The sequence below is a fragment of the Lactuca serriola genome, chromosome 7 (genome assembly GCF_051521515.1).
Source record: "Lactuca serriola cultivar US96UC23 chromosome 7, Lser_US96UC23_V15, whole genome shotgun sequence".
NCBI lineage: Eukaryota > Viridiplantae > Streptophyta > Magnoliopsida > Asterales > Asteraceae > Lactuca > Lactuca serriola.
In genome coordinates this window covers 60,209,146-60,281,234 of record NC_136414.1, presented here as the reverse complement: position 1 = coordinate 60,281,234, position 72,089 = coordinate 60,209,146, and the positions used below count along the sequence as shown (strand labels likewise).

At 34.4% G+C, this 72,089-nt stretch overlaps 5 protein-coding genes across 5 annotated transcripts; 1 reads left to right on the top strand and 4 right to left on the bottom strand.

Annotated features, from left to right (window-relative positions):
- Positions 1-5,576: 5,576 nt before the first annotated feature.
- LOC145064021 (uncharacterized) lies at positions 5,577-6,626 on the bottom strand. Its single transcript, XM_079011553.1, has one exon. The coding sequence runs from the start codon at positions 6,624-6,626 to the stop codon at positions 5,577-5,579; it is 1,050 nt and encodes a 349-aa protein (XP_078867679.1).
- Positions 6,627-19,042: 12,416 nt separating this feature from the next.
- Positions 19,043-20,188, bottom strand: LOC145064020 (uncharacterized). Its single transcript, XM_079011552.1, has one exon. It carries the CDS (start codon positions 20,186-20,188, stop codon positions 19,043-19,045), a length of 1,146 nt encoding a protein of 381 aa, XP_078867678.1.
- Positions 20,189-38,829: 18,641 nt separating this feature from the next.
- Positions 38,830-41,447, bottom strand: LOC145062928 (uncharacterized). The gene is made up of 2 exons (XM_079010520.1): positions 41,217-41,447; positions 38,830-40,137 (listed from the first exon to the last, which is right to left on the bottom strand). Exon 2 carries the CDS (start codon positions 40,133-40,135, stop codon positions 39,047-39,049), a length of 1,089 nt encoding a protein of 362 aa, XP_078866646.1. The 5' UTR covers positions 40,136-40,137; positions 41,217-41,447; the 3' UTR covers positions 38,830-39,046.
- A 430-nt stretch (positions 41,448-41,877) lies between these two features.
- Positions 41,878-43,894, top strand: LOC145063441 (Pentatricopeptide repeat (PPR) superfamily protein). The gene has a single exon (XM_079011048.1). It carries the CDS (start codon positions 41,991-41,993, stop codon positions 43,590-43,592), a length of 1,602 nt encoding a protein of 533 aa, XP_078867174.1. The 5' UTR covers positions 41,878-41,990; the 3' UTR covers positions 43,593-43,894.
- A 2,321-nt stretch (positions 43,895-46,215) lies between these two features.
- On the bottom strand, positions 46,216-47,979 carry LOC145064807 (uncharacterized). The gene is made up of 2 exons (XM_079012173.1): positions 47,894-47,979; positions 46,216-47,415 (listed from the first exon to the last, which is right to left on the bottom strand). The coding sequence occupies exon 2, from the start codon at positions 47,411-47,413 to the stop codon at positions 46,301-46,303; it is 1,113 nt and encodes a 370-aa protein (XP_078868299.1). The 5' UTR covers positions 47,414-47,415; positions 47,894-47,979; the 3' UTR covers positions 46,216-46,300.
- Between the last annotated feature and the right edge of the window lie 24,110 nt (positions 47,980-72,089).

The window sequence follows — 72,089 nt, the reverse complement described above, 5'->3', positions numbered from 1 at the left end:
GCGACTTATTAGAAGTGGTGTCATCGTTGCCATCTCAGCTTTTTGGCATCCATGTACCGCCATGTCATTTTTGCCACACTACGAGCTTAACATGCCACCATGGTGGGCGAGTCAAAAATGACATTGAATATGGTCAACCAAAATAGTAACACACATGCACACATTCTCTCCTTGCCAACCCATTTCCGTGTGGCTTCTTTTTCCTTGCCATGCCACGATTGTGGGGTGGTGTTTTCCATGTTTGCCATGGGCTTGCCGAGCATAATGTCGTTCCACTCCCCGAAGCCTTATTTAAACAATTTGATTGTTACTCACTCTTTTGCCAAAAGTGGGCACTCTTATCTTGGTTTTCATTAGGCGAGAGGGCATAGTGTCACTTTTTGCACACCCTTTTTGCTTCCACGTAGGAGGCTCCACATCACATTTGTTACAACTCTTTAACATCTTGCTAATTTAGGGTGGTTTGCTATGTAACAAGTTTTTTTTTTTTCTTTTACATTTCAAAAATTAATTTATATAAAAACTAGAATTTTAATTAACTAGTAGAGGAAATTACAATAAAACTTAACATTAGAAAATAGAACATATGGATTAAGAATACGAAACACGAAATATATAAAAATAAAACATGAATGTTATATATATATATATATATATATATATATATATATATATATATATATATATATATATATATATATATATATATATATAGTCAAGACCAAATAAGAATGAAAATTTTGGTAGGAAGGTAAGAAGGTTTTTTTTTCTACATATTTTTTTAGCGAACATACAAAATGAATCAATAAATGATTAAAATGTAAGATGATTCACAAGAAAAAATTCCCAAAAAAACATCTTCATGATTCATTTTAAAGTAAATTAAAAAAAAAATTCACTTTTATGACAATTTTAATGAATAACAACGAAATCATTATATAAATGAATCATTGGTGTGTTTTTTTGAGATTTTTTTTTGGTGAATCATGTTATTTTTGATTCATCTAGTGATTCATTTCTTTTGTTCGTCACAAAAATATGTAGAAAAAATTTCTTACCGGATCTATATCATATATATATATATATATATATATATATATATATATATATATATATATATATATATATATATATATTTGCAATCTTGTCTTTGACCTTTAACGCAAATTCTTTTTTCGTGTTCTCTACAGTGACGACTGATATCTTTCATTAAAACTTTCATGTCACAAAACATTTTTTTTTTTTCTCTTTTGCAACACTCAAGTGTTGCTCTAAAGTAGTATTTAAGTTGTCCGTCATGCTTGTCATTTTATCTACATCACTCGAACTACTTGCGACCACTTTACCCTTTTGTTTTGCTTGGTGTCGTCTCATGGGATGACTAGGTCTTGCAACCTCATTAGGCTTATCTTCGTTGAGGTCTACCCCGATATACGCATCCGACGATTGGCTATGAATGGTTTCAGATGTTTTGATTCTTTTAGAACCACTCGTGTATGATTATGAAGTTTTGATATCTTGCCATTTTTTAGACTCCTTCACAATATCCGAAAAATCAATAAATTTGAGTGTTTCCCTCTTATCATGTCGGTAAATTGCTAGAGCTTTCTTCAATATTGTTTCATCATTCGCACCACTTTGCTACTCGCGCTTCACGTTCAAGAAAATGACGTTAAACTCTATGACAACTTTGTTGGTGTTCCTCCATTCTGAGAAAATTTGATCTTTTTTCGAGTAGTCTCCAAGCTTCACTTCGGAGAGAAAACGCCTTGTAACTTTTCGGTAAAAAGTTGGCTTATCTTGGTCGTTCCTAACTTTTGTGTCTTCTAAAATATTAACCCATGCACGTGCCAACACCTTCTCTTCTGTAAGGGTCCAATTCTTACAAGATGCCTTTCCTTTTTCTTGAGTTTTGGTTGAGGTTGATCATCTTCGGGACTGGAATCCATTTCATGGGGTTTGGATTGGAATTGGGGTTGCGCTTGGGTTTGGGATTGGAATTTGAATTGGGTTTCTTGAAGGGCCTAAAATGAGTTGAAATCATTAAGGGATTGGAATAGGGATTGAGATATGGATTGGAATTGGGGATGGGATTGAGATTGGGATCGGGATTGGAGTTGGGGTTGGGTTGGCTAGGATATGGATTGTAGTATGGCCCATAATTTGGGATAACGGAAAGCAGTGGGTTAAAAAAATAGAGAAATCCATTTGACTTTGGTAGAAGATGGGTGATGAAGAGTTTGAAGTGGTTGTATTTTGGGTATTTTTCTTGGAGTTTTGGGTTGGACAGGGAATTGGAGGAAGCCATTTTCACCAAATAAGAGGAATGTTTGAGTGAAATATGAAGAATATTGAAGGTGATTGTATGATATAAAATTGGATAATTGTTGGTATTTATAGTGGTTAAAATAGAGTTAAAATTTTGAATATATGGTGAAAAAACGGATATTTTTGTAAGTTAAAAAATTTTGAAAATTTGAATTTTTGTCACGCTCTCTCATCTTATGGATGTTGCAGATTACACCTGCCGAGCTCGGTGTGCCTGTGTCTTAGGGCATGGTGTGCGCCGTCGAGTCCAACTCACCAATTGTCAAGCCTTTGTCGAACCACTCCCTATAGCCTTATGGACTATAATTTGACTATTCTATACTCTAGGGACACTCTATACATACATTAGTTGTCACTCACCTTAGCTTTCAAGGTAATTCCTGTAGAATTTTCATTAATTATTAAGGCTAAATGCAATATACAACAACATACTTTCAGTTCTCGCTTTTACAACATCATGTTTTGAGAAAGGTAACCAATTCTAGCATTTAATCCCAACATTCTTTTTGCTACAACATTATATTTCGAAAAATCAACCCAATTATAGCAGCAAACTACTTTGCATTTATTGGCAATGGCGGACGCAGAAGGTTTTAGTAGGGGTGACACTAAAAAATTCTTTCCGAAAAAAATCTAAATAAGTAGTGACACTTGTATTTTAAGCTGGTGCACCTAATAGAAAAAACATAATTTTTACACTACGTGCCGGAATCGGAGAAGTGGCCCGAGACCCCCCGGGCACCACTAAGGTCCGCCACTGTTTATTGGGTAAAATTTTGAAGAAATAATATTTGGTTACTTTGCTAGTATGTAATAGAATGAAATTACATGAAAATGACAAAAATACCCTTTTAACACATCATGTATATAGGCTTTAATATTTTACAATAAGCTATAAAATAAAGTGAGTGGCGGATTTTCCTTAGGAGTTGCACTTATATTAAATAAAAAAAAATTTGAATTTCTTTTTTACACTCTTATAGAAAATTTGAGGGTTTGCCCGTTCTATCCTAGGCTACTACATAGGTCTGCCCATGTACAGACTTTATATAGTCTAACACCATAGACTCATGGTAATTGACTAAATAACTACAACTATCACATTAACATAAAAATTGTATAAACGGCCATAAAATTTATGTAATAAACACTATAAAAAGTATTTTTCACAGATCACAAAACCTCTGTATCATACTATATCATTGCATTCCCAAAGTATATTAAAAATTAACAATCATTTATATGACAAGTTCACTTAGAAGATACACATCACCAAAAATTGTTCCACATAACTGATTCTTTAGAGACCCTAAAGTAATCCCTAATGTTAAAAAAAGCCATGCAAGTTATTGACTGAACTTTCTCACTCTGACATATGCTCCATGCTTTGGTCCAGATTCAAGCATTGCCTTCAAAACCATAAGGTCTAGTGCACCTTCAATATATGTGCAACAATGTTCATCTTCAAACTTGCTACCTTTCTGCATAGAAGTTGAAAACATATCATATATATGCTGTCATATTACTCGCAAATCCAGAATTTTGAAACTTCTAGCAACTCAATTCTTTAGTAGGACAATCGCTGGAAGTTGAGGTCTTAAACTTACCCTGTAATGCCTAAAATCTCTTTTATGAATCCGGTTTAATAGCAGCCGAAGGATTCAACATGCTAATAAAGAATGCATATTTTCCTATTGTCTTCTATGGTGACACCCATTTCATTTCACCAACTGTGGTTATGTCTTGAAAAAGTTCCACATATGGGAATTCTCTAGTCCATAACCAAAACAAAACAATGATAAGAGGGATAATTAAGAAGTCATTTCACTCTATCTCCTACAAACAGTTGTTTGCCTGTTATACTTGAACTTGATGATTAAACAGCTAGTAGAAACTGGATAAGGACATGTAATCTAATTTTCTTACTAATAATTGTCACAAAATCATAAAGCTTATGCCTCCAAGGTATACATCTGAATGTGCCTAGAAAGATTAAGGAATTCCTAGCTAGATGAGCGAGAGTGGAAATTAATTAGCAGTGAAAGATTAAGAACATGTACTCTTGTTATTTTAGTAATACTTGTCCCAAATTCATAATCTGGTTCTTCAGGACAAAACAAAGCATATGAAATTATATAAACATCTCATCAAAAGTAATAATATTAAGACGGCATGGACAAATATTCCTAGATGATAACCGGAGAACTGATACAGAGAAATATTTATAAATCACCTCGAGGATGTAAATATGTGATTTATTTAGTTTACTTAATTAGTTCCTATAAGTTCTGTTTGTAATCAGGAACTAATAGCAACAGAGTTGGAAGATTGATCCATATGCAACTCTTCGATATCAAATCATGAGCGACATTATAAGTCTAATTCTGAGAATTGATAAAAACAAGGTTATAGACTCAGACAAGAATAGTCACACAGACATGGAACTCAAAGTTGAGACAACTTCTATTGCTACAATTTCATACCCAAAGAATTAACAACAGTTTCCGTTTTCACCCAAAAATTTAATATCAAATGAAACCAAGCTCCCAAAAAATATTATTTTTCAAGAAAAGTAAGTACAAAGGGACAATATCAATATAAAAAATCTTTCAATACAACTAAATATCATCCATCAATCCCAACAAAGAATTCATTGTGGCATTTTATTGAACAGTGTATCAAATGGGAATAAAAAAAATGAAATCGATTCAGATTACAACATCAAACTTGTTTTAATAGCTTTGATGGTCAAAGTGTGTGATTTTGATGGATTGAGATACGAAACGGTACATAATGCATTTGGAGATACCAAAGGTTGCATAATGGTTTTTTAATATTGTGCAATTCAAGAGAATATATAATGCAAAAATGATGTTTTCTTGGGTTGCAATAGTTTCCTTTTTGCAAATGTAGGTCGTTAGAGGAGGGTTTCTTTGTGAATGTCCAAAGTAAAACGACTAACTTGTTCATAATACAACATTTTACAATTTGCATCGTTAATTTTTAAAATTTAAATTGATATAAACTTGAAAAAGGACCAACACACCACACCCCACTCAAACCATAGAGAATTGTCCCCGCAACTGTAGAACATTCGTGACCACCTTAAGCAAAACGGTGAGTGACAATCAATTAATAAGTTGCAAGATGCAAATAAACCAACTGCGCTTGTGTCTTGAAAAAGTTCTACATATGGGAATTCTATAGTCCATAATCAAAACAAAGATAAGAGTGATAAAAAATCATCACTAATCATCTAAGAGATTAACATTCAAACTATCGTGGGGGAAGTACCACATCCATTTACGATCACTTATGTGTAGCTGACTTTCATTAGTGTCAAGAAAGTGATCATAACTCTTGTATTGTGTCCGAGGGCCACTCCATGACTCTGGGTTAATAGCAGCAGAAGACTTATTATTGCTAAGAAAGAGTGCAAATTGTCCTATTGTCTTTTCTGGAGACACCCACTTCATCTCACCAAAATCTAGTTCCAGAACCTTGTTTGGAAAACACCGATCTACCACATAAAGGTTTTCACCTGAACTTACAAGCTCCGGAAGAAACAAGTCTGTCTTTGGAAAAGTAGTGGTTTCAAGTAACGTCCATTTGTTCTTTTGATTTGGATGGAGTTTGAGTTCACCTAAAGAATAATCAGAGTGTAGGGTATATATCTTCCCCTTGAAAAAATGTAAATCAATGATAGGGAGACTTGAGGAGACATGATTCCATCCAGGTTTATCCGCAATATAAAAAGATAGGTTTCCTTCAAACAATTCTTTCCTAGTTAACATAAACACCCACCCAGATATTGAAGGTGAGAAGACAAGGATACCCTTGATTCTTTCACAATCACCTACAGAGAAGAGGAAATCAGGGACATAAAGCTCATGCTTTGTGATAGGATTCAGTAGCCAGAAGTTGTGGGTATACCTTGTCTTCAAGATCAGGTAACCACAAGTACATCCAATACAGCTTCTCCAAGCAGAATGGGGAATGGTGATTCTGAACCTTCTTCCTTCAAAGTCCTTCAGGTGCCACCATGCTTTATAATCAGCAGACTGGTCAATACATATCGACATCGGTGGTTTGGATGCCATAAATATGTTCTTGTTAGAGATTGCAAATGACCTCCATGACTTGCAAACTCCACTGAATGCAAAAAACTCAACAAATCCCAGTTTCATCATAACTGAAAAAAACACATCATCGTTAACATCCAACCAAGACTCGTTTTCAAAACTCTTGAACCTCTTCCTGCTAGATGTGTTATCATCATGAATCTGGTTTCTAAACATACCTACACCTGGAAAAGGAAAAATGATACCTCAGAACATACAAGAGTTGTAAATAGGGGACAAGTGTACACATACAAGAACAATTACAAAATATGCGCATGATGAGTAACGTTATAAGTTACTAAATTAGTACTAGTGTATCCTGAGGAACAGGTAGGTCTAAGAGTACTAGGACCAATTCAACTAACAACTAGAATCAATTCAACTCCTGTACATCCATTTGTTTAATTTCTTGCACTCATTTGCTCCATATAAATTCTTCATCGTAATTTTGGCATATTTGTATAGTTTGAGTTATAATTCTTCCCCAGCGAATTTCTTGAAAAGACCGCTACATTACACGTCATCTGATTTATTTTATTTATTTATTTATTTATCAAAAGCTGATTTCATTTAGGAATTTCATCAAACCCTTCGTATGCATGTAAAATACAAACATGTCCAAAAGACAACTCATATGGAGGTAAACTAGAATATAGTTGGGATTTGACAAAGGCGAATAACCTTGAAAAAAAGAATCCAATAAATATACCTGTTACTGAAATTCTTCAATAATGAGTCTGCTCAAGGTTTGTAACGTACGAGTTTCACGATTTTACAAAGACTATGCTTAGGGTTTGTAAAGAGTTTCACGATTTTTATAGTGTTAACTTTGAATTTTACTAGTTTCTTTAGTTTTTTAATAGAAAATGGGCTAATTAACTTAGGTTATATATGACTTATCCATTCCATTATCTATTATCTATCTCTATATCTCTAAACTTAAATATGCTATATGTCACTTTTCTGCATTTTTATTTTGGCACGTGTCAATGTTATTATTTACCCAATTTTTTGATTCCCCGCTCAAACCACTTCCTTCCAAATTGAAGCCGATATATGAGCAGCCAAATACAAATTAAGGATTATGTGATACTTTAACCATGATCGCATCATTACTCACTCGGATCCCATTTGAAGCATTCCAATTTCAAAAACTTTCTATGTCAACAAATCTACCCACCGTCGTAGGATCGATGGTAGTGCCACCTTTATGCACTTATCCTCTGTTTCCAAAAACGAGCCTTCAAAAACTCATACGAAGAGGGCTCTGATCGAAAGGGTAATTGCAAAATCGAGTCATCACTCCGACTGTTTCAACCATCGCATCTTCTTCCTCGCCATCTCTCATCCTTCATCTTCTTTAGGCTGTGGTTCTGAAACCTAAAACAGATTTTTTTTTTTTCTTTTTCAAAACAGTTATTTCCATATTTTGTTTCATCTTCTGCATTTTTTTTATAGGAGATGAACAAGGATAGTCTAAAAAAGTTCAGATCTACAATCTTTATTTTATAACTTGCAACAATCTCCTGAATTGGCTCCTTCCTTAACCTGCAAAAGAGTAATTAGTTGTATCAGAATGATAATTTCTTTGATTCGAAAATTGTTATCTTCCTTGAACCACTGGTATTTGGAGCTATCACCGGAAAGACAACTCATGGATCCCGTTCCATAGCTACTATAAGGTAACATTTAATATAACCAAAATTTCTGTTTTTACAACTCAGGGATCCATTGCACACTAGGTGTTTGATAAAAGTTCTCAAAGAGAACTTGTCAAAAGCTATCTCACAATTGCTTCACCTGGATGGGCTTTAACATGCTTACAGTCGATGAGAAGTCTTTTTCTTTTGTTCAATCTTGGTTCTGAGTAAGTTAATCCTTTGAAGTTTACTTTTCAATTCCTTGACTATGATGCTTATAGTGCAGATCTCATATGCATGACATTTTTAATCGTTACGCATGAAATATTTAATTTTTTGAATTTTTGTTGTACTGGAATTACTACATATGGATTAAGCTATTGGTGTTGAATGGGCATATATACATGAATGGAGGCCAAAAACTATTAACTCTTGAGTTTATCCGACAAATCTTGTCCAACAGGAATAATTCAGAATAGAAGAACAACAAGTGAAATATTTTATCAGCAAATTCTATTAAGATGTTCAATAGAAATGAGAGTATGTGTATACGTGTAGTAAAGTTGCTCCTGTTGATAAGAAATTGGATGTACAGTCTGTAACATAGGTAGTACTTTATGAGCCAGATGTTGTATAAAAAAACTCAGAATCTTTCGACAACAATTAAAGAAAACACTTCAAGATATGGCACATATTAATATCATTGTTTCAATAACTATTTTTACTTTTCTTTTTAACTCCAACTTTTAATATATGATATTTTGTTGTATAGTTACTTATTCTTAGATCCAATAATTTTTACATTAATTTTCACCTCAAGCTTACATTTCATTTTTTTTATGGACAAAACAACAAAATTTTAACCAATAGTCAAACAACATTGAGATAAAAAAAATATTGAGGTATAATAATTTAAAAGGATACAATCCAAAAGTTTCATATATTAGCATGTCACTTGGCATAGGCAACATCAAAATAACAACTTTGTCCTATTTATTTTGTATCCTTAATAATCAAATAACATAACTAAGTACTTATCTTTGAATTGAGACAAAATCTTATAATTGGTCCTTGTGGTTTTCAAAGTAGAGGACTTCTATGAAAACTGTCACGCTATTTGTCCCTATGGTTTCGAAAATTGCATGAATGGTCCTTCTAGTATTAACTTTAACTTTTGTGTAGTTAGTTTTTTTTCAAAAGATATGCCTTTTGACCAAATCTGAAAAGTAAGTATACCTCAAGGAACAATATATATATATATATATATATTATTTTCTTATTTTTTCTCAATAATTTGATTTTATTATTATTATTATTTTTATTATTTTTACATTTTGACCTTTTTTCTATTTTTTTTTATAATTTTAGTTATTTATGTTTTTTATAATGTTTTTTTTTTTATTTAGATACAAGTAAATAAACTTAAATTCGATAAACCATGTCGGAACCATTTTTTCTTTAATTTTTCTTATTCATGTATTGAACTGGTAATGTTTTTATTAATTTTATGTCGTTAAGGTTTATGTTTTTTTTTACTTGGATGCTCAACCAAATAACTGAAGTTGTTATTTTTATTTATTTAAAATAATAATTAGGTTAAAGTTTATATTGAATTATGTGTTTTAAAATTTTCCATAGCTATTATAGTTAGCGATTTTAAGTTTGCAGCTATCATTATCATTATTTGACATTTTTTTCATTTCCTAGTAACTCGGTTCCCAAATATTTGGTTCTCGGTTCAATTTGGTCCAGATCTAAATTTGACATATTGAAAAATATAAATAAACTAATCATGGAGTCTAACTCTTATCAAATTGAAAAAAATAGTATCTTGAATTTTGAACTACTGATATCACATCTACAAATATGATTTAGTTTGCAAGTTACATTTTAAAATTTTAGTTTTTGTTTCTATTTTAATAATCATAAATCGCAAATATCACACATTAAGGCATTAGTTCTTAATAAGCAAAGTGTTTGATTTGTTAATTTTAATTGGTCGTAACATATATATATATATATATATATATATATATATATATATATATATATATATATATATATATAATAGCCACTAAATAGCAAAATGTTATAAAGAAGAAAAGTTGGACGAAAATTATAAATATAAATGTAATATTTTTTTACTTAAATCAGAATAAAAGCAATTAGACCATAAATTACCAAAATTATAAAAAAATATAGAAAAAAATAAAAAAGTTATGAAATTGATGAAAATTAATTTTACACTTTTTGGAAATGATAAAAAAAAAGTTCTCAAATTGATGAAAAATAAAAAAAGAAGACGGAAAAAATAAAAAATACAAAAAAATTTAAAAAATAATAATTTTTTTTAAAAAAAAATATGAAACCAAATTAAAAAAAGAAAAATATAAAATGTACGAATATATTAGAGTGTATTACTATGGAAAGTTTTAAAACACATAATTTACTATGAAATTTAACCTACTTATTGTTTTAAGGTAATACATATCAACTTTGGTTATTTAGTGGAGCATCCAAATAAAAAAATGAACCTTAACAACATAAAATTACAAAAAGAAAATACTTGTTCTTTTAACAAATAAAAACAAATTAAAGAAAAAAAAATGGTTCTGAGATGGTTTATTGAATTTGAGTTTATTTATTTGAATCAAAATAAATCTAAATACTAGAAAATCCTCAGATATCTAAAATTATGAAAAAAAATAGAAAACAAAAAATCAAAAGGTAAAAAATTATCAAATTGTTGGAAAAAAATAAAGTGTGTGTGTGTCTATATATATATATATATATATATATATATATATATATATATATATATATATATATATATATATATTAACATTAAGAATCGTTTAATAAATATTATTATTCGTATACGGAAACTCATATGCTAATAAAATCAATAAGATATATATACAATTATGTTTATGTAGTGAAAGGATTTTATCAATATATATATATATATATATATATATATATATATATATATATATATATATATATATATATATTCAAGTCCTTATAAGTGTTATATATAATAATAAGTGGACCTTATTATCATATGGCAAATATATAACAAAATAAGTGAATTATGAAATATATGTATAAAAATATATGGTTAGAAAATCTCGAAACTTAGCCTCATAAAAACCCAAAAGTTCATTTGTGTCACACTATACTCGTACATACGATCAAGGTTAAATATATCTAAGACTAGCCTTGAATGCCAAAGTCAACCTCTAAAGGGTCTATCTCTTTTTTTCCTTGAGTGTTTAAGTCTTCCAACCACCCATTCACATCATTTCCCTTTTGGGTGTAAGTACACTCATTTAAGAGTGTTGCTTACAAGTATCAACCAAAGTACATGATAATTAAAGACTTCTACGCCCTACCCCAAATACCCCACGCTTTCTTTCCTTTCTTTCCTCTAATCCATCAAAATTCTACACAAGTGGTACTAGGTGTAAATGCAATGGGTAAGACAATAACTTCAAGTAATGAACCAAAGTACCACCCACTTGATGATGGCCAACAATCTTAGAGCTATAAAAGGACTCTTCATGGCTGGAAATGGCAGCCCAAAATCACCCTTCAAACCTTTTTTCTCTCCATCTTTTCTAGCCTAACTTCGTGTTCATCAAGGAACACCTCCACCGGAGGTGTTTGTTGGATAGTTTATCGGCGATAAAAGAGGAAGCAGCCTCTCGGAACTCTTCCCTATTTAACCACTCTTCGAGATAGCCAAACACCCTCCCTTTGATCGAACTTGTTTTCACCCATTTTTTCCTAAATAACAACTACTGGAATAGGAAGAAAAGGAGGCGAGAAAGCTGTCGGAAACACCCCCGACCACCTCATTTATGTCGATAGCCCTTGTAGCTGTTTTGGTGAGGAGAAATTAAATATCCTCCTACTTTTATTCCTACAAATCATTCTACCCAATTAAATGATTACATATGTCATTTTAGTATGCTAAAATACCATTAAATGAGCATTAAATGTGACACATGTCATCATTTAATTGGGTAGGAAGATTTGTAGGAAGAAAAAGTAGGAGGATATTTAATTTCTCTTTGGTGAGTTCTTGAAGTTTACTTTTCAATTATTACTCAACCTCCGTCGGCCCTGTACGCCGGAGCGTTTTGCGACAAAACATAAATGATTGGCTGAGAATGATTCCCCATCCTCAACCTTTTTATTTTCTTAATTGAACTTATATATCTCTTTCTCTCTCTCTCTCTCTCTCTATATATATATATATATATATATATATATATATATATTATATAGATATATGGCTAGGTTCATGTGTTCCTAGCATCTATTGTGTGCTCATAAGCACAAATCTGGACCAACAGATTGTATATACTCAATGGTCATGATCTGAGGGTGTATGATAAGGGTATGTAGGTCAATTAACCTATATTACTAGGGATGTTATTTGGGTCGGAACCGAACCGAACCCGAATAAACCGAAAACCGAATAAGGGTAATTGTATGAACCGAAAACCAAAACAAATAAGCAATACGGGTTTGGTTCGGTTTGGGTATTATTCGGTTCGGTTCGGTTCCGACCCGAATAACATGTACAAGATGATTACAGAGCCGAATAACCCGAATAACCCAAATAACCCAAATAACATTTACAATGTGATTATAAATATTGTATTTTGTATGACTTTTGTAGCTTATGATAAACATGAATAACACGGATTAACTATTCTTGATATATAAAATGTAAAATCCAACCACCACAATCTTAAGATATGGTTATTAAGCAACATATTAAACACTAAACATTAAACATCTAAAACACCTAAAAAACTATCTATAAGTATATAAGTTAAACATTAAACATTAAGTGGATATTTTGGGTAACGATTGATAAAACATAAGACCGAATAAGCAATCGTGTAGGTGGAAAAAAATGTGACTTTTCATATTCGGTTCGGTCCATTTGGACCGAATAAGCCCTTATTCGGGTAACCCGGACCGAATAACCCGAAAACCGAATAAGCCTTATTTAATTACCCGAAAACCGAATCGAATTGCTTATTCAGGTCTAATTCGATTCGGTTCAGTTCGGCTCGGGTTTTTGGGCCAAATTCTCATCCCTACATATTACAAATGAAATTTTCAGATTTTAAGGGATAATTAATTCCCTTATTTTTAAAAATCTAAAATTTTAAATTAATGGCAACCTCTTCAAAATCTAAATCCACAAAGAAAACATAATCAACTTTCAAATATTATAAAACTTAATGCATTCTAAGAGAAAATAAAAACAATAAATTATGATAGAATGTAGTAGAAACTATAAATTATAACAAAATGTATTAGAGAACAAAAACTATAAATTATGACAGAATATAATAGACATTAAATAATTGTAATCTATTTTTTAATAAAATGTAATCCTAAAACTAAAATGAAAAAAGATAGGGTCTTATAGGCATTTCATCGAACATATAAAAGGCAGAAAAAATATGCAAAATCTCAAGAAATACATATAATTATGAACCATTATATTCTGTGAGCATAAAAAACAAAGTCTGCGGAAAACTAAGACTCTTCGGTGTGGGACGCGGTTTGGAACCGCACTCATGCCACGTGGGACATGAACACCGCCCCCAGGGTGCGGTTTCGAATCGTGGAGACCGCACTACGGCCCTAGAAGACCGCATTCTGTGATTGGTTCTCTTCCCCTTGACCGTTCAAAGATTCGTTGCATGCAATTGTTTTTTTTTTGTTTTTTTTTTTTTTTAACCTTTTACTCCATCTATATATACATATTTACCATTTTTACATTCACACAACCTTTAAACACATAAAAATACAATCACTTTATCCAATTTTCTTTGAAAAAATGTCTTCTTCCAAAAGACCTAGCAAAGAAAAAACACCAGTCAGAAACACCAACACCCCAATACCTTCATTTGATCAACCGATTTTTTCACCTCCGTATTACCACTATGGCGGTATGTTTCCTTCTTTTCCACAACGACCAGGGCAACCACATCCACAAACACCACCACTACCACAACCCGACCCGGATTTTAATCCATTTGATTTTTTGTCCCAACCCGAGTTTGTGCAACAAACACAAACACAACCAGAAACGGTCGTTTCTGATTCTGAACCAGAATTCGTTACAGAAACTCAGCCCACTCGAGCAACGAATAAAAGAAAAGAGAAGGCGGAGGCTAGATGTTGGGAACCTTTGGAAGCGTTGGTGTTGGCACAATCTTGGATCGATATTTCAGAAGACGCGACGGTTGGAAAAGACCAAAAGCATGACCGCTTTTGGATTCGCGTTTTACACAGCTTCCATAAAGGAATGGGTCGTGGAGAATACCGTTCAAAACATCAAGTGTACTCCAAATGGGGGAAGATGAACAAGGAAGTCATGTTGTTTAATGACTTGTGGAACAACATGAAACGTCAATGGAAAAGTGGAGAAAGCGATGAAGTTATTTTGCAGAAAGCGTTGAAAGTGTATCAACAAGAAAATCTGAAGGCTTTCAAGTTTCTGGAAGTTTGGCATTTTTTGAAAGATAACAGGAAATGGCTGAGTAGCAAAACATTTGACCAACATATCGACAGTGGGTCAAAACGCAGCAGAACATCTGAGTCCGACCACACTACATCAGATGCTCGTGTTCAGTTTGATCTGAACGAAGATGAACCTGTTCCAGTTTCACCACCTTCCCGACCATTGGGAAGAGACAAATCAAAAAACAAAGGCAAAGGCAAAGCGTCGGATTCAGATGATTTGAAAGAAATGGGAACCAACATGAAGGATATAAAGGAGAGAATGGATAAGATTTTGAAAATTGCTTCTGAAAGAGAGCTTCGGAAACAAAGGGAGAGTGACATGCGAATACTAGCAATGGACACGTCGAATATGACCGGGGCGGAGCTTGAAGTGGTTTTGGCGATGAAGGAGGAAGTGAAAAACCGTTACATCAATCGTGGCTAATTTTTAGTTTTTTTTTTCAACTTTTTAATGGTTTCTTGTGTGTTTTTTTTTAAAGTTGTTGGTTTTTTGTTTCTACTTTGTTTTTCTAAATTTTTAGGTTTTTTTTTTTTTTTTTTTTTTTTTTTTTTTTTTTTTTTTTTTTTTATAAATTAGGCAATGTATGGTGTTTGTATTTTTAGTTAATGAACTATTATGTTTTTAAAATTATGTTTTTTTTTATTAAAAAATAAGTTTTATTAAATTAAAATACTTAACAAAAAAAAAAAGAAAAAAAAATAAAACTAAAACTGTGGCACCACACCCTTGGTGTGGCAAGAAACCACACTTAAGTGGTAAACTGTGACGTGGCGCTTACGTGGCGAGGGAAGGAGTGCGGTTTCGGTGACACCACTTCCTCCAGCCTAATTTATATTCTATGATCATCATGACAAATAGTAAAAAATATATTAAAATTCAACATAAGTATGATTCATATACCTGCTTCTTTAAGCAACTTGGATATACTAAATTAAATCAATAGAATCCTATCTCATAGCATATAATGAATTCATATTATTCTAAAAAGCACGGCTCCAATGTGTATGAGTAGATTTGATTAAAAAATAAGGGCGATAAAGTAGAATTGGTTAATCCAAAATATGATATTTTATTCCAAAGCCTATATATAACTGATCCATAGGTTTGACCATTTTGATAAAATCAAAGATTGACTTGTTTAAGTACATCAGTGTATGAATAGAAAACAATATAATGAAGAAAAATTACTTACAAAACCGATTTTCATCATGAAATACATCATTAATCCTCCAATCGCAGTTGATAAAAACTTCAATATTCATGTCCCAACAAATAAGAAAAAAACCAACTCCATAATAGCACAAAAAGGCAACAGATGGTTGCCGATGGTATTGGGCGACGATGCCGGCCATTGAAGATGAACATTATAGATGTGATTTCGGTTGGGCGTTCAATTGATTCCTGCCTTTTTAAATAACGGATATATGGTTTTTAATTTCCTAGGTTTAAAAGGTAATTTAAAGATTTTCTCTATTTACCATAATTAATTATAACTAAGATTACTAATATATCCTTATAGATTTATTTAATGATTTAGTATTTCCCGAATTCTCATTAGTCCTTAAAAACACACAATAATTGTTAGAAACATCTGAACCTAATTCTCTCTCTCTCTCTCTCTCTCTCTCTCTATATATATATATATATATATATATATATATATATATATATATATATAATTTCAAATTTTCTGAATTGATCTTATGGTATACATAATTTTTAGATTTGGTCCAAGGGTATTTTGGTCATTTAAAAAAAAAACTAATTGCTTAAAAGTTAAAGTTAAGTCCAGAAGTAATAATCATGCAATTTTTGAAATTATAGGGACCAACGGCGTTATGTTTTTCATAGAGGTCCTCAAAATGCACTATTTTGAAAACCATACGAGCCATTTATGAAATTTTGTCTTGAATTAATTTTAATTGACGAATAGGTAATTTAGAATCTATGTTTCTTTCTATTATTTTTTATATTGTTTTATTAATGTTTATTTTTCATTTTCTTTTTACTAATGTTATATTCTTGTTGGGAACAAAATTACAAACAAACATACTAAAAAAGAACTTGTCAAATTTTGGGCACATTATAAAAGAAGGCGTCACCCACTCATAGACAAAACAATGCAGATTTGAAGTATACTATCCAACATTGGGAAATCTCTACCATTTCTCTCTAGGTTGAAAACATGTGTGTATTCTGCAATATGTAGTCCTTTATTACCAATATTTTTAAATATGCAGATGGCAAGTGTAGTCTGGACAAATGACAATTGGCAAGAAATGGCAACATACTTCTATTGATTTGTTTATTAAAGCATCATAGTTTTTTTTATCTGTTTAAAATAATCATTCACATATTAAATTCTATGGATTATTATGCAATAAATTAGGAACTGTAATCATAGCCAAAATTAAATTCAGACACTCTAAGGGAGACAAATAAGGTTTTTTTTGTAGGACCAAAATGATTTTCTATGATTTCAAATATTTGGTTAATATTATGATTTTAAAGATCTTAACGTTGTTTTACTTTGTCAACTTTTATAATACACAAGTTATAAAGAAATGTTTAGAATTTTATTAAAAACATATAATTCTTTTTCATTATAACATCTTTTATTTTTAATAGATAATACTTATTTATTCATCACTTTGATTTGTCATCTTTTTTTTTTTTTTTTTTTTTTTTTTTTTTTTTTCATTATCTACAAATACAAAACATAGATCAGATAGCCATAAAAGCGTATATATTAATTTTAACTAATCATTATAAATTTACAGACAAACTTCTATCTTTGTATATATATATATATATATATATATATATATATATATATATATATATATATATATATATATATATATATATATATATATTGCAAAACTTTTATTAGTCATCACGATTTGAAATTATCAGCAGTATTTTTTCTTTCTCAATCGTAGTTTCCTACATATTCATTACTAAAAGACCAGGCCATATAATCGAAAGGCTCAATATCTTGTACATACTAGCAAATTGAAGATTTTTTGCAGATTAGGTAAATCATTTGAGGTTCTTTGCCTTTTTATGAAATAAAACGCATGAAAATCATGAAATAAAAAGTAAATAGAAGATTCACGAGGACCTTTCACTAGCTTGATTTCAGATAGTCTTATCTCTTTTACCAGACCAACTAGAATTATAGTCAATTTGAATTATAGCTTAATTTCAGTTGAGGTTCTTTTTCAGATAGCTTGATTTCAAAGTAATTGTTTGTCCTTAATGGAGAGAGAGAGAGAGAGAGAGAGAGAGAGAGAGAGAGAGAGAGAGAGAGAGAGAGAGAGAGAGAGAGAGAGAGAGAGAGAGAGAGAGAGAGAGAGAGAGATGACAATCCCAAAGGTCATTGTGTCATTAATGGCTTTTATTGTGTAATTCAAGAGAAAAGTGCAAAAATGATGTCTTCTTGGGTGACAATAGTTTAATTTTAGGATGATTTCTTTGTGAATGTCCATGTACAAAGTAAAATGATTAATTTACAATGTTTTAAAAACCGGTTTGAACCGGCCGGTCGAACCAGTTGGATCGGAAACCTGGGGAGAGAGTGGTTCAACTATTACCGGTTTTACGTCGATTTCTGAACCGGATTGAACCGGCCGGTTTTTAGAAAAATCCGGTTGAACCGGTCAAAATAAACCGGTTAAATCGAATAAAAACATATGAAAAGAACCATTTGCATAATAAACTTTAGTATTTTTTTCAAATCTATTTTGTTTTTTCTAAATAAAAACATATGGTGTATGTTATATCGTTTTTTGATATGTTCTCTCTTCATCTAAAACTATACTTTGTTTCGGTATTATACTTTATTTTCTTTTTGACGTATATGGATTGATGTAAAACACTAAAACTTCGTTATGTGTTATTTTAATGTATTTGGATTGATTTACAACTTAATTTTATGTATATTTTTAATGTTTGAACTTGTAAATGTCAAATCATGATTTATATATGTATGTATGTGTAGGAAAATAGAAAAAAAAATTATAGAAATCGGTTTACCCGACGGTCGAACCGGTCACCATACTGGTTTAACTAAAAAACCGATTTTTAAAACATTGCTAATTTATTCTCAATATAACTTTTTACAAGCTTCATCATTAATTTTAATATTTAAATTGATATAAAGTTCAAAAAGACCAACCCACTCAAAAGTCAAATCCTAACCAAATCAAACCATAGAGACAGTGTCCTGGACTGTAGTCCGTAGAACAGTCAAGCAATAGTCCTTAATAAAAAACAAAGATAAGAGTGCCCTACGTTAAGCAAAAGAGTGACTGACAACCAATTAATAATAAGTTGCAAGATGCAACCAACTAACTCATGTAGTCGAGAATCAAAACAAAGATATGAAGTTGTCACTGATCATCTAAGAGATTAACACTAAAACAATCATGGGGGAAGTACCACATCGAGTTTAAATCGATATCGTGTACTCGACTTCTATCAGTAACAAGAAACTTATCATAACTCTTGTATTGTGTCCGAGGGCCAACCCATGACTCAGGTTTAATAGCAACAGAAGATCCGCAGCTGTTAAGAAAGACTGCATATTCTCCTATTGTCTTTTCTGGCGACACCCATTTCATTTCACCAATATCGAGTTCCAGAACCTCGTTTGGTGCAAACCGATCTATCACGTAAAGGTTTTCACCTGAGCTTACAAGCTCCGGCCAAAACAAGTCTGGCTTTGGAAAATTATTGGTTTGGAAAAACAAGTCTGGATCTGGAAAATTATTGGTTTCAAGCAACGTCCATTTGTACTTCCGATTTGGATAGATTCTGAGTTCCCGTACAGAGAAATCAATGTGTAGGGTATATATCTTCCCCTTGAAATATTGTAAACCAATGATGGGGAGAGTGGAGGAGACATGATTCCATCCTTGTTTACCTTCTATAGAAAATGATATTTTTCCCTTACGAGTTCTTTCTGACCTTCTATACGAGGATTCTTTTCTATGTAACATAACAAATACTCGCCTAGATATTGAAGGCAAAAAGACAAGGATAGGCCTGATAGTTACAAGATGATCAACTACACCTACATATAACGGGTGATCAGTGAAATAAAGCTCATGCCTTGTGATAGGATTCACAAGCCAGAAGTCATGGGTATCCCTCCCCATCAAGACCAAGTAACCACAAGTACATCCAACACATCTTCTCCAAGCAGAATGGGGAATGCTGGTTTTGAACTTTCTTCCTTCAAAGTCCTTCAGGTGCAATGTCTTTTTATTATCAGGATAGTGGTCAATACGTATTGACATGGGTGGTTTGGACGCCATAAACCTGTTCATGTTAGCGAGTGCAAATGACCTCCATGACTTGCAAACTCCACTGAATGAAAAAAAATCGATAAATCCCAGTCGCATCATTACCAAAAAAAGCACATCATGGTGAAGATCCGACAAAAATGCCACACCACCCCTGTCAAAAGTCTTGAACCTCTTCTGACTGGATGATGATGATGATGAATTATCATCATGATTCTGGTATCTAGTCATGCCTACACTTACAAATGGAAAATTGATACCTCATAAGATACAAGAGTTGTAAACAGGGGACAAGTGTACAAATACAAAGAGACGAACACAAGGATTAGCAACATAATATAATTAGTCATACATAAGTTTGGATTTCAGTGGGTTATGTAACCGGGTGAGATCCCAATATGTGCAAAATAGATACACAATGGTTGATGAGATGGTATATATACAACACTATGGTTGATATTTGTCGATTAAATGCCAAAAATGCATCAATTAAGAATATTACATAAGAATGCATCAATTAAGAATATTACATTCTAACGTTGATGGTAAACAAGCCAACTTATTGATAATCCATTTCTTCATGACAAAACAAAGCATGTGAAAGTACATAAACATTTCATCAATGAAAATAATGAGATGGGATAGACAAATATTACTACAGGATACCCAAAGAAGCACTTTGATAAATTCATCAGTGTAAGCTACAGAGAGATATCTACAAATCACCTTGAGGATGGAGGGTTGTGGATTTAATTAAAGATGTGATTAATTTATTTAGTTTCCTTGATTAATTAGTTCCTATAAGTACTGTTTGTAATTAATAACTAATCACCATACGATTGGAAGGTCGATCCATATGCAGCTCTTCAAGAACAAATATGAAATATGCAAATGATGACCAACATTATAAGTAATTAAATTAGTACTATGTAACCTGTATGTCTAAGGGGGTCCCCAAGAATTTTCTAAAGAGGGTGCAAATATTTTTTTTATAAGGTTTTATGGGGGCAAATATTTTTGTAAAGTCAAAACATATCATTTTGAAGGGTTAAAATATAATATTTAAAAAAAAAAAAAGAATACTTTTTAATTTTTTAATTTTTTTATTATTATTTTTTTTTGTTTTGAGGGCAGCTGCCCCACTGTGGACCGCCACTGGGTCATGTCTGCAACTTATTGCAAAACCATCTCCTGGAATCTCAAAAGAGTGAGAATGAGAATGATAAAATTAAAACAAAGTTATTTTAAGAGCTAAACCCCAACATGATGGTTATGATTGTGTTTTTAGTCTGATGGTGTACTCGTGCTATTGTATGCTAATGTGTCAAAATAGCAACTAGGACGAATTCAACTCTTGTTCACCCGTTTGTTTCTTGCACTCATGTGGTCCGTATACATACATACCTCATCATCATTATGACATTTGTATAATACTTTAGACCGATACTTATTATTCCTTAACAAATTTCTTGAAAAGCCCACTACATTACAAGCAGTCGTCTAAAAAAAAACTTTTATCAAAAGCTGATTTAATTGAGTCATTTCATCAAAACCTCTGTATGCATGTAAAATACAAACATGGACGGAAAGACAACTCATATGGTGGTAAACTAAAATATAGTTGGGATTTGACAAAGACGAATAAACTTGAAGAGAAAGAACCGTATAAATACCTGTTACTGAAAATTGCTAGAGGCGATGAAGTTTTAATTAGTCGATTATTAACAACAATTCTTCAATAAAGAGTCTACTCAAGGTTTATAACGAGTTTCACGATTTTACAAAGACTATGCATAGGGTTTGTAAAGTGATTCACGATTGTTATGCTGTTAATTTTGTTGGATTTTTTATTACTTTATTTACCTTTTTAACAGAAAACGGGCTTATTAACTTAGGTGGGTTTATTATTTGTAGCCTATATAGGATATACATAATTATTTATAAAAACTGGGCTGATTAATTTAGGTGGGTTTATTATGTATGGGCTTATAGAATATATAATTACCTATTACTACACAAATTTTAAATCTTTATAAATATAAATCCATGAAACTCCAAAACCCTTGACACATTCAATATTCCATGAAAACAGTCCAACGATCCAAACGCCCCCTAATAGACTAGGCCATAACGAAAGGCCTCAATCACCGCTACAAAATAGCCAAAACGTCGGTAATCCGTCGCTAATGGTCTTTACCGATGGAACTATAACAACCAAAATCCGTCAGTATATTCTCCTCGCTAATTGTATGTAACGGATTTCTGAAGGCTACAACAATTTTTTAGCAACGGATTTTTCCCTCGGTGATTAGTAACGGATCAAATACTTTTTGCAACGGATTACCGACGGAGCGTCTTTCAATGGATTACCGACTGAATATACAACATTTTTTGGTGACGGATTTCCGTCGCTAAGCCGTCGGTAAAAATCAATTTTTTAAACAATTACATAAAATCCACGTTCTTCAATATTAAATGCACACAAATGTAAGAAAAAAAACACAAATCCCAGAAAAATCTAATAGAAACTCTTTTAAACAAATAATAAGTAATTCTAAACAACTCTCATGCACAAAAATGTAATAAAAAACACAAAACTAAAAAAAATCGAATATAAACCACTCCCAAGTAAACTTCCATTCCTGCCTTGTTTGAAAATGGATGCCCAAAAACAAGCCAATCTTTTTCCACAAAAGTCTGCATAAAAGTAAAATTTTATATCTTATATACATGAAAGGTAACCATCATTGATTAAAATATATTTCAATTGAATACCTAAAATCCATTAATTTGTGTGGTAATATGGATCAAGTAACAAATTCGCAAGTGCAACTAGTTGGGTTGTTCTATCACATCCATCACTGTAAAAAAATAACATATTTTTTAACAATATAATACCTATTTTTAAAATAATAACTCATGAATGGAAAGGAAATAATTTTACCTGCAATGAACAAGCACAAATGTTGACTCAATTGCAACACGATCAACAATCCAAGCCGCTTATTGCTTAAATTACCTCCACCCCATGTCCATCCACCATTTCACTATTAAAAAATTGATAATTTCAAGACTTTATAGATATAAACTTTCAACTAAAAAATAAAATTAATTGCACCAAAAATGACGACATTCCATCTGCTGATTTAGTATATGTAGTTAATCTAAATAAAAAACATTGTGCCTCATAAATTCAACCAATTATAGCATTGGATTGGATTGGGACTAAACTAAAGTCAATGGGACTAGAAAGTTTGTATCGTCATGTGTAGCATATACATTGGTAAATGAAAGAAACAACAATGTACTTCCATTGACTTTTTATCATAGCCTTCTACTTTCATTTTTTTTTCTTATTACAACATTGTACTTTGAAAAGTGTACCCAGTCTTTAACAAATCGAACAATGTGGGAGAATGATTTTGGAAGAAACTAAATCTGTCAAAGGAAATGGAATCTAAAGGACTCATAATTTGTCAAGCAATTGGTTCTTTCATGAATGGAATATCTTTGTTCAATATTTTTTGTTTATTGTTTGTATAAATACAATATATACATAACGATGGTATTTTACTAAAAAAGAAATAATGGAACTGAATTCCCTCAATCCAACAATCGAATGGAATCCCAAATTCCAATTCCATCAAAATCCACAAACCAAAGGAAGAAAAGATGTTACTAGAGTAAAAAAAATCTTACTTGTCTAATTTTCTCAATCCTAGTTGTAGCAAATGAAGTCAGGAAGTTGAAACGACTGTTTCTTTTCCCCTGCCACACGATCCAAAAGATGATTTCAAACTAAAAATATAAAACCATACAACAACATTATATTTTTCAAACTACAATGCTGTAACAGGAAAAAACATGAAAGTATGATGCTATAATAAACACTTCCTATTGCAGCAATGCTGCATTATTTCTTTTTATTACATACATTACAACTAAAGATCGATCTTGTTTACTGTTATTTGTTGTTCTAAATGACTTCTCGTTTAAAAGGTAACTTGTTTTATACAGAGCTATGAGTGTGAGAGTTGGCCCAACTCAAAGAAATGTGAAGTCTTTATTCAGGGTAAAAAATTTCATCCCATTTTCCAGCATTCCACTACAACTTGTTCTAATCATTGATATAAGTTAGCTAACAACTCTATTTTGTTTTCAGACTTATTGCGATTGTGTTCATCTAAAGAAGACTGATAAGTCAAGAATGAATGCTGAAGATTCAATGGAAACTGAACAAAACTCTACTCAAAATGGGGAAGAAACCCATGTGGATAATGAAAAGCAAATCGAGACAATGAAAGAGCTATCAAAACAGCCTGATATTTATGACATGCTTACAAGATCTTTAGCACCAAACATATGGGAAATAGATGATGTGAAGAAAGGACTTCTTTGTCAGGTAAAATGGTAAATTATATTTCTTTTTCATTTTCAAAGATTGACATAACAGACCTAACTAATTTCTTTTTTTTTTTAGATTTTTCGTGGAAGTGCTTTGACACATGATACAGGAGCTACTTTTAGGGGAAATATCAATATTCTTCTAGTAGGTGATCCTGGAGCAACTAAATCCTAGCTTTATCACCTAAAGAGCCACCTAGAGAAATAAACCAGAAAAAGATAACTCCATAAAGACACCACAGTACATATGACATACAGTAAAGTATGCAGAAATGACAAGTCAAAAACCAATATGTGAAAATATTAATGCCCTTTTCACATATATGTATGTAAATATATAGCTATTTACTTGTATCCTATAGGTGTTTGATTACCATTTATTATGATCAGGAAGCCAAAGCGAAAGCAGGTCTTAAAGGCCAAATTGAGAAGTTGCAGCAGTAAAGAGATGAATTTCAAAGAATTCTTTTATACAAACTTGCCACATAAAGAAACAACTAAAAAATATATAACTTTCGTTAGTTTTAGAAATAAACTTTGTAATTTAAATAGAGCTGAGAGATTATTGAAAACAAACTTTAGCTTTTGTGTTATGTTTATTCCAATCCATGAAAAAAATGGAAAGAATCATTCCATTTCATCAGAGAAAATAAACAGCCTTTTTCATCCCAATGACATGAACCATTCTACTCTGCACTTAATATTGTTGATGAATTTTAATTTCCAAAAATAATAGATTAACCATAACAAAAGCTCATTAAAGCCTAAATATTTCTAGTTAACTTTTAAAAACATAATCCAAGATCTATGATTTGAATTGTAACAGATTGGTATTGATAAGAGATCACTTATAAGCTATATAAATATAAAAAAAAAAACGTATAACTCATGCATCAACAATGTCTATTTCCGGATTTTTGATGGAAATCCCAACATTTTTTTTCCCATTGTCGATGATCAGTAGCTTCGATGATATTAATTGGTTTTGACAAAATTATTTTATTTTGATAAGTGTTAAAGGGTATTTTAGACATTTGACAGATCTTGTTTGTAGACTTCCCAAAACTATCCTTAAATAATGTTTCAATTTAAATGAGACAAAAGGAAAATCTAAGTATAAATAGCGTCAGTTAATTCTTATGTCATATAGTGTTGGTGCCCCCAAAGCAAACTCATTCTAGTATATAACAAAACAAATAAGTCCAAAACAAAGCTGCTTCATGGAAAAAGCTCACAATTCTACCATTATACCCTTCTTGTGTAGATAAGTTAACTATATATCTAGGATAGTTTGCCATTAAAATGCTTACAACCATTCTAGGTAAAGTTTCTAGGAAAAAAGTAATCAAAACTTTCTATAACAACTCAAGACTAATCAAATATAACATTTTATGTCTCAGAACTTGAAGACATTTATTGCAAGATGTTCTCATTAATGCTACAAAGAGATAGAAAACATGGTTCACAAAGCTGATTTAGTGATCATTGGAATAGATGCTACAAAGAGCATTCATTTCTACTTGCTCTACCTCATAATAGGTTGAATGGATGCTACAAAGACATACTTCCAGTTTTGAAAGTAGGATGCTATATAATAATAAACAAGGAAATGGAAGTACGCTGTTTTTTTTGCATTTAGTGTTGTTTAAAAATAACCCTAATTAAAAAAGTCCAGTTTAATCCATGTAACAAACATAACTTTTTATTAAGTAAAATTTTTGCAGTTTTGACATGATTATTTATGATTTGAATTAAAACAGATTGGTGGTCATCACAACCATGCAGACTTTGCAGTGAGAGGCAAAGAACCTAAAGATGAAGTCCAAATCCATACATGGATGGATGATACACTTCGTGAGCTCACTGATCTGGTACATTACTATATACAATGAAATGGAATCACACAAGGATTGGAAAGGAATTGGAAATTGATTTTTGGTTTCAGATAAAGGATTACAAATTGCTTAATTGGATTACAAAATTATGTTATCGACTGCTTAACCATTACATAAAATGTGAATCATCTTAATCATGTAATAGAAAAAATAAGTCAGGGAAGAGGGAAAGTGAGACTAGGGCACGGGTGTTCTTTTTTTTTTTTTTTTTTTCAGATCAGATAGCATATTTACGAAATTGCCCCAACTATTTAAAAAATAAAAAAAAAATTCGGATTTGACTAATGGATTTCCGACAGAATTTCGAATTTGTTGATTTCCGTCGGTAAAATGTCAGTATACCGTAACGGATTACTGACCAATTCCATTATGTCGCAAAAACGTTGCTAATATCCTAATAATCCGTCTGTTGGAAATCGGATTCAATGGTAAGCTCCACCAGCAACTTCGACGATTGTGGCGACGGCAAGAGAGTGAGGCGATGCTGGATGTCGTTGGTGGGTTGCAGGTCGGACGGGCAATGGGAGGGAGAAGTATGTTGCGTCGCTAATATCCTAATAATCAGTTTGTTGGAAATCGGATTCAATGATAAGCTCCACCATCTACAACGACAACTTCGACGATGGCGACGACAAGAGAGTGAGGTGATGTTGGTTGTCGTTGGTGGGTTGCAGGTCAGACGGGCAGTGGGAGGGAGAAGTATGTTGTGTCGACGAATTTGGAGGAAAGAGAAGAGGCAAAGTGAGACTAGGGCATGGGCGTTCTTTTTTTTTTTTCAAGATCAGATAGCATATTTACGAAATCGCCCCAACTATTTAAAAAATTAAAAAAGAAAATCGAATTTGACTAATGGATTCCGACGGAATTTCGAATTTGTTGATTTTCGTCGGTAAACTGTCAGTACTGTAACGGATTACCGACCAATTCCATTTTGTTGCAAAAACGTCGCTAATATCCTAATAATCCGTTTGTTGGAAATCCGTCGGAAATCCATTGTTTTTTCCGACGGATTTTTTCCGTCGCTAAAATTATGTTGCTATTAATCTGTTATCTAGTAGTGAAGACACCTAGGGATGAGCGTGAGACGAAACCGGTACCGACCTGTACCATTCCCGATTTCCCGAAAACCAAATTTTATCGAAAGTCAATCCCGAGTACCGAACCGAATTAACATTACCGGTACCGATACCAGGAATGATACCGGTTTTTGGTACTAGTACTGGTCCGGTGGTACTGAATACCGAATTTCATGTATTTGGAATACCAAGTACCATCCCATGTTTTCAAATTCAGTACGGTTCGGTACCGGTTCTAGTATGGTACCAGTACAGGATCAGGATTTGGGACAAACTGCTCATCCCTAAATATACCTAAATAAATCATGTTTGTAGCATTTATCAAAACATAATCATCTAAACTAGGATGACATTCAATCACCGGTGTACTTTTTGTGACATCCCCAAAATCATGGCCAGAAAAAAAAAACCGGTTTCATTTATGCTTTTAAAATAATTTCAGAGTAAATCCATTGATTTAAAAGAGTTGCGGAATTTGTTCCCAAAACATTACATGATAAAATAAGATTTATCAAAACATTTCTTAAAGAAATGTATTTTCATTATATATCAAAACTCAGGATGTCATGTTCCAATACAGACACAAAAACATAAACAATAAAACATAGACCTTACATAGTTATATATAACTACTGGTCTATAAACAAAAACATCTTCACAAGTTCCCAAACTTATGCTCTCGCGCCACTACCTGTAATACAAAGAAACTGAGTGGGTCAGGTTTGAGAGCCTGGTGAGCATATAGGGTTTTCAACCCACAATAAATAATTATATTTAATTTCACCAACCAACAATAACTCGATTACCCATTCCCGTTATCCTCACTTTACGTCCCTATGACAACAATTATTACAAAGGACCTAATCTAGGGTTTTCATCGGGACGGACACTACTGCAAAGGGGTTTCCTCAACAATGAATGTCCTAAGGCAACCATGAGGGGGACATAATACAGCAAATGAACACCTAAGTTCACTACACCTACAAGTTATAAGCTTGTCGGCGTTCCACTGAACTGTCTAGAAAAGTCTGTGGTCGTCATCCATATTCTACTGGACGACTAAATTACAATCACATCGAGGCCTCTCATCATTTTTATTTCATCAAACATCACTATCTACCCATGTTCTACCCAACATATTTGCATATAAAATATACTTGTTTATATATAGCTTAAAACCTGTATAACATATTCATTCAATACTCATACCACATAACAAATAGTATATAATCACATAGCACGTATTTCATAGAGTATAATTCATATATGTGTATTATCAGAAAGTAACTACACACTTACTCATATATATATATATATATATATATATATATATATATATATACATATATGTGTATTATCAGAAAGTAACTACACACTTACTCATATATATATATATATATATATATATATATATAATAAATTCATCAATACTTGTATTAAAATCGTGTATGTGAAAGGGACTATTCACTCACTTGATTAGAAGATGATCGGACATCACTACGGCTCTAAGAGTAGTATTCTTCGGTGAAACTGGAAGATCTTCACACACCGGGCTTCTCGCAAGCAGAGCTTCGGCTGGAAACTCTTTTCTTCTCAAGATCTTCGGAGCTTCGGGACTCGCTTCAGGTCTCGGGATGATACCGGGGCTTCGGGGATATAAATTTCACATAAAACGATGTAATACAGGAGAGGGGAAAGGAATTGAGCAACAAAACTCGGCTGCCTCGCTTTCTATTTATAGGAAGCTGAAAATCCATGCTCATGTCGGGAGCCTCTTATGCTCATGTCGTGAGCCCGAAGATGTCATTGCGTTCTTCATTCGTCCACTTGCTCTGGAAGACGTCCATCACCTGCTCACGTCGTGAACTCTGACACAGCCTCGAAGTTTGTGTTTCGAACTTCAGAAATTCATCTCTTTCATACGAGCTCCGTTTTTGACATTCTTTATATGCACACGTAGGTGAGATTATGATCTACAACTCTCGTTTAGATTCTGTCGGCTAATTTTGATTTATTTTTAGTAGGCTGGGACAAGAAAATTCCGTTAGAAAAACATATCTTCTTCACCGAACATCCGTTTTTGTCTGTCTTTTCATAGTTGGGCTATTATTGACGAGATCTTCGATTCTCGTTTAGATTGTTTTGGCTAGAAACCACTTGATCTCATATTCGAACTTTGGGTTGCATACCGTTAAGTCGAAACTTCGAAAAATCATAACTTCCTCATACGAAGTCAGATTTAGATGTTCTTTTTATGCACGCTCTCAGTTTAACGTATTCTATGACTTTCGTTTAGATCACTAAGGCTAGATATCGCTCTATCTTAAATTCATATTTTACGTCATTCAGCGTCGTGTCGGTTCTGTCGCGAAACTTCGACATGTCATAACTTCTTCGTTATAACTCATATTTCAGCATTCTTTATATATTCGGAAACCTTGTCACGACCACTACCACATCATTCATAGATATCGGGTTTATCTAACATTTCATTTTGACGCTTATTTTTATCCTTAATTCATTTAAGTCACATAATTAAGCACAAAATACATAATACTCAAATAATACATCTTTATTATTTCAGGACGGGTTACAAAGGTTAACCTAGACTATTACATCATTATTAATGCCTAGCCTAGAAACACAGGCGTTAGACTTTTGGATAAAACATAGGGGCTCGATGAGTACTATTAGGTGGTGTGATTGGGACATTTCTCCTTTTTTTTATTGTAATTATGTCTAACTCTACATGTTTCACTGCTTTCTTTTGTTGTTGGGCTTCATCTAGTTTCTTGTTAAGTGTTGAACCTTAATAATATCTTTAGCCGTTTCCAAAAAAAAAAGAACGTCTCTGAAAAAGTGAGAACTATGTACCTCAATTAATTGGCTCCATAAAGTCTAGAAACATATTATTCTTAGCGGGCTTCCTTTACATCTAATTCATCTTGAAGTGAGATTTGCTAAGGTCTCGCTAACACATTTTTATTTATTTACTAGACGAATACTCGCACATTGCTTAAAATTTAAAAATATTTTTGAAATCTTTACAAATATATGTTTTTTAAATATAACAATGATACTGTTTTTAGCTTTTATATAATAAATCTTATAATAAGTTGGTATAAACATTATTTGTTTTGAATTTTTTTATAATTTAGACATCTTTTAAAATTCTATGATCTTAATTGTCTTAATGACCACTATTTGTAGGTTACTCATGAATAAAATTAAATATAACATATGGTTTAATGATATTTATAGTTGTTTTTATGATTAATTAATTTTAAAAAATTTATTTTCTTAATATTTTAATTTCTATCATTGTAATTATTTAAAACATCAAACATTTTTTTTTAAAGTAACAATATAATTTTTGTATATAATGTTATTTTTAACTATTGTTGATTTAAGTTATTTAAAATAAGCTATTTGGAAGCTCTTGATTATTTTAATATGGTTTCAAAAGTTTAACTTTTTTAATATTTATTTAATGAATATTGTTAGTTTCTTTGATTGTATTTATATAAAACAACAAACATTGTTTTTGTTTTTTAAAGATAGCATTATAACTTTAACATACTATTACTTTTTACTGTTCTTATTGTAAGTTATTTTTAAGATACTTATTTGAAATTTTTAATGATTATAATAAAAAGTTTCATCATTTTCTTTTGTTAATTTAGAATTACAATTTAGGTTAAACACTATAATTTATAATTGTTAACAATTTATAAAATAGTCTCTCGTTTTTTTCAAGTTTAACTAAAATTTTGATTTAAGGTAACCGTTTAACATTATATTGAAATTAATAATTTAACTATTTTGCAAAAAAAAATCATAAATTATACAAAAGTTGTGACTTTAAAATGACATTTGCTCACATACGACAACATATAAACTAATAAGTTAAGTTTAATATGTTAAAAAATTAAAGTCATAATTTTATAAATAGAAGTAAAATATGATAATTAATATTGTAGTTTAGTTAATTTATGATTAAAATTTTGTTTTTACAGTATTTTAACATTATTAACTAATTTATAATAATTATTAGAAATAAATTGAAAAGTCAGGTTTAAATGCATGTGGTGCAAATAAAATGTCTATTTTATAAGTATATTGGGCGAATACCCACGTGTAGCACAGAATAAAACAATATATTTGAAATCTTTATAAATATATGTTTTTTAAATATATCAAAGACGTTGTTGTTAACTCTTATATAATAAATCTCATAATAAGTTGACATAAACATTGTTTGTTTTGATTTGTATGATAATGTAGATATCTTTTAAAATTCTATAATCTTAATTCTCTCAATGGTCTCTACCTGCGGGTTACTCATGAATAAAATTAAATATAATATATGGTTTAATGATATTTACAATTGTTGTTCTGATTAATTAATATTAAAAAGTTTATTTGCTTACGATTTTAATTTCTATCATTATAATTATTTAAAAGATCAAATATATATGGCTGCCTCTAATGGCTCACACCTAAAACCCTAGAAACCCTACGAAACTAATTGAAGAGAGAGGGGGGAAGAGAATTTTTGCCTATGCCTTGTGGATGTCAGGGGTGGGGGGGGGGGGGTCCTATTTATAGTTAAGGAATCTCAAGATAAACCATGATTTGAATAATAAAATAATGAGATTTTATCTATTCAAGGGAGTTATCTTTATCAGCTATAGGAGACTTCAGAAACCCTAAAGGTCTTCATAAAACCGGTAAGAGAAAAGGTTAATTACCATCCCATTAGCTTCAAAAAGAAAAAAAAAAGTTTAAGAGTGGACCAACTCTTAAAAAATGTTAAAATACAGGTAGTACTATGTACTTTTACCATTTTATTAATTTAAACAGTAATTTATTAGTTTTTATGTTATTATAATAATACTTCAGTGGCTAAATTGACAAAACCGTGGGACAAAATTGAGATTTTATTTTTATATTTTATCCTGATATAAAATCAGTTAAGCTGGAAAATTGTTGTCTTTTTAAATGGTAAAAGCAAAGTGCCAGACTAAAGCAATATATATAATATAAAATTACAAGTCTTTCAGTATTTTGACTTGTTCTATATAATAACTTCTGTTTTAGTTGCTTCACGTAGCTGAGAAATGTTGGTACCAGATTCATTCATGGAGTGAAACATCAAAGCCACGCACTTTAATCACATCCTCTAAAGTTCATGATGGACTGATTACTGATATACTTAGCCTGCTCTTCGATGGAAGGTATTTACAATGTCAGACGTGTTGTATAAACTTATAAAATAGACTTTAAATGAGAGACAATTATAACTGAAGAACAAGGCCAGCACATGCCAATAAGGTTATAAATTTGATGCCAATGAAGACGATGTAGTTTTTATTGAGACTATGACAATGATTTTCAACAACGGCTCTACTGATGCTCACGATTTAGTGTTGAAAACTTGCAATTCAAAATGGATAATTATACATGGTTGTAGAGAGTTTCACGTAGATAAGAATCAGTAATTACAAATAACCACAATTTGTTGTTGCAAGCTTGTAATTCACAATGGATAACCAGTATGACATACACAGGTGTTTGTAGAGAATTTTGAGGATTTGATAGATATCATTAACTGCAAAACATGCCAAATTGCTACACAAGATGTATTCGGCATTAATAGACATCAAATTGGATGAGATTTAAATGATAGGTGTGCCCACCTTAAGCAAAAGGGTAAGCGAAAACGGAATTATTAATATAATAAGTTGCAAGATGTAAGCAAAATAGCAAATACACCGATGGTTCTTCTTAACATCTAGAAAACGTTTCGTTATATACAAACTTTATTGTTCCATAATTAAATAAAGCAAAAGATAAGAGTGGTAATTAAGAAGTCATCACTCATCTAAGAGATTAACATTTGAACAATCATGGGGGAAGTACCACATCCCTTCGTAACAGAACACTCCTTGTCGACTTTCATCGGTGGCAGAAAAGTAATCATAGCTCGTGTAACATTGTGTCTGTGGGCCAGCCCATGACTTTGGTTTAATAGCAGCACAAGACTTCAACCGGCTAACAAAAACTGCATATTCTCCAATTGTCTTTTCTGGTGACACCCACTTCATTTCGCTAAAATCTAGTTCATGTATCGCATGCCCAGATATCACATAAAGGTTTTCAGCCCAACTTACAAGCAGAGGTGGAAAACTTAAGTCAAAAAAGTTTCGCTTGGGAAAATTCTTGGTTTTGAGCAACGTACATTCTCCCTTCTGCTTTTACTTCAGATGGAGTTTGAGTTCACCTAAACAATAATCCGTGTCTAAGGTATATATCTTCCCCTTGAAAATATGTAATTCAAGGATGGGGAGAGTGGAGGAGACACGATTCCATCCTTGTTTACCTGATATATGAAACGATCTATTTTCACTACCCACTCCATAAGTCAATATGTTTCTATTTAACACAACAAACACCCACTCAGATGTTGAACGTGAAAAGACAAGGATGCCTCTGAAAGTTTCGTCATCATCATCTACATCTGTGGGCCAATGAGGGAAATAAAGTTTATGCTTTGTGATAGGATTCACAAGCAAGAAGTCTTGGGTTTTCTCCCTTCGGAACAAGATCAGGTAACCACATGTACATCCAAGTACACATCTTCTCCAAGTAGAATGGGGAAGGATGGTTTTAAAGGTTCTTCCACCAAAGTCCTCTAGGTGGCACCAGTAATCCTCATTAGCCTCCATAGAAAAATATATCTCCATGGGTGGTTTGGACGCCATAAAAATGTTCATGTTAGAGACTGCAAATGAACTCCATGACTTGCAAACTCCCTTGAATGCAAAGAAATCAACAAATCCCAGTTGCATCATAACTAAAAAAAGCACATCTTGGTTAACATCTGACCAAGATGCCACACCATCATGGTCAAAATTCTTCAACATCTTACTGCTTGATAATGATGATGTTGATGATGATGCATCATCATCATGATTCTGATTTCCAGTCATACTCCTTGCCTTGGTTATTCCTCTACACCTGAAAGAGGAAAAGAAATACCACACAAGATACAATAGTTGTAAACAGAGCACACATACCCTTCTCAAAACATTGTAAGAAAAAAAAAAAAAAAAAACATGCACACAAAAATCAGCAGATATTTACGTACATCAAGTCCATGAAATTTTTTGGAAAAACATTTTTGAAACTAAATACATAATTTCGAGGCAACTAATGGGGACTCCTCGAAGAAGATTGTCAATGCAAAGGACTTTACGGATTATAGATTATATTATTTTTGACTCTTGCCTGGGATGAGGTAAACTGAAGATCAAGATATGTAGTGTGGTTCTTGTAATTTGTAATTTGTAAATACTTTCAACGTAATCAGGGCATTTGTATATAGTTAGACATATAATTGTTCCTTAAGGATTTTTTCTTGAAACGCCTAGTAAATTGCATGTTTCTTAAAACATGAAATATATTTTTATCAAAAAGAGATTTCAACAACGTATTTCATCAAGCAATTCACATGCATGTAAAGTACAAATATGTTGAAAAGACGACTCAGATGCCGGTAAACTAAAAAGGAGTTGGATTCAACGAATACGAAATTGAAGAGAAAAAAGCTCACACATACCTCTTACTTAAAATTCCTATATGCGATGAACTTTTCGATCGATTGTAAACGACAATTCTTCAGGAATGAGGCGAGGCTGCTAAGGTTAATTGGGAAGAGTGTCACGATTTCACGATGACTTTATTCGGGGTATATAAAGAGTTTCACGATTTACTAGGGTTTGATATTTATGGGCTTATACAATATTAATGTGCTTTAAAAAAAAAAAAAAAATCTTCATTAACTTATTTTTGATATGCGCATGCGAATTTATTGTATTTTCTGTATGCATGCTTCTCCTCAATGCAAAATGACTTTTTTTTTTTACTCTTTTTAATATATATTTTTATTTATTAATTTACAATATACTCTTTAATAAATGAAAGTTTTTTTTACCGTATGTCATCTTCTCATTCATTTTAACACATGTCATTTTGTGAGAATTTTAGAAATTTTGTTTTCCACTTGTCATTTTTTAGGGATTTTCATTTTCTTAAAATAAAATTCCATAAAATTGTAATGAGTTCTATAAGGAAATAAAATCATCCTATTAATTTGGTAATAAATTATCATAAATACTTCAAACGATTTAATTTCTTTTGCAAATTTTTAGAAATTACATTATGTTATGTAAAGTATTACATTATAAAATATTTCATATTTATATATTGATATTAAATTTTTATTTTGAATAAACCCGTGTAATACACGGGTCTTACACCTAGTTTATATTAATATTTAATTAGAAGGACCACACCCTGCCCTTCATCTCTTTTCTTTGCTGCCTTCTACCATTACGACTACCATCCACGTAATCCTTCACCACCGTAACCAACACGATCACCCCCCCCACCGTCCACCACTACGTATTTCATGAAGGAAAAGGAAAATTATATGTAGTACCTCCACATCACTGGTTTGCCACGATCTGTGACTTTGAACCTTCTTTCACCTCAGTAACTTGAACCTTCTTTCATCTCAGTAACCACCCTGCCCTATATGTGAAAATCAAAGCAAAAGTAAATAAACAAAAACACAGTAACAAGTATTATACAATAAAACCTAGCTAAACGGACAAATACAATAACGAGAGGTTTGTGGAGTTTAAAGCCTAAAAACTTCATATATGAGCAAAAATCTTCTAACTAATTCAAAATTAAGTAAAGTGGAATAGAAGGTGTCAAACATTGAGACTTTGTTGGTAGTTATATTGCAGTTGCATACCTCTAGGAGTCTAGGGGAAGATGTTGAACTAATTGTTAGATAGTAGAATGAAAGCATCCTAATTTTTGTTGTGTAAGTATTAGTAAAGGGTACAATACGAGGCTCATGGTGTCCTTTGGTAGAATTGAGAGATGAATACGAGTCTAGATTCTGAAACACCCGTCGCATGGGCCCATTTGATATAGTCTTTGATAAAATCTTTTAAGTTATTTCAGAGTTTAAGTTTGCGGAAAACGGTCCCAAAGGTTATTTTTTTTCAAACTTCATATGCAGACAATGGTCCCAAAACATAAGTTCCAAAACTAGTTAGATTTGGAAAATCAAAACATAGGAGAGAGTCTCAACAGATATCAAAAACCAAGGTTTAAGAAGTCTCTACAAACCAAGAGACTTCTAAATATCCAAGCTTATAAGCCTTCTAAGCTTCTGAAAATCATTAACCTACAAAATATTATCAACAAATGGGTTAAGTTACGAGAAACCTAGTGATTGCAATCTCAAGGTTTTAATATTTTGTAACCGGAATATAATTGAACACTTAAATCATATCTAATTGTAAAAACTATACCTTATCCAAATCAAAAAATAGAAATAGAGTTCAAACTTAGAGATAAATATATAACACAATCCAAAGTACATTACCATACTTGTAAAAAATCATAAATCTTCACTAGTAATCATATACAATGTAAAGTAGTTACATCGGAACAAGGCATTTATCAATAATTAAAATGTAGTCAAGTAGAACAATAAGTACTTATAAAATTTCAAATTTTCGAATTTGATAACCCGATAACAAAATTCAATTTGCAAAATATAATCTTTTTTCAAAAAGTAAATTCATATAACTACAATGTAATACATGCAACTATCCCAACCTGAGTCAATCTCATTAAGTCCAATCTCAAACAAAAATGGCGGTGAATACATGAGGGAACTCCCTTCAAGTTGCTAGAGAAAGGAAACTCCCATCTCTATAAATCTCTAGGAAAAGGGTACTCTCCTTTTCATTGCAATATTAAGTGGGACTCCCACCATCGTTTTAGGAACTGTGTAACAATATCACTAGTCCTACACACGGGGTAGCGAACCCACAAGTGCACATGAGATTATATAGAAATCTACTCACAACATCTCAACATGTAATGGATCCATGACAAGAACACACAAGTCTCACATCTTTGATCCTAATGGCACTGCCTTTACAGATTTTCATGATGGATGTTGTTTTCCTATAACCTTTACTGTAAGATTGTTATATGTGACTTCAATGGTTTGGCTTCCCGTCCTAACTCTATATGAGAACCGTACTTTCACCATCTCCTTGTTACCCATAATCTCTTATGTAACATGGAAGAATACTGCTTGTAGAAGGACAGATTGAGTGGGAGGCTACATATGAAGTGACTTCTATGAGCGTCTCAAGACGATTAGAGCAGGTACTGTAGAGTTTTCGGGTTGATTGATGATTAATGTCACATCAATAAGTATTCCTTTCTATAGACCACTAGGTCAAAATAATGAGTAGTTTAAACATGATGATTCAGGTCCTCACTTACTAACTCACTAGGTACTCACCGGTGACAAAACCCTTGCTACAAAATCAGGTGTTACATTGATACTTACAACAATATTCACCATAACGGAACTCAAGTATTCAATATCAAACCTAAACCAGTGAACCACAGTTTGCTGCAACATCAACACAAAACAATGAGTTCAAGCATAGACTTGAAAAACGAACACACAAACTACATCAAAATCTATTCAAGATACTAGGCAATTCGCTATAAGACTATGGGGAGTGGGTGGCAAAATCATTCGGCAACGATGAGGTGGACTTCACCATGTTGTGGGTACACTAACCCAACACCTCAACATGTTGTGAAAATCATCCCTTCTTGTCACTATATTGCCGAAGAGAGAGAAAATTGTATGCGCATGCAAGCCAGACCCAGAAGGTGGGCTTGGGCCGCCCAGGGCCCATTTCTTTAAGAGGCCCAAAATTCCTAAAGTATATATATATATATATATATATATATATATATATATATATATATATATATATATATATATATATATATATATAGAGAGAGAGAGAGAGAGAGAGAGAGAGAGAGAGAAAAGTTTTCTTATCTAAAAATACTAGGAGACATATTTTTTTTTCTTTAAATTATTTGTTTTTGTATGTTTTGTTCATATTTGTGTTTTTTAACATTAATAATGAATTTTGTGAATTTTATAAGGGTGTCTATATTCTCAATTTAATTTTATTATATTTATGACTTTGGGGGCCCATTTTTTTTCTTTTCACTTTGGGCTCACTATAGCTTTGGACCGGCCACGTGTATTAATCCCAATTTGTCCGTTCTCTCTCTTCTTCATCTTTTTTCTCCATTGCCATGGCACCACTTCCTCTCTTTTCCTTGCCATGGTAAATCAAGATACATCTCATGTGAGCTTAGATGGAGCTTATGTGGAGCTTAGATGGTAAGGCTCTTATTGAAAACATCTATAACAAGGTACATATAAAGAAAATGCATACAACATTAATTGCACAAAAGCACTTATTGAAGACATCTATAACAAGAGAAATATAAAGAAAATACACACAACATTAATTGCACAAAGATTTAACATACTCGTAATCAATATTTGATATGATCTGCCTATACAAATACTCAATTACATCACAACATTGTGATATTGTTATTAAAATATTTTGGGATAAGTGAACGTCAAGAAACATGACCAGTCATGAAAACAAACCGCCCAAAATTCCAAAATATCACTCGAAAAAAAAACAGAAATTAACATTTTAAAATTTTGATCTTCTAAGCTTTAATAGACGACATTCCCTAAAAATATATATAAGTGTCCTAAAATCTCATCACTCATCTAAGAGATTAACATTCAAACAATCATGGGGGAAGTACCACATGGTAGCATAAAATAGCATGCGTTGTTTACGTTCAGCAGTGCCATTGAAGTAATCATAGCTCTTGTATTGTGTCCGTTTAATAGCAGCAGAAGACTTCAACCGGCTATGAAAGAATACATATTCTCTTATTATCTTTTCTGGCTTCACCCATTTCGTTTTGACAAAATCTAGTTCCATAACCTTGTTCAATGCTGAAATGCGACTTATCACATAAAGGTTTTCACCCGAACTTACAAGCTCCAGATGTAACAGATCCGGCTTCGGGAAATTGTTGATTTCTAGTAATGTCCATTTTTGCTCCTGATTCGGATCGAGTCTCAATTCAGCTAAAGAAAAATCAGACTGTAGGGTATATATCTTCCCCTTAAAAACATGTAAATCAACAATGGCGAGAGGCGAGTCAATGGGATGAGTGCAAGAGACATGATTCCATCCTCGTTTACCTGCTATACAAAATGATATTATCTTGATCAATCTATGTAAGATAACAAACACCCACCGAGACATTGAAGGTGAAAAGACAAGGATAGCCCTCATTTCTTCTTCATTAGCAATTGAAAAGAAGGGGTAATCAGGGAAATGAAGTTCATGTTTTGTGATAGGATTCACAAGCCAGAAGTTATGGGTTTCCCTTCCATATAAGATCAGGTAACCACAAGTTAAACCAAAACAGGTACTACCAGCAGAATGGGGAATGATTGTTTTGAACCTTCTTCTTTCAAAATCCTCCATGTAAAAATAGAAGTCTTTGTTATTATCATGGGGGTCGATACATGTCTTCATGGGTGGTTTAGATGCCATAAACATGTTCCTGTTAGATGCTGCAAATGATCTCCATGACTTGCAAACTCCACCGAATGCAAGAAAATCAACCATTCCCAGTTCCATCATAACTAAAAAAAGCACATCATGGTTAAGATTTGACCAAGGTGCCACACCACCCTTGTCAAAAGTCTTGAACCTCTTCCTGCTTGATGATGATGATGCATGATCATCATCATGATTATGGTTTCTAGTCATACTCCTTGTCTTAGCCATTCCTACACTTGCAAACTGAAATAATTAGTACCATAAAAGATGCAAGAGTTGTAAACAGGAGACAAATATCCACATACAAACAGCCGATTTGTTGCTTAAAAGAGAAATCACACACACACATACAAGAATCATGAGTAGATAGAAGATTAATCATATATACATTTAGATCTCCAACTTCTTTAGCTTTTATATTTTTTTGTTGTATATAAATATCTTATCCAATTTTACTCTTAGTTCATTCTATAAATTCATGCAATAGGGTTGAAAAGTATTTTCATGTTCTTCTACCAAAAATATGTTTCCAATCATTTACAGGTACACCATAAACAATAAATATATTATATCTACTTGTTTTGAATAAACTAACCATTTCCCATCACCTTATTACTTAGCTTTTTAGTAAAATCTCCATTTTTATCTCTAGCAAAAAACAAGATTCAACTATTTTATCCGCCATATTTCAACAAAAAATCCCTTAATTTATGTCAAGGCCAGTTATCCCAAAAACTATTTTTAGAATCATAAACATCTAAGGGGAAAATAAACTGATCACAATTCCCATTTTTGACATTAATTAACAATCATATTCCGCTCATTATTATTTTCATCTCACAATCAGAGTCAACAGTGAATAATAATCAAACAGTAAAATAGACACAATCCAAGTATCCACAAAACATAAAATATTTGAATTTTTAAGTCTTTGAAGAAAATAATTAAATTTTATTATTTGAATAATTGATAATCAAACATTTAAAAAACAGAAATAATCAAATAGAATTACATAAAACCACACTAGCCATGATTTAAAATAAAACCACCATATCCAAAAATGGGAATCGTAATCTACTAATTTGAAGATCATTATTAATAAAGTAGATTGGTGTACTGGAAATTCTGAGAAGTTGATGTTATCCAAATTCAAACATGCATATATTCAATAATCATCCATAAAAAAATTCAAACATTCATACTCAAACAAACCATCGTATCCCTAGATCATGATTGAATATTTGATATTTGATGATCAATTAATCATTAACCGAGCTTTTATAGAAGAAAGAAGCACATACAAACTTACCTGAATTCTTGTTTAAGAAGTTGCAAGAACTAGAGATTTCAGAGACTCATAGTCATTGTTTCTTGACTCTTCTTAGAAAATATTAAGTATGAGATGTGAGAGGCAGTTGTGTGAGAAACAAAGAAACATAACTGAGAAATTGAGGAAGGGGAATGACAGATTGTTTCTTATTAATTGCGAATTCTTAAGCTTGATTTCACTGAAAAGTCCAAAGAATCGGAATACTCGTTTTCTCCAAAAAAAAAAAAAAAAAAAAAGAATTCCTCCAATTATATTTTCTTTCCTTCTTAGTTCCTATCGCTCTAGTTAAAAAGTTCCTCCAATTGTACTAAATTATTAACAATTAAATTGATGAATTGTATTTTTAAATTTAATACAAATTGGCATATAAAACTTAGCTTATAAATATAAATTATTAAAAGTTTATATGAATTTTAACTTTATTTATAAGTTTATATATATAAATATTAAATATATAAAATAAACATAAGATACAGAAAGAAAAATACAATACATTCTATAAGCTAAAGGGTTAATTAATATTAGAACTTTAAAGGGACCATTATTGTATATATTCTTAGCATGTGAGTGTTCTGGTGGGGTCACTCCCGGCCCCATTTCTAGAAGAGGAAATATAAACAACCCCATTGTTGCAGGTCAATGGAAATATTGATAAAGGCACAGGAAATTGGGTATCGTTCAATTGGAGTTCAGGTATGATAATATTTTGAATATAAACTAATGCAGTTCATCGAAAGATAAAGCCATAGGAAAATGGGTATACTTCAGCATTGTTCCTGTTTCCAAAGATACCACTTTTCTTCTTCCAAATTAGCATCTGATTTTTCATATTTTTCTTTGAAAGATAGAATAGTAAACCTCATACAGACATGCCAAAACTTGACCCGCTTTTACCAGATCCAGAGTCGCTTCATAACTTCAGGATTCGTACAAAATCCATCGATGGCTGGCAGATTGCTGAAGCTTTCATTGAATTTCTGTGAAATAGATTACACACTGCTGATTTTCAAATGCATTAATTTCCCAGATACATTCTGTGTAAATACTGTTATCAAGGCATATGCTTCCGGTTCTTTGCCCACCAAAGCTGTAGGATTCTATTTTGAAATGCTTGAAGAAGAAGGGGTGCTGTTTAAACCCAATAGTTTTACATTCCCATCTATGATTAGCTCCTGCACAAAAACAAAGGATTCTGTATTGGGTGAAAAATGTCATGGGCAGGCTGTAAAGGTTGGTGTTGACAGAACTTTACACGTAGAGAACGCTTTAATACATATGTACTCTGGGTGTGGATTAAATAACGTTGCATGGAAGGTGTTCGATGAAATGTCAATGAGAGACTTGGTGTCCTGGAATTCAATTGTAGATGGGTATGTTAAAGTAAATGATATGGAAGCTGCCCATAAGCTGTTTGATAAAATGCCTGAAAGAAATGTGGTATCTTGGAACGCCATGATGAAGGGGTATTTAGATGTCAAGAACCCTGGCCTTGTGCTAAAGTTGTTCAGGAAAATGGTAACAACAGATGGAAAAGGAAACGACACATCGATTGTGACTGTGCTTACTGCATGTGGCAGATCTTGTAGATCAAAAGAAGGAAGATCTGTTCATGCTGCTGTTATCCGAATGTTCATGGGTGTAACTTTGATCATTGGAACATCTCTAATCGATATGTATAGCAAATGCGGGAGACCAGATGTAGCTCATGTCATCTTCAACACAATGTTAATCAAAAACATCGTGTGTTGGAACGCAATGATTTCAGGGGAATCAATTCATGGGAAGAGCCCAAAACACGCACTCCACCTGTTCGATGAAATGCTAAAACTAGTTGACATAACTCCAGACGAAGTAACATACATCGGTGTGCTATGTGCTTGTGCACGCGAATCCTTGTTGACAGAAGGTCAAAACCACTTTCTTGAAATGACCAAAAAATTCAATATAAAGCCTTCTTTTGCACATTATTGGTGCATGGCTAATCTATATGCAAGCCATGGTTTAGTAAAAAAAGCAGTTGAATTCTTAAAAAATATGCCAGTTGATGTGGGGTTGTCACCCCAATCGTCATTATGGGCTGGCTTACTAGGATCATGTCGTTTTAATGGTGACGTGGCGATTGGAGAACAAATTGCAAAAGCTTTGATTGAAGACGATCCTTCAAATAATTCGTATCATGGTTTGCTTCTTATAATCTATGCTGTGGCTGGGCGATGGGAAGATGTGACAAAAATGAAGTGTATGATGGAGGAGAGAGGGGTTAGTGTGCCTGGATTTAGTCTTGTAGAATTGACCGAAATAGTTCATAGTCTTAAAGTGGAAGATAATATATCTATGCTCCACAAATACGGATGATACAGTGTGTGCTTTGGACTGAGATTGAGACTGATACTGATAGGACAAGATAGTTCAGTGTCTGAATGAGATCCCAAAAAGATGGAAAAAAATTGGGACTTGTATTCAATCTTTGTGTGTAAAAGACGTGAATGTCCTTCTCATCCTCATCATAAAAATAGTCTGAAAAAGGCGATTGATGTTTTTGCAGTTTGTTTTAGGTATTTTACCCCACCATTGTTTTTTGTCCCATTTTCTGTAAGTAAAAGATTAAGGAAGTTATAAGGATTTGAATACATTTTAGGAAAAATTTCCCCTTTTTATGCTCGATTTTTTTTATTGTTGCTGCCCATATAATGATACAATAGTGATACTTTACAGGACCATATATATAAATATTCACTCTATGACATGACAAACTAAAACCAATACCATAAGACCCCATAAAAGAGTTACTGTAGCATACAGTTACCACCATCTTAGTAACAAAAACTCATGAAGTTAGGAAATTTCTGATACATACATCCGTTGTGATTCAACTGAAGATCATTAAACATTAAAACTGCATGTCTGATACTTGAAAAAACAGTGATTTTTTTTTAAAAAAAAATTTAACAATGTATTTACAACAGTGCTAAAGTAAGATGCGAAAAAAAGTAAAAAATTATCATTATAATATTTAACAAATAGCAACAAACTTTTGGTTTTTTGCTTTTTCTAGCAATGTACTTTCCGATTTTCACATTTTATAGAAATGTTATTTTATTTATTTTATTTATTTATTTTATTTTTTTGGTGTCATTTTGGACCATTATGGTTAACTAATAATGAAACACCATTAACCGATTAAAACCTTCAACAAAAACCAGTTAATTGATAACCCATGGGCTATGGCTTTATTTAAAAGAATTAAATCTTTTTTTCCTTTTATAAATCATGGTATAATATTGTTAAATCATGTTATAAAGTGATTATTTATAAAAAAAAAAAAAAAAAATTCTAATGAATTTTTATTTATTTTGATTCAAGTAAAACGAAAAAAAATTTCAATTTAAAATATTGTTAAAAGTTTTCTTATAAAGTTTGACTCTTATTATTTCTTTTATTCTTTATTTTAGTCTATTATCAAATTGAAAAATATTATTTTAAATTGAAACTATTGATATCATATATAGAAATATGATTTATATTGCAAATTACATTTTAATAAGTTTAGCTAGTTTTACTATTTTAATAATTATAAATAGTAAATATCACTCATTGAATCAAAATAATAATAAAAAAAAAAAACATAAGTTACCAAAATTATTTAATAAAAAAAATAAAATAAAATAAGAAAACTCAAACACCAAAAATATAATATACTCTAATATATTGATATACTTTACACTTTTTTGAAAATTGTCAAAAAATGTTATCAAACTAAAAAAAATACAAAAAAACAAAATTAAAACCAAGTTTAGTTTTGACTAAAAAAATCAAAAATAAAATGAAAATAAAGAACTTAAAAATAATATAAAACCGAGTTTAGATTTAACAAAAAAGAGTTTAAAAAAATAAAATAATTTAATGTTCGGAGTCTAATTTAGCATGAATAGAAATTCAGAGTCTAATTTATTTATTTTTAATTATAACTTAACCCGTTTAAGATTTATTAAATTTTGAGGGTGAAATTATTATATAAAAATTGTTTCCATAAAGTTTGAATGTTCTAGATTTATGTATTGAAGAGCTTACTTATAAAAAAAATTCTAATCATTTAAACTTCTAATATTAACTACAAATATAATAAAATTTAAAAAATTTACCGGTATTCTACTATCGTTGATCACTGATTATATATATATATATATATATATATATATATATATATATATATATATATATATATATATATATATATATATATATATATATATATATAGGGTTGTGTGGTTGCAAAATCCAATTATACATTAAACTTGTTTGTAGCTAGCTTCTTGCTAGTCTTTCGTGTTAGTTTTAATATAATTATTCTGCTGCTGAATGGGCTACCAACTAATGAATAAAGTATGTTAAGTTAAGATATTTGTTTGGAGTTATAAGATACGTAGGATATTCTTGAAGTAGATCAATTCGTTATCCTCGACAAACATGTGAGTTTCATGGACTTTGAAATCAAATTTACACTTATTTTCATGAATTATTATGACATTTTACAAGTTGTTTCATACACGGATCCGGAATTTATGCGTGTTAGTATATGAAAATATTTCATTGTTACATGTGTGAATACCAAATCAGATTATGCATGATACATTCTTAGGACACCAAGTCATGTTATGTTCGTATGCCAAATTCAATTTATGTCGGATCATTTATGAGTACATCTATGGTATCGCATGATATATTAAACATTGATTTAGTTTTCATTTCATGTCGATGAATGTTTTTTTGTCTGTATAATATATGTTTTACAGTTTATTATAATATGTTAAAGATCATGACATCACAAAACTTCAGCTGATTAGTATTAGTATTGACTTGTATCTCAGGACAGGATCGTTTGTTTGTGCACATGTATCTGGTGAAGACTTTGGAATAGATCAAGAATGAGGCAAAAGAGTATAAAGTTTTTTTTTTTTAATGGAATGTATCAAGTATGTGGGTCAACAAACAGTCAACTATATGGAAATTTCACAGTAAAAAAAAAAAAAGATAAAAAGATAAAAGTGCTAATTAAGAAGTCATCACTCATCTAAGAGATTAACATTCAAACAATCATGGGGGAAATACCACATCCCTTGATAACAGAACACGCCTTGTTGACTTTCATCAGTGTCAAGGAAACAACCATTGCTAATGGATTGTGTCCAAAGGCCAGCCCATAACTCTGGTTTAATAACAACACAAGACTTCAAGTAGCTATAAAAGATTGCATATTCTTGTATTGTCTTATCTGGCAACACCCATTTCATTTCCCCAAAATCAAGTTCCATAACCTTTTTAGGTCTTGAAACCCAATGCATCACATAAAGCTTTTCATTTGAACTCACAAGTCGTGGCTTGAACATGTCAAGCTTCAGAAAACTCTTGGTTTCAAGTGACCTCCATTTGCCCTTACACTTTGAATTCAAATTGAGTCTGAGTTCACCTAAAGAGCAATGGGTGTGTAGAGTGTACATCTTCCCTTTAAAAACATGTAAATCAAGAATGGGGAGAGCGGATGAGACATGATTCCATCCCCGTTTACCTGTTATATAATACGATATTTTTGTTTTACGAGCTCTATAACCCGATAATGTTGTACGTAACACAACAAACACCCACCCAGATATTGAAGGTGAAAAGACAAGGATAGCCTTGATTCTGTCTTCATCAACACCTACATATAAAGGGTAATCAGGGAAATGGAGCTCATGACTTGTGATAGGATTCACAAGCCAGAAGTCGCGGGTTTCTGTACTGAAATAGATAAAGTAGCCACAAGTTAATCCAACACAGGTCCTGCCAGCAGAATGAGGAAGGATGGTTTTGAACCTTTTTCCTTCAAAGTCTTCAAAGCAGCAGTAGTAGTCTTCCTTATTATCAAGGAGCCCAAAGCGTATCTTCATGGGTGGTTTAGACACCATAAACATGTTCCTGTTGGATACTGCAAATGACCTCCATGACTTGCAAACTCTGCTGAACGCAAGAAAATCAACAACTCCCAGTTTCATCATAACTATAAAAAGCATATCATGGTTAACATCTGACCAAGGTGCTACATCACCCTTGTCAAAACTCTTGAGCCTCTTTTTACAAGATGATGATGCATCATCATCATGATTCTGGATTCTAGTCTCACTCCTTGTCGTGGTCATTCCTACACTTGTAAAAAGGAGAGAATCATATGCATAAAATGTAGTAAGAAAAAGTGAAAACACACACTCAAAACTATAACTTTCATGAGAAGAGAAACTCACAAAACAGAACACAACAGTTTATTCTGAAAACTAAATTGCAATTTTACTAACTTTAAAGTGAAATACAAGTTTGATTAACCAAAATCAAGTGATTAGAACACCTTGAATGAATTAAGTTCAAAAACTGATGTCTTTTCCGATTTGGTAAGACCAAATTAGGGCAAAACAGTCTACGACAGATAGATCAAATTTGTAGAGTGAAATCATATTTTGCATTAGATTTGGTAGCTTGGACTTCAAAGCAAATTAAGGTAAAAGTTTTTAGTTAAGACAACGGGCATAGAGCCATGGACAATAAAAAGTGTGAAATCAAATGGAGAAGATAACTCTAGAAGCAACGAAGAAGCAGTATTTTAAGAAGCGTGGAGGAAAATATACCTGCAAGGATGAAGATACTGCGTTGAGCGTGGAATTGTAGGGCGTAGCTGAGACTTGAGACAACGGGCGGGCGAGGAGGAAAAAAAGAGTACGGTGAAACGAGAGATTAGCTAGGTTCAAATATGAACCGAGGAAATTAGAGAAAATTGTAAATTTGGTCCTTAATGTTTGTCGGTTTCTTTAGTTCCAGCCCTTTAATTCATTAAACTGTGGTTATGGTTCTTTTAGTCTACTTTTATTGTGGATTTGGTCCCTAAAAATAACCCTCATTACATTTCATTATCACACCCCACATGCTCCTCATGTGAGGGTAAAAAGTATATTTCTGTTTTTATGAAATTAAATCTTTATCCTCGTTCTTTTTTGCTTTCTTAGACCCATTTACCTCATTGGCATTCATTACATGCACAACTCCTTTGATGACAACCCTTAGCCTTAATTTGTGACTCTTTCTCTCCAGACCAAGTCTCTCCTAGTTTCGGTAGCATGAAGCTCGATCTTTGCTTTTCAACTCCTTTGCTACACCTCCTATCTTTTCCCAACTGTTTCTCTCTCCTTATTCGAGTCTTCCTCCAAGATTCCCCATCTATCATTATCAATCAACTTCTAAGTCTTTAAGTTTATCATGTATCTTTTTAAGGACTTAATTCTCTCCAATGTGTTCATCGTCCAAGTTAATGTTAACCCTATAATCTTCCATGTCAAGCTCAACATCTTCAACATTGTTGTCCTCATCAACCATGTTATCACTTTCTTCACTGCTATCATTTTCTTAATTAGATTCTAGGTTGGTAGCATTGACAAATATTGAATTCTTCCTAATAAAAGTTAGAAAGTCTTCAAATTCTTAAACATGGTTGTACTTAATTGTCCAACAACTCCAAGCATAGTTTGTAGTAAATGAACTCTCACCCCTTATTGGCTTCCACCATCTGAATATATAATCATATTACTTGCTTACAGCCTTTTGTGTTTTGAAACGACAAACTAGCTAACCTACTCCTAAATAACATCTATGTCTCCTAAGAGACTTGAACCCATGACCTCTCATTACTTGCTTACATCCTTTGTTCTAACATTCCTTAATGCCTTTAAACATACATAAAAACATTAAAAATAGTTCTTGCCATTTGAATTAACTATTTACTCCTACTTTACATGTGTTTCATAGGTTAGACTTAAGGATTTTTTTTTCATGGTCCCACACCTTGGCATATTGTTCCCCGTGTTTACCATCTATCATTTCCTTTGCTATTATCCTAGCCCCATGGCATTGCTTTTTGATACTTCAACAAAATACTTATCGGGCTTCTTAATTATGTTCTTTAAGTAGTGATTAGCTAAGGAATTACAACCAACCTGACATCCAAAATTGTAATTTCTTGCAAAAAGGTGTGTTCAGTTATTAATTTAATTTGAAATCTACATTCATTATACTTTCATGTTGCGTACACCCTAAAAGGACATGTTTTTTCCCATTTTATTTCACACCTTGCAATTATCCATGGTTTAACATCTTTATAAACAAAATTTGGTACCAATTAGATATAGTGTAGTTAACTAAAGTCACCCTTAAAGTAAGGAGCTCGTATGACTCTCTCATATTAGGTTTCATTTTGTTCCATTAAATGTTAGGATCATGGACCTTGTACTCTACACCTAATATGTTAATGCTCTTCCTCGTGCACATCATCATCGTTATCTTCATCCTTCGCTTTATAATATGTGTTCCTTAACATGTTTTATCACATAAGATGTTAATGAATATCAATAAGATCATCATACTCTTCATTATGTACATAAGTTTTCTTTGGGCTTTTCACGTATCTTATGTGTGATATCTCTACCATTTCAAACACTGAGAATACTTTTCTCTTAGTTAGTAATCAAACAAAGACTAAATTCATTCTGGAAATGATCATTACTCACACATACCCTCTTTCATTACATTTAAACTACAAAAACTCAAATTGCATGCTTCTTGCATGCAACAACAGTGTTAAGAAATAAAACATATGAAAACTCTCTTCTTCTTACTCACAAATCTGAAATATCCATAATACTAATATAAAACTTGGATAGAGCTCTAAAAGTTAGACTATTCTTAATTTTTTTGGGGTTGATGACATAAGGAAAAGAAAGTTAAGTTCTCGTGAATTCTTGATGTATTTACCCAATTTCTTTAGGTTACACTACTATATGACGAAGATGACTTCCCTTAATTTTCAAAAGTACTCTTCCATAGAATTTTCATTACTCATTAGGGTCAAACGCAACAAACAACAACAAACGTTCATATACTATTTTTTCTATTAAAGCATTGTTCTTTGAGAAAATCCATACAAAGTATAGCATTGACTATAATCTCATTTTTTTCTTATTATAGCATTATACTTATAAAATGGACTGAGTAAGTTATTGACATTGTTGTAATCAGGTAAGCATTTTCAAAGTACAATGTTTTAATAGGAAGAAATGGAAGTAAGATGTTATAATAAACAAAGCAATGAACGTGCGCTGCTATTTCTTGCATTTAACCATAGCCATCACCAAATTATACTCTCTTTTTGATCAAACATTACATCCTTCATTACTTATAGGTTTCTCATAGTGCTTGAACTTGCGTTTCTTAGAAGTTCTACCCGCCCTTGAAAATGTTGGAACTCATGTGAAATACATTGTCTTCCACTTACTCTAAATAAAGCTCTTAACTGTTTCAAGAGGATACAGGTAAGTTAGTTCGGGTATAAGGTTATTTATGGAAATTAACATCCGGTTTGATTGACCGAATGACACCAACTGGGATTCCTTGGTGTATGGTCACTTTCTCTTATGCATGGTATGTCGAATGCTAAAAATATGAACAAGTTTTCGATCAAGAAAAAGTTTGTAGGCCTTATTGCATCATATATCAAATCAAGAACCCAAAAAGACAAAAAAAAAAATGAAAGATCAAAGTCTTCTTATAATGATTCCTTGTGAGATACACAAGATGATTTCTGCAAAACAGATTTGGCAAACCAGCCAAAATAAGGGGTTGTGTAACGGGCCAAAATAAGTTAGATTACTCCCACCAATGTTTTTTGTCCCCTTTTTTTGAATTTTATATGTAGTTAATATGATTAACAATATTGTATTATTAAAATCATAATCTATTTTGTAAGTAAAATGAGTAAGGAGATTATAATGATTTGAATTTTATTGTCTTTTCAGGTAACACCCACTTCATTTATCTAATCATGATCAATTATCTAATTATGAATTTTATTGAACCTGTTTTTTATATGAATGGGTTGAAATTGACATTCAAACGTTCAATTTCGGCCTTACTATCTTATTGGGTGCTTGATTTAATTCCTGTCATGATTACATCATTTTACATTTCAACACTGTTTTTAAAAAAAAAAAAAAAAAAAACTGTTTTTCCAGCTAACTGTTTTTAGTACAAAAAATAGCAACATCCTTACACCATTATATTGAATTTAGACACGGGATAATATAAAGGAACACTTTTGTGCCTATATCGATAAGATGATGAGATTATGTTGTTTTCGTTTTAGTTGTTTTTTTTTGTTGTATTTTAAGTTTTTAACCTTGTTTGAACTTTGAACCCGGAAAAAAGGTCTCTTTTAAATGGGAAAGCAAACTATAATGATTTAAAAATCACAGAAAATAGTCGAGTAACAATTTGATGATACGTTTTGTTTTTCTATATTATCCCCTATACAAAAAACAACCAAAAAAAAGGTAAGCACCACCACTTATGCTTAAGCAAGCACAAAAGGGTACCATTGATTCCAATGCCTTGAGGAATGAAGCATGTGATGTTCGCAGTGTTGATTATTGCCTTGATCTTTGACATAATAAACTTGGTCACAACGTCCCTTGTTAATAGATCACCATTAGTTGATAACGCAAGAGAAGAAACATGTCAGAAACTGATCATCAAACCATTAAAGAATTTAAAAGTAACAAAAGGATGCCCCTTATGCAAAAGTTACAAGATGCAAAAAGGTCTCAAAATGTTCTATATGGAAATTTGTATAGTTCCAAAATTAAAAAGAAAAAAAATAGATAAGAGTTGTAACAAGTCATTACTCATCTAAGAAGTTAACATTCAAACAATCATGGGGTAAGTAACACATCCAATCAAAATAGAGAATGCATTTTCGACTTTTATCATCATCAAGGAAGTATTTCGTAGTTCGTCTGTTGTGTCCGAGGGTCAGCCCATAACTCTAGTTTAAAAGCAGCAAAATAATTCAAGTGGCTATAAAAGATTCCATATTCTTGTATTGTCTTTTCTGGTAACACCCATTTCATTTCCCCAAAATCTAGTTCCATTACCTTTTTCGGTCTTGAAAGCTAACTTATCACATAAAGCTTTTCATTTGAACTCACAGGCTGCGGAAAAGACAAGTCCGAATTTGGAAAATTCTTGGTTTTACGTAACGTCCATTCGACCTTCCACTTTGAGTTCAAATTGAGTCTGAGTTCACCTAAAGAATCGGTGTGTAGATCATATATCTTTCCCTTGAAAACATGTAAATTAATGATGGGGATAATGGATGAGACATGGTTCCATCCTTGTTTAACAGCTATAGAAAAATACAATTTTCCTTTACGTGAACTATATGGCGATAGTTTTATATGTAACATGACAAACACCCACCCAAATATTGAAGGTGAAAAGACAAGGATAGCCTTGATTCTATCAGAAGCATTTACTTGTAACAGGTAAAAAGGGAAATGAAATTCATGCCTTATGATAGGATTCACAAGCCAGAAGTCACAGGTTTCCCTCCCAATCAAGACCAATAACCACAAGTTAATCTAACAAACTCCCTGCCATCAGAATGTGGAATGATGGTTTTAAAGCTTCTTTCTTTAAATTCTTCCAGGCAACAATAACAGTCTTCCTTATTATCACGGGGTTCGATACATATCTTCATGGGTGGTTTTGATGTCATAAACATGTTCCTGTTAGAAAGTGCAAACAACCTCCATGACTTGCAAACTCCACTGAATGCAAAAAATCAACAACTCTCAATTCCATCATAACTATAAAAAGCACATCATGGTTAACATCTGACCAAGATGCCACACCATCATGGACAAAATTCTTGAGCATCTTATTTCTAGATGATGCATTATCATCATCATCTTGATTCTGGTTTCTGGTCATACTTCTTGTCTTTGCCATTCCTACACTTGCAAAAAGAAAATAAATAGCAAATAAGATGCAAGTCTTGTAAAAAGGAGAGAATCATATGCATATAAATAGATGTTGCCCTTCTCAAAATGTTATAAGAAAAGTGAAAACACACACTCACATATGTTTAGATTACATATAGCCAGACAATACATACGTTCATATTTAATGAGCAAAGTAATTGGGTGAGATCTGAATGATGATGAAAAACCAAGTACAAACATATAAGGATGTCGTGGGCTCTTCTTAAGGTCTTACTCCTAGATACCATAGGCTCCACCACATGGTCTTATAATTAAGTGCCATGGGCTCCCCCACATGGTCTTACATCCAAGTGTCATGGGCTCTGAAACATCCCAAAAATACAAGCCAAAAATTTCGTTTTCAAAATCATTTATCAAACATAAACCTCATTACCATAGAATAAAACCGTAAAACAGGTATCTCAAAACTCATAATATCTGATAACAAATATCAGTCTCATAATAAAATCAAAGTAAACTCCCAAGCTGATCAATGGTGGTATATGCAATGCCATCAGCTCGAGCCCTTCCCTTTACTAGCTGAAGTACCTGAAACCAAAACTGAAACTGTAAGCATGAAGCTTAGTAAGCTCCCCGAAACTACCACATACCATACAAAGCATATAATGCAAATAACATAACCCTGGGACTCTTCCCAACTGCATTGGGACGAGTCCCGCCATCGGCTTACCCGACATCAGACTCCTGTCCGGCATCGGGCTCACCCCGACATCCGACCGCATCAGACATCGGGCTCACCCAGGCATCGGGCTTGCCCCGACATCGGGCTCACCCCGACACATACACAACATAACATATATCATTAACACAATAACATAATCATATAATCTGCATCGGGCTTGTCCCGACATCGAACTGAAGTCTGGAATAATAACATAAAACACATAAACTAGCATACATCAGGCTTGCCCCGAAATACATAATACATGGCATATAGACTGACGTACATTAGGCTTACCCCAAAACACATAACATATGACACATAAACATGCATGAATCACAAAGACATCAAGCATACATAACTACTTCTCGGGACCACCCCGGTATCGGACTGAAGTCCAAAAACATATAAACCGCATCGGGTTAACCCCGACATCGGGCTCACCCCGGTATACTCTACTACTTAAACGGGCCAGCATTGGTTCCTTAGACCCGTTCCTACTGGAGGGAAACTCACCTCGTAAAGCTGACTGTAGAATCTCACGGCGAGGAATATCCAGTAACTACCTCGGCGTCCCTCCGGCTATCAAAACACAATAATACATAGTCAATATCCGAAATTCCTTCCTAGGGTAAAATGACCATTTTACCCTTAATCAAAGTCAATGCTCTTGTCAAGGTCCAGTCAAGGTCAATCCCAGTCAACTCATCTCGTGCTCCACTCAGTCAATTCGTCGAGTTCTCCTACTGACTCGTCGATTTCTACCTGAAATGATCATCGGGACATTTCGACTCTACTCGTCGAGTCCCTCCTTGGACTCGTCGATTCCTTTAGCTTCCTAGTCCGAATCTTGTTGAACTCATTGAGTTGTCTCCTTCCTCTCACCGATTCAACTCTCAACTCACTAACAGGGGAAATTTGGGTTCGCGACCCGACTCGTCGAGTCAGATGAGCGACTCTTCAAGTCCTTTGCATGTCATCACCATACAGTTGATTTTAAACGATTTCGATGCATCTAAATCATAGATCTGGACTTCTAGAGCTTGCATAACACGTAAAGTTTCCAACTTTATGTGCATGCATTGAGATATGAAGCTAAAACATCAAACTAGGCTAGAAATGAAGATCTAAGGTTTGGGATAGGACCTTGGTTGAATAAAGGTGGCTACCTTGAGCTCTTGGAGCTCAAAGGTGTCCAGATCTGAAGTCCATAACCCCATGAGAGCTCCAATCTTGGGGTTATCCTTGAAATGACCCAAAAGTGACAAAAACAAGCATAGATGAAGATCTAATAAGAGAATGATCAAGTTTGAGACTTGATTACCATAAGGTGTAACAAAAGAGGTGTAGCTTCTGGATCTTCTTCTTCTACTGCTTTGAACCTTTTACCTTCTTCTTCTTTTACAAGCTCCAAAATGCACAAATTTACTTCAAATTGGCAAGAAATCACTCAAGCTCACTAATAGAGGGTTAGGGTTTCGAAGAAGGCGCTCTGGAGGTAATGGAGGCTGTGGTAGGTGTGACAACCCGAAATTTCCATTCTGTACAAACCATTTGAAGCCAATAGAAGTAGAACAATTTCAGTGAAATTCCAGACTTAGGGTATAAGTTTGGCAGTTTTTCAGGATTTACACTTAAGGAGATATTAGGAGAGTGGATGCACTAGGGTTTTGTGCAACACTGTTATTCCAATACTCTAGGATAGTAGAGTTCATTCCAGGAATAAAAATATTTTCTGCCAAAAATCCCAGGGCTATATATAGAAAACTGAACCATATTCGTTCATTAGTTACATTTCCATTTAGAGAAAAGCCGAATTCTCTCTCACGGATCTTCGGGTTTTTATCCCAAATTGTGAGTACTTCGATCTAGTTATATAATATAGCTTAGATTGTAGTTTATAACATCAAAATGATGCCAAAACCCCAAGATTTGGGAGTTTACCGCCCAAGAACACTTGGGGAGTAAACTCCATTTTAAGGGCCAAAAGTGTCCCAATGCCCCTTAAAGCCTTAGAACTCAACATAGGAACTACCATTGCATGTTTAGGACACAAAAACAATTAGGAATCAATGGTGAAAGTGAGTTCACGGCCAAGGAAGTTCTTGGGCCGTGAACTCCATTTTTGGTTGCCAAAATGCCTTAAAAACCTTCCTTAAGCCAAGAGACAAATTAGGACAAGTACCCTAGTGTGTTTGGGGCTAGCAAACACCATTAAAACACCAAGAAAAGGGTGTTCACGGCCCAAGATGTTCCAGGTCCGTGAACTCCAACAAATGGTGCTAAATGATGCCATAAATCCTCCTAAAGCCTTGGACAATTGCCTTAATTCATTCCTTGATAATTTAGGGACTTGAAAGCACCATAAACCTTCCCCCAAAGGAGATTACGGCCGTAATCTCCATGGGATAGGGTCCCATGGCCGTAAACCCCTATAAAGGGGGCAAATGTCACCCAAACACTTGATTAAGCCTTGAAACAATTCACCAAACTAGTTGTATAAATGATAGGCTTCATTTAGAGACCTTGTTGAGAGTTTACGGCCAGGAGTTTACTTCCCTGGGCCGTAAACTCCAAAACATATGGTCATTTGACCATAAACTCTCATTAGAGGCATTGCACTCCTTTGTTGCAACCCATTTGCCTCCTAGCACTTGACCAAAAGTATTTTCCTCGCATTAAAATGCTTATACTTGTATAATTAGTGTTTTAATCACTAATTATTTATATACATATGTAATTAGGATCATTGTGTGTGTCTAAAGTCTTCACTTGACACCAAGCACTTGTCCGATCATTCCTTACGATAACAGTCTGTTCAAATCCAATCACTTCAACAGGTGAGTTCATACCCCTTAATCGATGTTTTAACTATTTTTAAATGTTTTATGGGGGGGGGGGGATACAAGTAGAATCATGCTACTTATTATATCAATCACATGTGATTAATAAGCAACATTCAAATGATTTACTACTCATTAGCCGTTTTACCAAACAATTTCCTTCAAATGATTTTCATAAACACCTTATATGTTTAAAACTCCTTATTACACTGTACATTTTACTCTGTATATTACATTTCAAACTTATTTAGAATTGTTTTTCAAACAAATGTTTCTTTATACTAAACCGTTTTATCAAACCCATGCCTTCAAAACCCTTTTATAGATCGACATCAAGTTGATCTTTTCTTAGAAAATATTTATGTTCAAAGGTTTTCCAAAACTTATTTTATGCTTTTATTATAAATTGCATGCCTCTATATGTATGGTTATATAAGAAATGTTTAAAAGACTTAGGAAGGCTATCCACCCTATTTCCTTTTCGTGCTTGAGATGTGGTCTGGTGGGATATCGGGTACCGTCCGAAGGTCGTTTAAATATTAGTTATATATCATGTGTACATATATAGTCATAAAAGGTCTTTCCAGTTCATCCAATGCCCTTGGATAGCAAGGGTATACATCCATGTTCATACGTACCGGTTATATTACTAGTAAGCTACCATATGGGTCGTTTAGGAAGATATTAGAACTATTTCTAGAACTAGAACGCGATATCACACAATGAGTCAGTTCATTCATGAGTCAATACTTGCTAGATAGAGAGAACATACATTACAGCTAGAACATTACAGTACATTACTATACAATCACATAATTACGTTTACGTAGAGATTTTGTTATAAGCATGCCTATATTTGTATAGTTATATAAGTAATGTTTAAAAGACTTAGGAAGGCTATCCACCCTATTTCCTTTTCGTGCTTGAGATGTGGTCTGGTGGGATATCGGGTACCATCCGAAGGTCGTTTAAACATTAGTTATATATCATGTATACATATATGGACATAATAGTTCCTTTCAGTCAGTTCAGTGCCTTTGGGTAGCAAAGGCATATGTTCATATACTTTTACACGATTACGCTTACATAAGTACATATACATGAATACGTTAACAAAATTGTGATCAACTGTATCGGAGCATGCCTTAAATGTCATGGCCCGAGTTGTAGCCAGAGTCTCTTGGAGGGAGAGCGTGAGTTTGCGTATAGATCTATACTGGATTGACTATCCTACACCTTGTTGCTAGCTACATCCAGACCTGCAGGTCTGCGGGTGCCAAACGTCATTCCTTTTTACGACCATTCGTATGTCGTGGTTACCAGTCAATAGTATGGTGCAATTAATCACATAACACGTTAATATAAATCCGGTTTAAGGTAGTTAGTACAACAGTAGTTCCTATAATACAACACTACAGTACTACATTTATTTTCCCTATACATATATTTAGTGATCTTTTCACTTAAACATTTAATGTAAAAACTATATTTTGATAATGATAGTTACACTTGGAAAATTACACACTTTTACAAGAAACGAACATTTAGAACAGTTAAGTCTTGGTAGAAGACTACATTGAGAACATTTAGGTCTTGGTAGAAGACACCCTTATTTAATAGTAGGAATCATAGGGATTTCTAGGGTTTTTCAAACATTTACAGTAGTTTTACAAACATTTTTTTTATACTTACAGTTCATTTACATTTTTCCATACTTACAGTTCCTAAACTTACATTTTCTTACATACAAATTAAGCCACTAAAATACTTATGATCTCACCAGCTTCAAAGCTGATACTCGCTTTCAAAATTACTTGTATCCTCAGGTCATCTATAGACAGGTACCGATGCAAGGTTTAGAGAAGATGGAGCTCGTTCAAGACTCATCTCTCATTTTGATTTATGCTTTAGTGTTTATCAAAATTTGACATAACACACTTGTATAATAACTATATTATTAATGCAATGGATGATGTTGTTGCTTGTTTACTACTTTACATTGTTGTGATACTGTACATGACGTCCTCCGCCCCAGAACGTTTCTGTCACACCCCGAAAACCGAAGGCGGAAACATTTCCGGGGTTGACTCCACGTTGAGTATCAAATCCAATGTACATAGTAAGTAAAGTAGAACAACCATTACATTACATATAAAAGTTTTACAATTGTTTCAAAAGTAAAGTAGTACAGTTTGTGATACATAGTATATATATAGAAACAAAACGAACGGGTCTTGTACGCACTCCAACCTGGATCAAGTGGATCTTCGGGTACCTATTCTATCAATGACCTGAGAACACAAGCGGTTTGAAAATCAGCATAACGCTGGTGAGTTCATAAGTAGTTTTTGTTTTGGAAAATGTTCATGTTTCCTTTCTGTTTCTGAAAATGTAACACACGCCAAGAAAATCCCACATTTTCTTAAAAGTAGATTGTTGTTTCACAATTACAAAGTATAGTAGGTTTGTACACTGAAAACACATTTACTCATATGAAAAATGTATGGTTTGATTATCGGTTTGTTAAACTGTTCTGTTTGAGTTCCATTGTATCCCCAGGAAAGTCCCATACTTTCCTGATTGTGAGTTATCAATTGTAAAAGATGTAATGTTATCTGTTTTGTTACACTTTTCTAGTTATGTAAACGTTCCCCAGGAAGGCCCCATGCTTTCCTGAATGTTGGTTTTTATTGTAAAGATGTATTCTGTTAGACCTGGTTATGTACAAGGTTTCCTAGGAAAGTCCCATACTTTCCTGAATGTTGGTTATCAATGTAAAAGATGTATTTCGAAACCTGGTTATCTTGTGAAGTGTAATAAGTTGTTCATTATTACTATAAGTAAATCTCTGTTATCCTAATTGCGAGTTCCATAACCATGCTATAGACTGAACCTGTGGCAATAAGTAGTCCACATCCTTATGACTTTCGTCACCCTTGAACCATCTTGGTTCGGCTGTAGCTAGCAGCCAGGTGTGGGGTAGTCAGCCCCGTATAGATCTATACACTCAAGTCACGCTCTCTAAATCCCAGAGATTCTGGTTACTGGTGTAGTCCTCCACTCACGTATCTCTGTGGAGTGTTCGCCGAGGACGTGTCTCCAATCATACAGGAATAACAAATTTACTAGTAATAATTATGATAATCCTCCACTCGCGTATCTCTGTGGAGTGTTACCGAGGACAAGACTGTGTACAAATTTCATGTTCATATATTCTAATGTCATGCTTTTAACTGATAAAATGTGGAAAACATTTGTGAAATATATAAAACATAACAGTTATAAAACCCATTTCACAAATAAATGTTTACGTGTTCTGCATGCTCGAATGGTTACCAGTTGTATCAATCAGTATTAAAAGCATATAAAATGTGAAACACACACACGAAAACAAGTTTTTGAGTACAAGAAACCCTTGTACTTTGCTTGTGTTCCCCCCCTGAAAACAGTGAAAAACAGTGAAAAAGGGTAGGGGTATGAACTCACCAGACTCGGAAATTCGACGGTTTCAGATACTAGACGTTGGTTCGGGGCTTGATTACTCGCGATGTCCCTATGTAAAATGAAATAATGCCCATATATATCTAATTAGATTTACAATTACTAATTATATGGAACATTACACTCCAACGAGGTTAAACACCTGAAAACGAGCGTTTGGAGTGACCCGGGTGACATCTTCGGACGTGTAATGACACTAGGGACTTGGGATTTGAGTTTGCTCCCCAAAAGTAAACATATTAGGGAGTTTACGGCCACAAAACACACACATACATGAGTTTACGGCCGTAAACTCATGTTGGTGTGATTTTGAGGGTTTAATGGCTTGTTTGGACTTGGGGATTGTTGGAATGACTTACTAAAATGCCTTAGAATAATTTGAATGAATTAATCCCACTTAAAAGGGAGTTTACAGCTGTAAACTTGGAGTTTACGGCCGTAAACTCTCCTAGAGTCAAGAAAAATTGATTTGAGGCACAAGGAGCAATCACATGTGATTCTAATTAATTTTCCAAGGCTTTGTATCACTTTTGGACATCAAATAACATCAATTTAGGAGTTTACGGCCCAGACATATGTTCTCTCGCCATAAACTCTCCTATGTTCATGAATAATTAATTTTTGACACTTAAAACAATCACATGTGATTTCTAGAAATTTTTCCAAGCCTTTGGGTGAATTAGGGGCATCATTTGGCATGGCTTCATGAGTTTATGGCCAAAGGGTATGTGCCTAGGCCGTAAACTCCTATATGTGGTATTTTGATGTGTTATAAACCCCCAAACTATTTTTAGATGGATCTAGGATTTACCACAAGGCTATTGGTTGAGTTACAAGGTATTTAGACATGATTTAAGGTGTTTAATCCCCATTTTTGAGGAGTTTACGGCCCAAGAACAAGCCTTGGCCGTAAACTCTCCTATGTTCTTCAAAATTCATGTTTTAAGTGTTTCAGGTCCCAATTTGTAAGCCTCAAAGTCGTATCTAAGTCCCAACAATGATTTGGAAGGGTTAATTGGCTTAAAAACCCCATTTTTAAGTTTTTACGGCCCAAGCTTGATCCTTGTCCGTAAACACATGTTCTAGGTCCTAAAACTCAATTTAAACATCAATTTGAAGGCTAAAGAGGTTAGATAACAAGTTAGGGATGTTACCTCTTTGATTTGGAGCCTTAAATCTTTGTTTTTGGACCTTTGATTATGGATGAGGAGAGAGGTAGGAAGTGTTTATGGAAGAATGGCCAAAAGCTTCAAATGAAAGCTTTGAATCACTTATATAGTGCTCGGGAATTGGACACGACGGAATTCTACCCGATACCGGCGTTAGGCGGGGCTTTTGGTCGCACCCGACCAAGTTGTCGTAACCCGATATGGTCGATTCTAGAATTATTCAGATGACTATTATGGGGTGTTAGAATGATTTCAAATGGAATTAAGACACCCATTAAGTCATTTTAGGTTAATACAAGTTAATGACTTAATTAATTGACGAAATCGGGAACAGATTTGGAAATGGCGTTTGGTTGATCGAATTGGATTACAATTTGAGTTACAAGAAGTGATATGAAATTTCGGGTTGTTACATTATCCCCCCGTTAGAGGGAATTTCGTCCCGAAATTCAAGACAAGATACAAGACAAAATACAAATCATGGATCTAGAAAGAGTTGCGGATACTTCTGTCTCATCGAATCTTCCCGCTCCCAAGTTAACTCCGGTCCCTGCTTGGCATTCCAGCGAACCTTCACTAACGAGATGCGACTTTGCTTCGTACGTTTGACTTCTCGATCCATGATTTCGATCGGTTCCTCCACGAAGTTGAGGTTTTCATCGATCTCGATCTCGTCTAAAGGAATCACTAGGGTTTCATCGGATAGGCACTTCTTGAGATTTGAAACATGGAAGACAGGGTGGATGTTACTGAGCTCGTGAGGTAAACTAAGTTTATAGGCTACCGGACCGATCCTGGCGAGGATCTCGAAAGGTCCAATGTACCTCGGATTAAGTTTCCCACGCTTACCAAAGCGTACAGTGCCTTTCCAGGGCGAGACCTTCAACAAAACACGGTCTCCAACCTGGAATTCCAGTGGTTTCCGATGGTTATCAGCGTAACTCTTCTGGCGATCACGTGAAGTTTTCAATCGTTCTCGGATTTGGATGATCTTCTCGGTGGTTTCACGGATGATTTCAGGACCAGTGAGAACACTGTCCGGGACCCGACTCTTGGCTAACTTTGTATCCCCCACCTCGGCCCAGCACAGAGGGGATCTGCACTTGCGACCGTATAGGGCTTCAAACGGGGCAACCCTAATGCTGGTGTGGTAACTGTTGTTGTACGAGAATTCGATTAAAGGTAGATGTGTGTCCCACGACTTTCCAAAGTCAAGGACACATGCCCTAAGCATGTCCTCTAGGGTTTGTATTGTTCTCTCACTTTTTCCATCGGTCCGAGGATGATACGCCGTGCTCATATCAAGTTTGGTTCCAAGAGCTTTCTGAAGAGACTGCCAAAATCGGGAGGTAAACCTGCTATCTCGATCAGAGATAATGGACGCAGGTACACCGTGTAGTCGGACTACTTCTTGGATGTAAATCCGCGCGAGTCTATCCATCTTGTATGATTCTTTGATCGGAACGAAATGAGCGGACTTTGTCAAACGATCGACAATCACCCAAATGGTATCATACCCACTCGGACACTTGGGTAGTTTGGTGATGAAATCCATGGTGATCATCTCCCATTTCCATTCGGGTATCTCAGGTTGCTGCAACAGACCCGAGGGTTTTTGGTGCTCAACTTTTACCTTGGCGCAAGTCAGACACTTGCCCACAAATGTAGCTATTTCAGCCTTCATGTTTGGCCACCAATATTGCTTCTTGAGATCTAAGTACATCTTGTCAGAGCCCGGGTGAACAGAGTATCTGGTTCTGTGCGCTTCCTCCATAACTATCTCTCTGAATCCTCCGAACTTGGGAATCCAGATCCGATCCATGAAACAATGGACTCCGTCACCTCTGATCTCAAGTTTCTTTTCCATTCCTCTCAAGGCTTCGGTCGACACATTCTCGGGTTTGAGGGCTTCTAACTGGGCTTCTCAGATTTGCATGGGTAGGTTGGAATGGATGGTCATCGTCTGGTTCTTCACTTTACGGCCTGCACTCTCCTTTCGGCTAAGGGCATTTGCTACCACATTGGCCTTGCCGGGATGGTAACGGATTTCACACTCATAATCACTGAGTAGTTCTACCCATCGCCTTTGTATCATGTTTAAGTCTTTCTGGTCAAAGATGTGTTGCAGGCTCTTGTGATCGGTAAAGATCGTTCACTTGGTTCCGTAGAGATAATGTCTCCAAATCTTCAACGCAAAGATTACGGCTCCTAGCTCCAAGTCGTGTGTGGTATAGTTGACCTCGTGTGCTTTCAACTGTCTAAAGGCATAGGCAATTACTTTTCCCCTTTGCATAAGCACACAGCCTAAGCCTTGATTAGACGCATCGCAGTAGACTACGAAGTCCTCTGTCCTTTCGGGTAGGGACAGAACAGGCGCGCTGCACAAGGCTTTCTTCAGCGTCTGGAATGCGGTTTCTTGCTTATCACACCAACAAAAGGGTACACCTTTTTGTGTTAGAGTGGTTAAGGGTTTGGCGATTCTAGAAAAGTTCTGGATGAATCTTCGATAATAGCCAGCGAGACCCAAGAATTGTCGGATTTCTGTGGGTGTCTTCGGTGCTGACCAATTCTCTATCGCCTTTATCTTGGAAGGATCTACATGAATACCCTCCTCGCTTACTACATGACCGTGGAAAGTTACCTTTCGAATCCAGAAGTCGCATTTGGAAAATTTCGCGTACAACTTCTCGGATCGCAGGGTTTCCAACACTAGCCTCAAATGTTGTTTGTGGTCTTCTTCGCCTCGGGAATAGACGAGTATGCCATCAATGAACACAATGACAAAATTGTCCAGGTAAGGACGACACACCCGGTTCATCAGGTCCATGAACACCGCCGGTGCGTTGGTTAGACCAAAGGGCATCACTACGAACTCGTAGTATCCATATCGAGTCCTGAAAGCTGTTTTGGACACATCACTTTCATGAACTCGTAGCTGATGGTACCTTGACCGAAGGTCTATCTTGGAGAAGTAACTGGCTCCCTGGAGTTGATCGAAGAGGTCATCTATTCGCGGAAGAGGATATCGGTTTTTGACAGTCAACTTGTTCAGTTCGCGATAATCGATACACATCCAAAAGGATCCATCTTTCTTCTTGACAAACAATACCGGAGCTCCCAAGGGTGAGGAACTCGGTCTAATGAATCCTTTACTGAGCAATTTGTTGAGTTGACTGGATAACTCCTGCATTTCTGCTGGAGCTAAACGATACGGAGACTTCGCTACAGGAGTAGCTCCAGGAATTAGGTCAATACGGAACTTGACCTGACGTTCGTGAGGAATTCCTGGAAGCTCTTCGGGAAATACGTCAGGAAAGTTACAGACTTCGGGGATGCTCGCGAGGTCTTTAACTTCCTGCTTCTTGTTGATTACATGGGCCAAGAATGCAATACACTCCTTTCGCTGGAGTTTCTGAACTTTGATGCAGGAAATGATACGAAGGTTGGAACCGAGTTTATCGCCATAGATTATGAGAGTTTGACCCGAAGGAAGGTTGAGACGGATGGCTTTTTCGAAACAAAGGATATCCGCATGATTGGGACTCAACCAATCCATGCCAATGATGACATCGAAGCTCTTTATGGATACCGGCATAAGATCGATAGGAAACGAATGGTTGTTCAGGGTAAGGGTACAACCTACGAACACTTCGCTCGCGCTTTCTTTCTCACCATTAGCCATCTCGACGGTAAACGTTTCGGTTAAAGGTTGGGAATTATGTTTTAGGTTATGTTTGAATGCATGACTAATAAAGCTCCTCTTAGCACCCGAATCGAAAAGAATATTAGCATACGAGTTGTCGAGAAGGAACGTACCCGAGACAACAGTGGGATCGGCGACCGCTTCCTCCCGTCCCATGGCGAGGACTCTTCCGGTGTTATCAGCAGTAGACTTCTTAGGGCAGTTCCTTTTAAAGTGCCCAACTTCACCACAGTTGTAGCAGGCTTGACCAACGGCTGCTCCCGAAGATTGATTGGCCGATTGGGCCGGAGCTTTGCAGAATCGGACTGTGTGCCCCTTCTTACCACAATTTGTACAGGAAAGTTCTCGACAAGGGCCAAGGTTGTGGTGATACTTGCACTTGTCATAGAGAGGGAGATTACCAGCATACCGGCTGGTAGGAGTTGGAGCTGTGGATCCCACAACAGAAGCAACAGCAACGGGGGTAGTAGCAGCATGGACTGCTACTGTTTGCTGTCTTTTGGAGTATCCTTGAGAAGATTGACCCTTCTTCTTCTTCCAGAACTTTCTTTTCTCACCACTGCTTTTAGTCGACTCAGGGGTGGTGGTGGTTTCCTCGACATCATCACTGTGGTCAATTATGGCTTGGGCTAAAGTCTTAGCACTATCATATGTGTCCGGGCGAGCAGCTAAGACATGACCTTTTGTTGGATTAGTTAGCCCCCAAATAAACCTCTCGATCTTTTTGCTTTCAGGAGTGACCAAACTAGGGCAAAGGAGTGCGAGATCATCAAATCGGGAAATGTATGTAGCAATGTCGGAACCTTTCATTTTCAGGTTCCATAGCTCGTGCTCTAGCTTCTGCATTTCACCACGGGGACAGTATTCGGCAAGGAGGAATTCGTTCATGGTGTCCCAGCCCATGGCATTGGCTACGGGTAGGGTCAAGGATTTGACTCGGCCATTCCACCAAGTCAAGGCTTTATTACTGAAGGTACAAGCTGCAAATTTGACTTTATCAGACTCAGCATAGGCACAGATTTCGAAGATGGATTCGATTTTCTCGAACCATCGGGACAAGGAAATGACACCACCAGTGCCATCGAAGGATGAAAGCTTCGCATTCATGAAGTCCTTGTAGGAACCCTCCTTTCGGTGTTCCTGATTACTTTCTTGATCTTGAGTACCACCTCCCGAACCACGGGTGTTTAATTGGGACATAGTAGCTGCCACCGCGGCGGTAACAACTGTTTGGAATAACACGGGATCAATTTCAGGAGGAGTTGGTGGCGGAGGGTTGTTGGTCTTTGAGCTGGGTCTCTTTCTAGGAGGCATCTTGATCTAATAAGATCAAGAAAGAGAGGATGATAAGTCCTCTGAATTGAATCGAGAGATTTGACAGATATTTATTCCAAATAAGCGATAAAGCAGGAAAGAGTTATCAAAATAGGTAAACTATCGCTAATGGAATGATCAAGGATCTATACGTGAACGAGGTTTCTTACAAAAGATTGGCTCGAGAAATACTCCCATAGTATTTCATGATTCGTTACTACACTGGTGCGATGTTTGTGGTATTAGGGTAAGTTTTTAGGCATGACGCATACCACAGTCACTCCCAAACACATGTTGGTCGTGTCTCGAATGAATATAGTTGGCCAGGCTATATTGACCCTAGACACGACTACATAACTGACCAGGTTTAACCACAGTACACAACACCCATTTACTTATGTTTTGTTCTACTTGTAATTATGGATCTCGACGGCTCGGTATACTTATATACTTTTTGAAAATACTTATAGTTTGAAGATACTTTTATTTCAGAGCACACCCCGAAAACCGAAGGCGGAAACATTTCCGGGGTTAACTCCACGTTGAGTATCAAATCCAATGTACATAGCAAGTAAAGTAGAACAACCATTACATTACATATAAAAGTTTTACAATTGTTTCAAAAGTAAAGTAGTACAGTTTGTGATACATAGTATATATATATATATATATATATATATATATATATATATATATATATATATAGAAACAAAACAAACGGGTCTTGTACGCACTCCAACCTGGATCAAGTGGATCTTCGGGTACCTGTTCTATCAATGACCTGAGAACACAAGCGGTTTGAAAATCAGCATAACGCTGGTGAGTTCATAAGTAGTTTTTGTTTTGGAAAATGTTCATGTTTCCTTTCTGTTTCTGAAAATGTAACACACGCCAAGAAAATCCCACATTTTCTTAAAAGTAGATTGTTGTTTCACAATTACAAAGTATAGTAGGTTTGTACACTGAAAACACATTTACTCATGTGAAAAATGTATGGTTTGATTATCCGGTTTGTTAAACTGTTCTGTTTGAGTTCCAATGTATCCCTAGGAAAGTCCCATACTTTCCTGATTGTGAGTTATCAATTGTAAAAGATGTAATGTTATCTGTTTTGTTACACTTTTCTAGTTATGTATACGTTCGCCAGGAAGGCCCCATGCTTTCCTGAATGTTGGTTTTTATTGTAAAGATGTATTCTGTTAGACCTGGTTATGTACAAGGTTTCCTAGGAAAGTCCCATACTTTCCTGAATGTTGGTTATCAATGTAAAAGATGTATTTCGAAACCTGGTTATCTTGTGAAGTGTAATAAGTTGTTCATTATTACTATAAGTAAATCTCTGTTATCCTAATTGCGAGTTCCATAACCATGCTATAGACTGAACCTGTGGTAATAAGTAGTCCACATCCTTAAGACTTTCGTCACCCTTGAACCATCTTGGTTTGGCTGTAGCTAGCAGCCAGGTGTGGGGTAGTCAGCCCCGTATAGATCTATACACTCAACTCACGCTCTCTAAATCCCAGAGATTCTGGTTACTAGTGTAGTCCTCCACTCGCGTATCTCTGTGGAATGTTCTCCGAGGACGTGTCTCCAATCATACAGGAATAACAAATTTACTAGTAATAATTATGATAATCCTCCACTCGCGTATCTCTGTGGAGTGTTACCGAGGACAAGACAGTGTACAAATTTCATGTTCATATATTCTAATGTCATGCTTTTAACTGATAAAATGTGGAAAACATTTGTGAAATATATAAAACATAACAGTTATAAAACCCATTTCACAAATAAATGTTTACGTGTTCTGCATGCTCGAATGGTTACCAGTTGTATCAATCAGTATTAAAAGCATATAAAATGTGAAACACACACACGAAAACAAGTTTTTGAGTACAAGAAACCCTTGTACTTTGCTTGTGCTCCCCCCTGAAAACAGTGAAAAACAGTGAAAAAGGGTAGGGGTATGAACTCACCAGACTCGGAAATTCGACGGTTTCGGATACTAGACGTTGGTTCGGGGCTTGATTACTCGCGATGTCCCTATGTAAAATGAAATAATGCCCATATATATCTAATTAGATTTACAATTACTAATTATATGGAACATTACACTCCAACGAGGTTAAACACCTGAAAACGAGCGTTTGGAGTGACCCGGGTGACATCTTCGGACGTGTAATGACACTAGGGACTTGGGATTTGAGTTTGCTCCCCAAAAGTAAACATATTAGGGAGTTTACGGCCACAAAACACACACATACATGAGTTTACGGCCGTAAACTCATGTTGGTGTGATTTTGAGGGTTTAATGGCTTGTTTGGACTTGGGGATTGTTGGAATGACTTACTAAAATGCCTTAGAATAATTTGAATGAATTAATCCCACTTAAAAGGGAGTTTACGGCTGTAAACTTGGAGTTTACGGCCGTAAACTCTCCTAGAGTCAAGAAAAATTGATTTGAGGCACAAGGAGCAATCACATGTGATTCTAATTAATTTTCCAAGGCTTTGTATCACTTTTGGACATCAAATAACATCAATTTAGGAGTTTACGGCCCAGACATATGTTCTCTGGCCATAAACTCTCCTATGTTCATGAATAATTAATTTTTGACACTTAAAACAATCACATGTGATTTCTAGAAATTTTTCCAAGCCTTTGGGTGAATTAGGGGCATCATTTGGCATGGCTTCATGAGTTTATGGCCAAAGGGTATGTGCCTAGGCCGTAAACTCCTATATGTGGTATTTTGATGTGTTATAAACCCCCAAACTATTTTTAGATGGATCTAGGATTTACCACAAGGCTATTGGTTGAGTTACAAGGTATTTAGACATGATTTAAGGTGTTTAATCCCCATTTTTGAGGAGTTTACGGCCCAAGAACAAGCCTTGGCCGTAAACTCTCCTATGTTCTTCAAAATTCATGTTTTAAGTGTTTCAGGTCCCAATTTGTAAGCCTCAAAGTCGTATCTAAGTCCCAACAATGATTTGGAAGGGTTAATTGGCTTAAAAACCCCATTTTTAAGTGTTTACGGCCCAAGCTTGATCCTTGTCCGTAAACACATGTTCTAGGTCCTAAAACTCAATTTAAACATCAATTTGAAGGCTAAAGAGGTTAGATAACAAGTTAGGGATGTTACCTCTTTGATTTGGAGCCTTAAATCTTTGTTTTTGGACCTTTGATTATGGATGAGGAGAGTGGTAGGAAGTGTTTATGGAAGAATGGCCAAAAGCTTCAAATGAAAGCTTTGAATCACTTATATAGTGCTCGGGAATTGGACACGACGGAATTCTACCCGATACCGGCGTTAGGCGGGGCTTTTGGTCGCACCCGACCAAGTTGTCGTAACCCGATATGGTCGATTCTAGAATTATTCAGATGACTATTATGGGGTGTTAGAATGATTTCAAATGGAATTAAGACACCCATTAAGTCATTTTAGGTTAATACAAGTTAATGACTTAATTAATTGACGAAATCGGGAACAGATTTGGAAACGGCGTTTGGTTGATCGAATTGGATTACAATTTGAGTTACAAGAAGTGATATGAAATTTCGGGTTGTTACATTATCCCCCCGTTAGAGGGAATTTCGTCCCGAAATTCAAGACAAGATACAAGACAAAATACAAATCATGGATCTAGAAAGAGTTGCGGATACTTCTGTCTCATCGAATCTTCCCGCTCCCAAGTTAACTCCGGTCCCTGCTTGGCATTCCAGCGAACCTTCACTAACGGGATGCGACTTTGCTTCGTACGTTTGACTTCTCGATCCATGATTTCGATCGGTTCCTCCACGAAGTTGAGGTTTTCATCGATCTCGATCTCGTCTAAAGGAATCACTAGGGTTTCATCGGATAGGCACTTCTTGAGATTTGAAACATGGAAGACAGGGTGGATGTTACTGAGCTCGTGAGGTAAACTAAGTTTATAGGCTACCGGACCGATCCTGGCGAGGATCTCGAAAGGTCCAATGTACCTCGGATTAAGTTTCCCACGCTTACCAAAGCGTACAGTGCCTTTCTAGGGCGAGACCTTCAACAAAACACGATCTCCAACCTGGAATTCCAGTGGTTTCCGACGGTTATCAACGTAACTCTTCTGGCGATCACGTGAAGTTTTCAATCGTTCTCGGATTTGGATGATCTTCTCGGTGGTTTCACGGATGATTTCAGGACCAGTGAGAACACTGTCCGGGACCCGACTCTTGGCTAACTTTGTATCCCCCACCTCGGCCCAGCACAGAGGGGATCTGCACTTGCGACCCTATAGGGCTTCAAACGGGGCAACCCTAATGCTGGTGTGGTAATTGTTGTTGTACGAGAATTCGATTAAAGGTAGATGTGTGTCCCACGACTTTCCAAAGTCAAGGACACATGCCCTAAGCATGTCCTCTAGGGTTTGGATTGTTCTCTCACTTTGTCCATCGGTCCGAGGATGATACGCCATGCTCATATCAAGTTTGGTTCCAAGAGCTTTCTGAAGAGACTACCAAAATCGGGAGGTAAACCTGCTATCTCGATCAGAGATAATGGACGCAGGTACACCGTGCAATCGGACTACTTCTTGGATGTAAATCCGCGCGAGTCTATCCATCTTGTATGATTCTTTGATCGGAACGAAATGAGCGGACTTTGTCAAACGATCGACAATCACCCAAATGGTATCATACCCACTCGGACACTTGGGTAGTTTGGTGATGAAATCCATGGTGATCATCTCCCATTTCCATTCGGGTATCTCAGGTTGCTGCAGCAGACCCGATGGTTTTTGGTGCTCAACTTTTACCTTGGCGCAAGTCAGACACTTGCCCACAAATGTAGCTATTTCAGCCTTCATGTTTGGCCACCAATATTGCTTCTTGAGATCTAAGTACATCTTGTTAGAGCCCGGGTGAACAGAGTATCTGGTTTTGTGCGCTTCCTCCATAACTATCTCTCTGAATCCTCCGAACTTGGGAATCCAGATCCGATCCATGAAACAATGGACTCCGTCACCTCTGATCTCAGGTTTCTTTTCCATTCCTCTCAAGGCTTCGGTCGACACATTCTCGGGTTTGAGGGCTTCTAACTGGGCTTCTCAGATTTGCATGGGTAGGTTGGAATGGATGGTCATCGTCTGGTTCTTCACTTTACGGCCTGCACTCTCCTTTCGGCTAAGGGAATATTCTACCACATTGGCCTTGCCGGGATGGTAACGGATTTCACACTCATAATCACTGAGTAGTTCTACCCATCGCCTTTGTATCATGTTTAAGTCTTTCTGGTCAAAGATGTGTTGCAGGCTCTTGTGATCGGTAAAGATCGTTCACTTGGTTCTGTAGAGATAATGTCTCCAAATCTTCAACGCAAAGATTACGGCTCCTAGCTCCAAGTCGTGTGTGGTATAGTTGACCTCGTGTGCTTTCAACTGTCTAAAGGCATAGGCAATTACTTTTCCCCTTTGCATAAGCACACAGCCTAATCCTTGATTAGACGCATCGCAGTAGACTACGAAGTCCTCTGTCCTTTCGGGTAGGGACAGAACAGGCGCGCTGCACAAGGCTTTCTTCAGCGTCTGGAATGCAGTTTCTTGCTTATCACACCAACAAAAGGGTACACCTTTCTGTTTTAGAGTGGTTAAGGGTTTGGCGATTCTAGAAAAGTTCTGGATGAATCTTCGATAATAGCCAGCGAGACCCAAGAATTGTCGGATTTCTGTTGGTGTCTTCGGTGCTGACCAATTCTCTATCGCCTTTATCTTGG

Coding starts and splice junctions, on each gene's coding strand:
- LOC145062928 (XM_079010520.1), bottom strand. CDS start 40,135: ATGGCTAAGACAAGGAGTATGACTAGAAACCATAATCATGATGATGAT.
- LOC145064021 (XM_079011553.1), bottom strand. CDS start 6,626: ATGTTTAGAAACCAGATTCATGATGATAACACATCTAGCAGGAAGAGG.
- LOC145063441 (XM_079011048.1), top strand. CDS start 41,991: ATGGGTATACTTCAGCATTGTTCCTGTTTCCAAAGATACCACTTTTCT.
- LOC145064020 (XM_079011552.1), bottom strand. CDS start 20,188: ATGACTAGATACCAGAATCATGATGATAATTCATCATCATCATCATCC.
- LOC145064807 (XM_079012173.1), bottom strand. CDS start 47,413: ATGACCACGACAAGGAGTGAGACTAGAATCCAGAATCATGATGATGAT.